The 71,502-nt window shown below is 39.7% G+C and overlaps 5 protein-coding genes across 5 annotated transcripts in view; 2 read left to right on the top strand and 3 right to left on the bottom strand.

Moving 5' to 3' along the window:
• Positions 1–2,946: 2,946 nt before the first annotated feature.
• Positions 2,947–26,417, top strand: RB195_012945 (uncharacterized protein; the record flags this gene model as incomplete). The annotated part of the gene is made up of 74 exons (XM_064202556.1): positions 2,947–3,036; positions 3,091–3,162; positions 3,265–3,356; positions 3,450–3,641; positions 3,916–4,031; positions 5,352–5,449; positions 5,508–5,579; positions 6,305–6,396; positions 6,683–6,877; positions 7,273–7,388; positions 7,454–7,548; positions 7,610–7,684; positions 7,752–7,843; positions 7,909–8,106; positions 8,182–8,297; positions 8,912–9,006; positions 9,064–9,135; positions 9,193–9,396; positions 9,483–9,574; positions 9,633–9,748; positions 9,807–9,892; positions 9,966–10,037; positions 10,092–10,183; positions 12,707–12,812; positions 12,867–12,961; positions 13,031–13,146; positions 13,220–13,302; positions 13,386–13,457; positions 14,342–14,433; positions 14,495–14,600; positions 14,670–14,761; positions 14,841–14,956; positions 15,012–15,109; positions 15,174–15,245; positions 15,306–15,397; positions 15,457–15,568; positions 15,632–15,723; positions 15,780–15,895; positions 15,956–16,038; positions 16,094–16,165; positions 16,870–16,961; positions 17,026–17,131; positions 17,189–17,280; positions 17,346–17,461; positions 17,526–17,611; positions 17,666–17,829; positions 17,889–18,000; positions 18,090–18,181; positions 19,878–19,993; positions 20,075–20,163; positions 20,220–20,291; positions 20,359–20,450; positions 20,522–20,624; positions 20,760–20,851; positions 20,910–21,025; positions 21,084–21,166; positions 21,226–21,297; positions 21,366–21,457; positions 21,515–21,620; positions 21,681–21,772; positions 22,487–22,602; positions 22,896–22,978; positions 23,040–23,111; positions 23,169–23,260; positions 23,331–23,442; positions 23,498–23,589; positions 23,644–23,759; positions 23,815–23,897; positions 24,525–24,596; positions 24,658–24,749; positions 24,816–24,942; positions 25,007–25,074; positions 26,064–26,182; positions 26,245–26,417. The coding sequence occupies 74 exons, from the start codon at positions 2,947–2,949 to the stop codon at positions 26,415–26,417; spliced, it is 7,557 nt and encodes a 2,518-aa protein (XP_064058437.1).
• Positions 26,418–28,612: 2,195 nt separating this feature from the next.
• RB195_012946 (uncharacterized protein) lies at positions 28,613–38,985 on the bottom strand (the record flags this gene model as incomplete). The annotated part of the gene is made up of 23 exons (XM_064202557.1): positions 28,613–28,717; positions 28,776–28,964; positions 29,800–29,984; positions 30,045–30,207; positions 30,317–30,397; positions 30,484–30,582; positions 30,657–30,802; positions 31,018–31,129; positions 31,943–32,050; positions 32,677–32,781; positions 32,838–32,997; positions 33,943–34,057; positions 34,789–34,942; positions 35,605–35,656; positions 35,719–35,864; positions 37,105–37,194; positions 37,257–37,382; positions 37,438–37,505; positions 37,569–37,662; positions 38,254–38,348; positions 38,424–38,538; positions 38,597–38,755; positions 38,929–38,985. The coding sequence occupies 23 exons, from the start codon at positions 38,983–38,985 to the stop codon at positions 28,613–28,615; spliced, it is 2,724 nt and encodes a 907-aa protein (XP_064058438.1).
• A 322-nt stretch (positions 38,986–39,307) lies between these two features.
• RB195_012947 (uncharacterized protein) lies at positions 39,308–45,509 on the bottom strand (the record flags this gene model as incomplete). Its single annotated transcript, XM_013442312.2, has 12 exons — positions 39,308–39,388; positions 40,283–40,429; positions 40,507–40,575; positions 40,937–41,023; positions 41,086–41,161; positions 41,227–41,325; positions 41,391–41,561; positions 41,768–41,864; positions 43,033–43,173; positions 43,757–43,846; positions 43,905–44,010; positions 45,423–45,509. 12 exons carry the CDS (start codon positions 45,507–45,509, stop codon positions 39,308–39,310), a joined length of 1,251 nt encoding a protein of 416 aa, XP_013297766.2.
• Positions 45,510–53,439: 7,930 nt separating this feature from the next.
• RB195_012948 (uncharacterized protein) lies at positions 53,440–69,482 on the top strand (the record flags this gene model as incomplete). Its single annotated transcript, XM_013442313.2, has 21 exons — positions 53,440–53,537; positions 53,628–53,724; positions 55,441–55,595; positions 56,533–56,708; positions 57,696–57,785; positions 58,186–58,345; positions 58,413–58,581; positions 59,343–59,444; positions 59,920–60,039; positions 60,095–60,185; positions 61,830–61,894; positions 61,957–62,043; positions 62,132–62,250; positions 64,318–64,480; positions 64,559–64,660; positions 64,971–65,054; positions 65,109–65,210; positions 66,048–66,167; positions 66,229–66,351; positions 68,748–68,897; positions 69,357–69,482. The coding sequence occupies 21 exons, from the start codon at positions 53,440–53,442 to the stop codon at positions 69,480–69,482; spliced, it is 2,499 nt and encodes an 832-aa protein (XP_013297767.2).
• Positions 69,483–70,893: 1,411 nt separating this feature from the next.
• RB195_012949 (uncharacterized protein) overlaps positions 70,894–71,502 on the bottom strand; it is a gene marked incomplete at both ends in the record, with an annotated part of 5,933 nt that continues 5,324 nt past the window's right edge. The window contains 3 exons of the mRNA XM_064202558.1: positions 70,894–70,986; positions 71,074–71,155; positions 71,469–71,502. The exon at positions 71,469–71,502 is cut by the window's right edge and continues 43 nt beyond it. Of these exons, the coding sequence (XP_064058439.1) occupies positions 70,894–70,986; positions 71,074–71,155; positions 71,469–71,502 (209 nt within the window). The remainder of the gene's footprint in view (positions 70,987–71,073; positions 71,156–71,468) is intronic.

Genomic DNA, 71,502 nt, shown 5'->3' on the forward strand with positions numbered 1-71,502 from the left:
GGATTGCTGTTCTTCCATCTAATTTAACGACCACACGTCATTACGAAAATTTACATGTTACGAGTTCCTAGTTCCCCTAGATTTTCCGTAGTTTATTTTTGAATATTCTTATATCCAGAAATTTTGGGTCCTCCATTGGAGATGAGACCTGCACGAGAATGCGAAACCAAAGTTATGAGTTTTATATAAATAGAATTTACGTGGGTATTGCATGTGATGCTTTACGTTTTCCTTTGATCAATTAAAATCAGTAGATTGGTTTCGAATTTTTGCTTCAAATATTTTGAAATTTTTATTATTCAATGTTTTCTTTCTCAAAAAAAAAGAAAATGTCAAAAGCATGATTTCGAAGAGTGACACGCTTATTATTAACATTACAGTATTTTTTTTCATCATTAGTAAGTGGTCTTCGGAAGGGAAAATATGTGGAAGTCTATCAAAGAGGTGGAAGACTGCTGCAAGAAATGAAAAAGAGTAAACTTTGGATTTAAAAAAGCTCCTATCCAAATTCTGAAAGACTAACAAAGCCGGAAATATCGCTTCGCTTCATGGAATGACCCATAATAAAGTCAGAAAAAGTCACCGGCGTATAAACCCACTTGGGATGCGCCAACGCGTTATACTGCAACTCATAATAGTTGAGGTTTTTGTGTTGGTCCATACAATAACTTGCGGGGCCTTAATCAAGTAAGCGTTTTTTACCTCCCAGACAGGTGTGGTACCAATTTTTCGACTCCGGAGGGATGAAAGGGTTAGTTTGCACTAGAGCGATTTCGAACACCATTGACCATGCGGCCAAGCGGACCTCTTACCTACTGCGCTACACCAGCCTCAATGTTTGCTAAAAATACAAAAATGGATCACGAATAATTGCCAAAGCGATGATTCTGCCCTAATTCAACGGGTAGCGTTTGGATACCTTGAGATCAGACGGATTATGGGAAAGCGATGAGCTCTATCAATCTTTTGTTTCTGTCAATTTTTCTCATCTCTGACTCTTATAAACAACTCATACCTTAACTGGGACTCGAATATCGCAGATCACAGGACAATTGCACATCACATCTCCTTCTATCCATGTATGAGGACAATGAGGGAAATAATTGATATAAAATAACTTATTCATTAGACCAAATCTACTTTTTTCTTTTCTTGTACGTTTTTTCTTTCATGTTTTTTCGTTTTTCCTGATTGAGCTTATATCCTCTTCTTTCACAGATACAGTATTTTCCTGATCTGGATATGATGGGAGACTTGGAGATTTTTCCACTGTGTAGCTTGTATTCGTTTATCCGTACTTCCTCATTCCTGGAGCACAATAGAAAGGCCCTTTGTTTTTCTTTGACGTTAGTTCATTTTCAGAATTTGCCGCTCGTTCGTTCTGCGAACCTTCGGGTTATGAAAAAAATAAGCATTTATAAGTTTAGGCCACGTGGGCATGACCGTCATGCAAAACGCATCCATACATTCAATCCATCTGAATTGAAAAAATAAATAAATAAATAAATAAATTGTGTACAATCTCCCAAATCATGCTTTCAAAAAGCAAAAACTAGTAGATTAGATCGCAAGAGGCACCGTTGAACCTCACAAAATCTGCTGGTTTGCGTGTTTTTCGAGCTGCTCAGCATTGACTTCGAGAATTTGGACTCAGCCACTCTCTCTCTCTCTCAGAAAAAAAGAGTGAACTCTTCTTTCAAGGGCAAAAGTTCAGTGATCAGGTTTTACGAAAAGTCAGGAATCATTCTTGGAAGTTTAACGTTTCTGCTGCATTTTGATGTAGTAAGGTGCTGTAGAGGGGAGAGAGATAGTGTTTGGAGGGGTGGAGAGTTCGTGGAGCTCGAGCAAGAAGTACAGTGTCGAACAATCCGGTTCAGATAACGCTTTTACGTAGCCACACGTGGCAGTTTTACAGCCTAGTTAGGACATAAAATAAGTAGGACTCTGGTCTCGTCTTGATCATTCGTCCTGGAACAGAGCGCTATGTCGTGTGTGTGTGTGTGTGTCCGTCCGTCCCTCCGTCCGTCCATGTATCCGTATCCCTTGTGATTCCATGTTGAACATCTTCGACAAAAATCTATTAATTCTACTTTTATTTCATTATTTTATTTTATTTCTTTAGTTATTTATTTATTTATTCACATACACCAATGGTGCACCAGAAAAGAAAGCTAAAAAAAAAAGGAACACACTTTGTCTGAGTCAGAGAATTTTAGGGACAAAAAGAAACTACAAACTTTACTGAAATGAAGGAAATGTCCGCTACAAAAATTAGAGAAGATGATAGACCTGTAATTTTGGTCATAATTTTTTACTGAACACTTCTACAACTACTCATCTTTAATATAAAAATATAAATAAAAAATAATCAATCAAAAAAGGGTTTTATGAATAAAAAAAGCTGAGTTTTCCTTAGTTTTCCCTCTATATCCTGTAATAATTCCGAATTTCAAAGCAGTCCCGTGATTTTGACAGCTACTCAAAGAAATTGTACATAATACAAATAATAATATAAAATAATAAAAATAGTACAGAACACAAAAAACCTTACTATTATTCTAGTAGACCGTTCAGATAAAATATTGGAGAATTTTGGTAAAAATACACATAGATTTGACGGATGCGTTCTTTTTTTCCTACTAAAAACTTTTCCTACTTTTCCGGGATTCCTCTAAATCCTGCGAAAAATTCTTTGTTTTTCATTGTACTTGCTTGTCTCAGACGATCACTGTTTTCTTAGCACCTATTTTTCTTCATTCCTTTATTATCCTTTTGGTTTATCCTTGTTTAGATCATATTGCTTCGGTTATCCGTGGCGCTATTAGCGTCAATCGAATGTTCAGAAATTTCCGGAATAACTCATGTTTTTGCCTCGTCACTGCTCTACAACTACAGTATTACTATTCGTAAATACACAACCGCACTCTTTGATTACCGTAGTTTCAGATGCGCTTGGGTTTATGCCTGGCCTTAGTGGCCGTGTGCTTTGGACTTGATCGCGATGTTGGCTACTTGATGACAAGGGATATCCAGGAAGTAAGTGATTTTTATCCTTCTTTAGGCTTGATACCTCTAAAGCAACTTTTCCAGGCCGCTAATGGACAACTCAGATGTTTTGTCGGTATTGTCACCCCATATAATAACACGTCCATCGGGACAGAAGTAAGAATTTTTGAAAGAGAGAGAGAGAAAAAAAAACAACAGGAGGAAAGCAAAAAAAAAGAAAGTAAAAATGACTCTACCGCGAATTTTACGTACGCTTAGGTATTCTGCAATGGTCTTTGCGGTTCAGTCTCAACAACTGCCGGCGGCTATAATTTCACCTCATACAATTGTTTTCCAACAAGTTTCTGCAGGTGAATCAGAATATTTTTAGGATATTTTCCCGAAGGAAATGAAGAAAAAATAAACGAATAAATAAATAACACAAAAAAAATGAATCTTTTTAGTGCTGCTGGACTAAATGAAACCTGTACAACGGTGTTCACCGATCGAGATCTGACCGGATGTTGTTGTGGAACAGATAATTGTAATGTTGCTGGAAAAAATATTAATACGACCATACCAATTGCACCACCAGTGGAACCAATCGCCTGTTATTCCGGTGTCAGTATCAATGGGGTCACTCAAGCTGGATCCGAGTAAGATTTCCTGAAAATTATTGAAAAAAAAACAGTTTCTAGAATCAGTCGATGAGATTCAAAGTAAAAGCAGATAAAAAAGCTAGAAAAGAAGACATCGTATTCACATTTGGGCAATAATTATGAAAGGGTGTTACAAAAATCCAAGAAAAAATTACCAAAAATTAAAATTAAAATTGGGTGTCATCCAGACACATGTTATTCTCTCCAAAAACATTTCTTTAAAGGATTTTTTTTCTTTGAATGAGGATAACATTTTTTCTTTTCGTTTCAGTTGGATTGCTTGCCAAGGTGACTGTATCTCAATTACAATCAACACAACTTTGAACAGTAATCCGATGGTTGGCTCCATCTACGCCTGTGATCCTACGTCTGTTTGTAGCGCACTAAGTAAGTGATACTATGGATCCTGAATAATGATAATAACACCAAAGACCTCTTTTTATGCAATCTTTTCAATAGAAAAACAACAAAAAACGAAAAACAAAACAGAAAAAAACAACAAAAACAAGACATCAAGGCAAAAATATCCATTCAAAAGCCCTTAGAAAGACTTTCATATACCTTTAAAAGACTAAAATAAAGGATACATGTTGTAAAATAACCGATCATTTGAAAATCTGATCTATAGATTTTTGCATTGATCGTTGATCGTTGATCTTTGCTAAAGCACCTATGTCTCACCTCTCCTTACCTTGTTTTCTTCTATTCGAGTTTGTTTTTTGAATCTATCTTAGTTTTTTGTTTTAAAAGAAAATATTTAGGTATTTATATATACATATATTTTTACATTAATAGGTATTTTTATAGGTATAATATAAAAAGCAGCTTCAAAGTCATTTTTATGTTACGAAAAGGAAATAACATAGCTAAAAGATGAAGAAAAGAAAATTTCTCTGGATGCATATGTTATAAATAAACAATCAATTGTAAATAAATATAAATTTAAATAATGAAAGTGAATAATATAAATCAAAATAAAGTACTAATAATATAAAGTATATTAATAGTAATAATATATAAGTAGATATAATATAAAGTATCGTAGTAATAATATAAATAATAGAAATGTAAATAAAAGTAAAAAAAAAGAACATATTGGCACAGGAACAAATAGCAGCTGAAGAATTTTAGCAGCAACTCATTAGACCAGATGATTGACAATGATTTTCTGCATAATGCATTCTTCACACATTGATGACCAATCGGTTTTTCACATATCCTGGAAGCCTGGAACCATGCGGATTGTTTTTTTGTTTGCGCGCCTATTTCTTGTCTGGCTCGCCGGACTATGCTTCCAATACTTACTATACTTCCAGAAAAAAATCAGATCACAGCACATAATAAATTAAATTAATGAATTCTTATAATAATTTTCCCACGATGCTTCCCCCCTCCAACATCGTCGAAAACTACCTAACTACACGGGAAAGAAATGTTTGACGGCATCGTCGGACATTGCAGGAAACGTGTTAGTTTAATTTAATTTTGTTTTTTGCACACAAAAATTCGGTCCACCGGTCTTTCAGACCTAATGGCTAAATATTACTTCTCTGAGTTCTTAATTTTATTTTATTTTTCAAAAAAAAAACCTCTTTGTAATTCTAATGACCTATTTTTCTGAGTGCATTGCTCTTATTCTTTGTTTGAGTTGTTTGAGCGAATAGGTCCTTGATTGTTTCTTCTTACAAATAGAAAATTATTTTCCAGACATTGTGAACCGTTGCCACGATATCGAGCCCGGAATTGTACGAGGATGTTGTTGTACAACAGACGCTTGTATCAATCCTACTATGAATCCTCCTAAGGTTACAGTACATAGCAATTTAGCATTGAATACAAGAGTTCATGGCTATTTTTCTGCAGGAACCACGAGGACCCCTAGCATGTTATGTTGGACTGTATTCGAAAGCCGCAAATATCTCAGTAGGACAAGAGGTGAGCACATTGGTCGACTATGAGCGCCTCTTTCAGCAATTCTAAAATAATGGGAATAATTTCCTTCAAATTACGAAGATTTCGAATCGTAGTGCTTCTGAAAACTAAATAATACCTGGATCATGACATAAACTGTTCAATCTCTGTTTCAAGAGGATAGGATGATGAATTTGTTGAAGATAGGATTTACAGGAAACTAAGAGGTTAATGTTCGATAAGTCTAGTTTACGAGAAAAGCCGCTGATAATCGTGTCAGAATCCCACCACAAATAAATAGAATTAGGCATGTGAATATGAGTTCGATCACCCTGAATTATCTCGCTTACTATCCAAGAAAAAGAACGATCGTCTTGTAATTCCCTCCTACAATCCACCTTTTGACGCCCCTCGTCCATCGAGGATAGCCATTCGCGCGGCGTCTGCGAGCGACCAGACGATCAAAAGGATGCTAATGCTGTGCCTATCCTGCTCACCGACTGAGCACATTGACAAGGGCAGCGCGTGTACTCTCGCAGATGAGGAGCGTTGTCAGGTGCCTCGTACGGAAAAAATGTGCAAAAAGACCGTTTCTCATGCCGCTTCTCTGGATAAGCAGGGACGACTTATTTCTCAGAACCACTATGATTGAACAAATAACCGGAAAGGAATTTTTGCCAGATATCAATTTTTCGATAGCAGAATAAACTAAAATTCAATTGCAATTCAGTGGTGTATTGTGATTTCAGGTTTTCTGTGATGGACAATGTGCCAGTCTTTCATCGACGGTTGCCGGAGGCGACATTGTTGTTTTCGAATGTGCGCCAAAAGAAGCTTGCCAGTGAGTTACTAATGCATGGTAGTTCTATTATTTAATTTGCAATAATATAAATAAATAGTACAAATAAATAATAAGTGAATAAATATGAATAATATGAAAATAAATACGTAACTTTTAATCAATTTGCTTGAGTTGTAGCCAAGATTTTTTGGTATTTCTTTGTAAATTAACAACTAACGTGTCGGCGTTATCGCCTTATAAAAATAGAAAATACGAATAAAAATAAATAGTAATAAAATATGAATAAAATTTACTAGTGGCAGCAAAATATTATGAATATTTCTAGAGCGCTTACTCTTTACAACGATTGTGCTACGGTCACTGCTGATCGCGATATTACCGGATGTTGTTGTGATAATGTGAACAACTGTAACGCTGCGAATTATTCACTTGGACAGCCGAGGCCACGATACGAAGGCGATTTCCCGGTCGCCTGCTTCTCTGGAATTCGTGTGAACGGTCGATTTATCACACCACCGAAGTAAGTTCATTTCTGAAAAAATCTTACTAGTAACTGGGATCGGCTATGAGTTTCATTCGCAATTTTCTTGGGAATTAATCCATAAAAATTCAAAACAGTATAATATCGCATAAAATATAGTCGGGTCAAAACGACATGAAGCAGGACATTTGCGCAAGCGGCTGCGCTCGAAGCGGAGCGGTGGAGCGTAGCGGTTTGGATCGTGTAAGGATCCTCGCTGCCGCTAACCACCTCTGCAGTTCGCCATCGGTCCCACCTCGATTCCAACCGCTGTCTCCACCGCACCGCTTCCGAGCGCGGCCGCTTACGCAATGGTCCGTGCTTCAAGTCGTTTTGACCCAACTATATGTAATCTAATCTAATAATTATACAGTACAAAACGGTTCCCAATTCAGATGGGCAGCATGTCTCGGCGATTGTGCGTCCGTAATGATTAACACCACTATGGCGATGGGACCAATGAGCGCTGAAATCTTCACCTGTGATCCGGCATCGGTTTGCAATCAACTAGGTAAAATTACCGATCATAAGATTAATTACAACAATTTTTTTTGTAGTAAAAGTATTGATTACTAGGCATGGTAAACAATTGTACAACAGTTGAACCTGGTGTAAGTGGATGTTGCTGTTCTTATGATGCTTGTCTCGATCCTACACGCTATCCAAATAAGGTACAATCCGGTAAAAAGCGGTGGTGAAAAACTATTCAAAACACATATTTCCCTCATTTAGTATCCGGGAAATCCGCTCAAATGTTACATTGGTTTCAAAAGCACATACAATGGAGGTATAAGCGTTGGATCGGAGGTCGGGGAACACATATCGTTAGAAAGGAAAATTCTTGACTGTCTCACTATGTCCGTAATTATTCCAGGCTTACTGTAATGGAATGTGTGGATCGTTGAGTACGGTTGTGAATGGAGATAACGTCACCACCTATATGTGTACACCAAGGAGTATTTGCAGGTTGGAAAAAAAAAACCTAACGGAAAATATTTCGACATCTATCTTCGAGAAAAAAATTATTCCAGGCAATTGGAATTGTACGACGAGATAAAACGATTACCATTAGATCGTGAAGTGTTGGCTTTATGTTGTGATAATTTCAACAATTGCAATGTTCGCGATCCAAGCATAAACACTTCGATTCCGGTACGACGTCTTCCAGAATTCCCAATCACTTGCTATGGTGGAATTCAAGTGAACAACATTTGGGTTACAAACGCTGGGTAATAGTTAGAGATTTCATTCAGCAATGGAATTTATTGGACACGGACTCAAAAGTCGAATGTGACCTCATTTAGATGGCAATCGTGTAATGGTGACTGCGCATCGATAAACATTATCACCACCTTCAATGGAACAGTACAGAATCTCAACGTGTACACGTGCGATCCATCTGCGGTTTGTAAAGGACTAAGTACGTCTACGTATATCATGTTTAGTTAAAAGGGTCATGAAATTGACTATGCTTGAATCTCCCCAGGAAAGGTTAAGGTTTGTGGTGCAGATTACGGATATGTGCACGTTCACGGCTCAATCTCCCCTAATTTCTCTGGAACAACGGTGTGAGAAAGTGTCTACCAGTACGAATTTGCCTACGAAGCACCCTACAACACTACGTCCTACATAAGCACCGCGCAGCTGGGCCAGTGAGGTTTCCCAGCGGCCTATTCAAGTAAAAGACTACTGACAGAGCCGCTGCGTGTACAAAAGTGGCGTTGCAAGGAGTCTCGTAGGGGGATTCGAGCCAAGGCTTTGGTTTCTCACACCGTTTCTCAGGATGATTGGTGGGAACTGAGCGTGAGAACACAATTATACTCCTTATCCACACCATTCACCCTATCTTTTTCAGAGAAGATCATCTAACATCGTCAATTTCTTGGCATGCAGCCTATAAACGAAGGTTTTTTCTATCGCGGTTATTCAAATCTTTTGACATTTAGTCCTCAGGGAATTTATTTTCGATCACATCTAAATTCCAAAATAATAAAGTGAAAAAGTTGGTCGTAAAATTTTTATGCCTTTCTACAGATATGACGAACACTTGTGCGACCCTTGAGCCAGGAGTAGGCGGATGCTGTTGCAACACAAATGGTTGTATTGATCCAACCAAAAGCCCAGCAAAGGTTTTTTTTTTGGATTTTCCCCAATTTTTAAAACGCTTCTGTGAAAATTTCTTACAGAGTCCTGCTAACCGACTACAGTGTTACGTCGGATTGTATGCCGTAAATGCTGGCATTAATGTGGGAGCAGAGGTAATGTCTTTGAATGATCAAGTGAACCTTTGAGCAGTAAAAAAAAGTATTCTTTAGGTCTACTGTAATGGAAAATGCGCTTCGATGACGGGAAGAATCAACGGTGACGATGTGACGACTTTCCAATGTGTTTCCACGAGCATATGCAGATCGCTTGAACTCGACGACGCTTGTATGCGTCTTCCAGGAGATCGTGAGATCCGAGCATGTTGTTGCGATAACACGAATAGTTGCAATGTTCCACTGGCAAATAGAAGCGGCGTGCGTGGATTTGTTTTTTTTCTGTTTTTTTTTTCAATGTTGGAAGGAGACTAATCAATACCAATCTAAGCAAAACTAGGATTTAGATCATAATTCCAACTGGAAGCCCGGTTGTTGAGGCGCCTATTTCATGCTGGACTGGAATTTATCTGAACGGATCCCCACTCACTGAAGTCGGGTAAGCGCTAAGATTCCAAGCTACCTCGACAGGATTTATGAAAATGCTATTTATCCAGATACCAAGTTTGCAATGGAGAATGTGCATCGCTCACAATGAACACCACCGCCAATGGTCAACCACATAGCGCATCATTTTATATGTGCGACCCAACATCAGTTTGCAGGGCTCTCGGTTCGTTTCCGTACCATTTCTTTGAAGGTCTGTGAAATACTTATGAAAATTCCTTCAGGTATTGTCAATACATGTGCTACGATCGAGCCTGGAGTAGGAGGTTGTTGTTGCAACACAGATTCCTGTATTTTCCCGCCTTCCAGGGTTAGCTGACTTCAAAATTGTTCTGTTGCTATTTCTCTAACATTTATGCTCGGTTTTCTGATTCTTCTTTTAGTATCCTGGACCTCCTCTTCAATGTTATGTTGGGCTATACGCACCAGACGCAGGAGTAAATGTTGGATCAGAGGTGAGCACTCCTCATGGACATAGGTCACAAGAGCACTTATCAGAAGCTTTCCAGGTGTACTGCAATGGTCAGTGTTCGTCGATTTCTGCAATCGTGGCTGGGGGCAATGTGACCAGTTACCAATGCTCTCCGGCTAGTATTTGCAAGTGAGTCTTTATAGTCATAGGAACAACGGAGAAAAACTTCCAATGAAAGACTTGTTAAGAGACACAAGATGCCGATAAATCGCAAAGAATATGCGCGGTTCCTCCGTCAATACGGGAAAATTTTCATTTGTGAAGCTAGTGAGGGCTTTGTAGAAACGGCGGAATTTGAAAAAATGATCTAAATGTAACGTTCAGAGGAGATTTTTGTTTGGGACTTTTAGCTTGGCTTTCTTTGTATGTCTGGTTGCCAACTTTTTGGAAGGATGATTGCGCTGAATGCGGAACACGAAGTATGATACATGACTGATGTTACGGCAGAAAGTGCATGGCTATATGTTCGCCGGGATCTGTCGTCCTTAGACATATCCAGGGTCATCTTCGATCGATCTCCAAGTGTTCGCATAAAATCTATCCATCTGTCACCATTCGATAATCTATTAAACACCTCGATCGCATATCAACGCGAAGTGTCCAGAGACGTTCTTGTATCATCTTCGTCCAGAATTTTCTTTCACAACCAAGACGAATTTTTCAATTTGAGTCTATAAGCTTCATCAGGAAAACTTGGACAAGGCGGATAGATGGTTTCCTCATGAAGTGACCAAAGAGGCGGAAATAGTTTCTTGTGACTATTTCAGAAGACTGGACAAGATGCTCATGTTTCCCACGTGTCAGCCGTCGATACACCATATCCAGTTCTGAATAAAGTTCTTCGTTATGACACACTATCGGCCAAAAGCAGCCTAACAGTCGCCTGAACAAGCTTCTCTCCATTGAGTAAAACTTCTCCATCACCACCAAGGGCGCTACCAAAATCTCCTATCCACACATCAAAATAGGGCAAATTGTGATAGGTAGACTCGCAGCTTGAGTTCCTTGGCCATTGTGGTCCACCACAAGTTCCTTGGTACTTGGTCAAGGATTGGCTCTAGCGCATCTTTGCTGAATGTCTTTCTCACAGCTGACTCTGACCTGCTCGTTTTTCAGCATACAGTCCGAATAACAGAACTTATGAATAGGTTCAATAGGTTGCCAGCCCATCCTGATTCCCGTTTAGGATCACGACGTCTCCATTTGCATTTGTCAGGGCGGAGTCGCAGTTCTTACGCTGCGGGTAATTTCGACGCAAAATTAACAACATGTTAGAACTTTGCAATGCTAGAAGCAGATATTACTACATCCTCGGCGTACTGAGATCGACCAGATGATCCTGATGATGATGATGTCCTGATGGTCATGCATGGATGACTAAGACGATATCAGCGGCATATTGCTGAACTACTTTCTTCCCAGGATGTCATGGACGACAAACTTGAACACCAAAGGGCACTGCTAAAGCCCCTTGTCTTGCACAAGTTTCCACTTCAAACGATGAAGCACATCCGGCTGGTGATAAATATTAGTGATTAGATCAGCTGGACCTGGCAGTGTACCTTCCTTCGAGTACATCAAGATCTAAATTGTTTGTCTACACAAAGATTAGGTTAGGTCGCAAAATGGTTAAAATACAATGTCAATAAAATACAATACATGTCATATATGTCTTGGACCAATCAATCTGCAGCAATTTTATTTCCGTTGTACATTAGTACCATACCTGCAGCTGTGATGCAAAATTATCGAAAAGTTTAGGAGACAAGGTGTGCAGCAGACACCAGCACACATTCCCAAGAAGGTAATGTATATTTCAGCAGGTAGCAACTATCAAGGTATAGCTCGGTCAAAACGACATGAAGCACGGACTGTCGCGTAAGCGGGTGCGCTCGAAGCGGCGCGGTCGAGCGTAGCGGTGGGACCGTGTAGGGATCCTCGTTACCGCCACCCATCTCTGCAGTTTGCCATGCTCCCACCTCGATTCCAGCCGCTGTCTCCACCGCACCGCTTCGAGCGCTGCCGCTTACGCAACTGTCCGTGCTCCATGTCGTTTTGACCAGACTATACCAAGTAAATAACAAGAATATATATATATATATATATATATATTCTTGCTATTTACTTGGTATAGTCTGGTAACACATAACAGTGGTACAACATAAGAAGGACATTATTTCCACTTCGAATTTTCAAATCTCGTCTACCGATCATCATTCTTTTCAACTTTGTGATCCCTCTACCAATGAGTTGTTAAGAACTCACCGATGAATTTTGCAGTTACACATAAAGGGTGAAGGACAAGGTGTCTGGCGTTAATAAATCCGCTTGGGATGCGCTTTGCGTTCACCTCAATACCGAATTGTTTGAGGTTTACAAAAGCGCACCGGCCTATACAATGACTAGCTGGGCCTAGGCGATTATAAAGTCAGTATTTTTATCCTCTCAGACAAGTCTGTTACCAACTCATCGACCCCGGAGGGGTGGAAGTTTAGTTGGCACTATGGCGTTCTCGAACTCACGGTCGAACCTGCGGACACAGCAGAACCTCCTGCAGACTGCGCTACACCCGCCCCACAATAATACATGAACATAACTTCTTCAAGTTTTTCTGTCATTTTCATGGCCTATTGATTAAAGAAACTGTTTTAGGAGTCTTGGAATTTATAACGCCTGCTATAGTCTTCCCGGAGATCAAGCAGTCACCGCATGCTGCTGCGACAGCAGCAATAGTTGCAACGTCGGAAACAACCCTAATGTACGTAGATGGTGGCGACGAATATATTTAAGGGAAGTAATAACAACACTTTAGATCACAGCTTCTCCTACACCACCTCCAAGCCTCGAATTCCCAATCTCTTGCTGGAATGGCATCTACGTCAATGGAATGCCGATCACCAATGCCGGGTCAGTTATTTATGGATGTGAACTATCTATTATACTATTGTGAAAAATTATCCCGAAAACCTCGTTCAGATTCCAATCTTGCAATGGTGAATGCGCTTCGGTGACCCTACAAACCATCCTAAATGGTACCCAACAGACTGCGACCGTATATACATGTGATCCTACCGCGATGTGTCAAGCACTCAGTAAGATGTTTAATAGGTTACAAATTACAAAAGTACGCGTAATCACCACATTATCGTAATAAAAACTTTACAGACATGAGCAACGGCTGTGCGACGGTGGAAAATGGACTTAGTGGATGTTGTTGTAACACAGATGCTTGCCTTACCCCTAAAAAGGTAGTAACTATATTAGTAATTATATATTTCTGATAAGATGATTTATCGTCTGGAAACAATGGAAAGAACTCCTTCACATTTAGACACCTGGAAATCCTCTTACTTGTTACGTTGGAATCAATGCACCGAAGACAAACATTAACATCGGAGCCGAGGTTCGCGAATCAGTTCTCGTTTCAAAACTTTCCTCACAAGTTTCTGCTACGTTTATTCAACAGTAATCTTTAGAAGCAATTTGGAAGAGTTGAAATACAAAGAATAATAAATAAATAATAATGATAATAAAGTACAATTTCAAGATGGGAACTCACTAGTACTTCCTTGGGAATTTTTTAATAACCGATGCTTTACTAGTGAGTTTTTGTTTTCAAGTAAAGGGTAGTAGAATGGATCATAAGTAGGCTTATGCTTAGTTGATATGTACATTACAGAAACATCAATATCTTAGAAAATCTCTCAAAACGTAGGTAAGGATTATGGAACACTAGAAAGAAATGACCATTTTAAATGAAAAAAAAATAGATCCGAATGTGAAGCAAATTTCGAAACAACTATTAGATTGCTCTGAAGCTTGAGGATGCTCAGACGTTATTTACAAAAGAGCCAGTGCTATTCTTATCTGTTACCCTTTCCAACGTTTTAATTGTTTTGAACTTATTTTTCCAGCTTTGATCTCTATCAACTGATTGACGTTAATTATGAACTTCAGTATCGATATAAAAACCTTATGGACATGTAATTTGGACAAAACGACCTGAAACTCGATCCGGTTGTGTAAGCGACTGCGTTCGATGGAGGGGTAGAGCTAGTGGTTCGAATCCAATGGGACCTCTGCTATCGCCACTCAAGTTCAAGCAGTTCGAATGATGTCAGCGATGGTCCCACCTCGATCACGACCGCATTGTTTCGAGCGCAGGCGCTTACGCAACTGTACAGAGCTTCAGACCGCCCCTATTTATTCTCCAAAATTTTCGTGTACCTTGGAAGAGCTGAACAAAAATGAATTTCCATAATCCTGCATGGAGTGAGTCTTGTTTAGGTTGTTTGCAATGGAATGTGCGCTTCACTCAACGCAATGGTGAACGGAGACAACGTGACCGCTTTCGAATGCGTGCCCACAAACGTTTGCAAGTGAGTATATTAGTTGTAGTAGCTGAGTAATAAACGAAGGAAGAGGTGTCGTACTTCGCAGGTCTCTCTCCGCTTATAACTCCTGCAACTCGCTTCAAGGCGATCGTGAAGTGACCGGATGCTGCTGTGACAGTCCAAATGCATGTAATGTTGCTGCTTATCCAAATGTGAGTTCAAATTCTCTTTGATAGCAGTTGAAATGAAACTAATACTATTGTGTTTGCTTCAATTTCAAGATTGTACCACCCACTCCCGCTCCTAACACCGATTTCCCAATCTCATGTTGGTCTGGAATTTACGTCAATGGAAATGCTTTGTCTAATCCTGGGTGAGAAGAAGAAAATTACTGAGCTTTTCAAATCTAGGGAAGACTTCTAATTAATATGAAAACAACTTATTTGATTGAGTTTCCAATCTTGCAAAGGACAATGCGCTTCTCTTACCTTGGTTACCGCAGCGTTTGGACAAACGCATAACGCCACCTTGTACACGTGCGATCCGACATCAGTCTGTAGAAGTTTGAGTACGTACACTTCACTGCTAGTATAAAAATCTCGGAAAAAAGTGACATATTCCAGATATGAGCAATCAATGCGTCACAATTGAAAGTGGTACGGGTGGAACTGGAGTAAGTGGATGTTGCTGCAATACTGATGCTTGCCTAACTCCAAAGAGGGTACGTAAAAAATTGCTCAAAATCGTCAAAACAATCAGAATGGAACTTGAAACGTCTGTTTCAGACACCAGGAAATCCTCTTCAGTGTTACGTTGGTCTGTATGCACCAAGTGTAGGAGTCAACACGGGATCAGAAGTGAGCTTTACACTTTTGTTATGAAGTTTTTCTGAGTTATAAAAGCAAACACATTTTAAGGTTTTCTGTGACGGTATGTGTTCTTCGTTAACCGGTATTGTCAACGGAAGTAGTGTCACGACGTTCCAATGCATTCCAACATCAGTTTGCAAGTAAGTGGAGTTATTTCTCTTATTTCATCATTTGCTCTTTACATGAACTTCTGTTGCAGATCCCTTGGAGTAGATAATGCCTGCAGTGGGCTACCAGGAGATCGTGATGTGTCGGGGTGCTGTTGCGACTACAAGAATAGCTGTAATGTCGAACTCTCCAACATTACTAACGTTTGTTCTTTTTTCTGTCACTTATGCTCACATTTATATTTATGTACTTAGTAAGAAATTCAGATAAATCCACCCACAGCTCAGCCAAGCACCGAATTCCCAATTTCTTGTTGGTCTGGAATCTATGTGGATGGAAACCCTATTACCAATGCTGGGTAGGCGCCAAACGCAATAATATGAGGTAGAATTTCAACGCAAGGCAACGTTACAGCTACCAGTCGTGCCAAGGAGAATGTGCATCAGTGAGCCTCCAAACTTCGCTCTCAGGAGTCCCGCACAGTGCTACCATCTATACGTGTGATCCTTCATCTGTCTGCCAATCTCTAAGTGAGTTTCTGGAGTTTCAAAGTCGATCATTGATTTATAATATTGGTATTTCTCTTCTAGACATGAGTAACAACTGTGTGACTATCGAACCAGGACTATCTGGATGTTGTTGCAATGATGATGCATGCTTAACTCCTAAGAAGGTAAGAAAACTTCCAATCCTATGAAATTCGTAGTTAAACTAACTCCTCTTTACAGTCACCTGCAAATCCTCTCACTTGTTATGCGGGTATTCGCGCTCCAAAGAGCGGAATTAATGTTGGAGCTGAGGTAGGTATGGTCTCTCTTGATTTAAAGTACGATGTGGCAGTGACCTCCACAGAAATGGCACATAAAAAAGAGAAAATTTCCAGAAAAACGGTCAGCTTTCGTCTTTACACAGTTAAAATTCTCTCTACTGAGTTTGAGGTTTTTAGAACTCTTACAGAACATCTTGAAAACACCTTTTTCGGCTACAAAATAGTGAAGCACGTCCAATAAGAAGAGCGAATAGGATTTAAGGCGCTAAATTATCCATATAGTCTAGTTATAACGACCTGGAACTGGGTGCACTTGTAGAATTTGCCACACTCAGTGTAGCGAGAAATTGATCGTGGAGGGACCATCGCTAACTTCACCTTTAGTACAGCAATGAGAAGAAGTAGCGAGGGTCCCATCCGGATCCACATCTCTCGCTCCATCCATGGTGTTTCAACTGCATGCAGCCTCTTATGCGTCTGCACCAAGCTTTAGGTCGTTTTGACTCCACTGTACAGGGTGGTGCGAAGCCGACCTCGTATACCGTACTAAAGTTGTTACACAGAAATTTGAAACCGAACAAGGAACTTTTTGAAAGACTTCGCATTCAAATAGCAATCCGTAGTTCTCAACTTCAAAGCTACGGACTGCTCTAGTTTCTGCAGCTTCGAAAGCACATCTCACTAAAAGAAGGCTTATTTTTCTCATTTATTGGAGATCGATCTCAAAAAATTCAGGTGAACTGCACAGGAATGTGCTCGACTCTTAATGCAATAGTGAACAACGATAATGTCACGACCTTCCAGTGTGTACCACTCAGTGTTTGCAAGTGAGCACTTTGCTTTCGGAGATGTACATAAATCATAGTGCCGCCGTCAAATAACCATTTGCAGAGCTTACGCAGCCGACAATGGTTGTTCAACACTTCGAGGTGACCAAGAAGTGACAGGATGTTGTTGTGATACATCCAACGGATGCAATGCTGCTGGCTATCCTGATGTATAGATACAACGTATTTCTAGAGTTTTATGTGCAATACTGAAAATTTGATTGTAGATCGTTATACCCACACCTCTGCCAAGACCAGAATTCCCTATCTCTTGCTGGTCAGGTATCTACGTAAATGGAAAAGCTCTATCTAAGCCAAGGTAAGCTTCAATTTACGGCAGATGCTTCCTTTTGGAATAGAACAACACATTCTGCTTGTTTACAGTTTCCAATCTTGTAACGGAGAATGCGCCAGTTTATCTTTGACCACAACCCTATTAAATCAAACCCATAACGCTGTCATGTACGCTTGTGATCCCACAAGTGTATGTAAATCTTTAGGTGAGTAAGGCAACCTTGCGGTGTTTCGTCCGTATCATTGTGAATGCGATAAATTTCGATTAAGGTGTGGTGAACAATTGTACCACACTCGAGCAAGGAGCTCTCACCGCATGTTGCTGTAATACAGACGCATGTGTGACTCCAAGAAAAGTATGTACGCTTGAGCTTTTCACATCTTTCGGCTTCGATTCATTTCATATTTAGACTCCTGGTAAACCGCTAATGTGTTACGTTGGTCTCATTGCTAAGAACGGTACCGTCAATGTGGGAGCAGAGGTCGCCTGTGATGGTATGTGCTCATCGTTGAATGGAATTGTTAATGGCGATAATGTGACGTCATTCCAGTGTGTGCCACAAAAAGTTTGCAAGTAAGCTGAACAGTGAAATATACCGTGATACTCCCAGAAAATCAAAAATATGCATTCAGATCTTTGTTGAACACGAATGGATGCGCAACACTTCAAGGAGATCGTGAGATTACCGGCTGCTGTTGTGATTACAGAGACAGTTGTAACGTATACCAGTTGAATAGAACAGATGTTAGTATCTTCACAATGATTTCATGACTGTATGCACGTTCCTAATTGAGAGTTCAAATTGACCGGACAGTACTCTTCCGTGCATTTAGATCACTATTCCCACTGCCAGCCCGTATACAGAGTACCCAATATCCTGCTGGACTGGAATTTATGTGAATGGAGCACCATTTACTGACGTTGGGTGAGACATTGAAAATAAAATCAACCCTGAGAAAGATCCAAATAAATTGCGAATAGTTCAACCAATGTTCTCTGAGTAGGTTTTCTCAGAAACAGATAGCGATTTGAAGTGAATGAAAGTGAAAAAAAAGTCAAACGTAAAATCTGCATTGGATTAATTGCATGCGATTTTCCATTTGATAATAAGCTTTCAAGAGTTCATAATTGTAACGTAACAGCCGTCTGATATGAGAATATGAATTTAAAGGCAGCACGTCATGGAATTGAAGGTGTAGGAATCTCTCGTAGAATTAATAGATTGGAGCTATTTTACGAGTTTGAGCGCTATTACGCCTAATTCTCCCCAACTATCCAGAAAAATGGCGTGAGAAACGGCCTACTTGCACCAGATCCCCTTACGAAGCAACTGATAAAATGCTTCGTCTGCAAGAAGAAGCATACCTTATACACCTTCCAGCGAGCGAAATAGACAGCATCAACAGCTATGATTATCTTCTCGCTCGCAGGCGTGGTGTGTATGCCTGCTTTCGCAGACATAGCAAGTTGTTAGGTGCTTCGTAGGAGGATCCGGCGCGAGAAGACTGTTCCACCACGTCGTTTTTCCGGATAGTTTGGTGGAATTGGACGTGATCGCACCCGTAATCGTGAACTATTCCACTCCTTACACTATCGATTGCTGGGGAAATCTCAACGTCCGTTTTTTTTTTTTTTTTTTGGTTTGCTCCACTTAACTACCAAATGCCAAAGGAAGAATCTTCGAGGATGCCAATTCTCAGAAAATAATGTTACTGTTACAATTATATAATAGTACATATAAGATAGGAATCTCAAGATATTTCCACGTTTGGCATACACACATAAGACAGTTGGAATACTGCGTCAACTTTATGGAAACTCCGCCTAATGACCAGTAAGCCTTTTTGCCAAAGGTACTATGGATATTTGGTTAAGGATAAAGGATAAAGATTCTGGCGTTAATCAATCCGCTTGGGATGCGCCCCCACGTTCACTTCAATTCAGAATCGTTTGAGATTCACGAACGTGTAACTGGCCTATGCAATGACTTGCGAGGGCTAGCCGATGTGTCAAGTCAGTGATTTTATCCTCCCTAACAAGTTTGGCGCCAATTTATCGATCCCGGAGAGTTAGAAAGTTTTGTTGGCACTATGGCGGGCTCAAATTCATGGTCGATCGTGCAGGAAGCGGAACCTCTAATCGCTACAGCACACCCGCTACACCCGAATATTCGGTTACGAACTTCATTTCTCACTTTTCCACAGCTTGATGGTGTTGTATCACAAGTTAACGTTGACTGTAAGTAGAAATCACTAGAACAAACTATAGTAGAGTCAAGGTGACATGAAGCTCGGTGCAATTTGGTGGTTAGGATCGAGGTTGGACCATTTCAACTGAAGTGCGCGATGACAAGAGCTTACAAGGGTCGTACTTCGATCCTAACTGCTACGTTCCACAACACTACTTCGAGCGCAACCGCTTACGTAACTGCATCGGGCTTCATATCGTTTTGACCCGAGTGTGGCAGTGAATGGGTTTGAGTGAAGTCTTTGCATACTTTTCATAGAGAATAATTAAATTCTTCGTGAAAACTACTAAGATACAATGATTCTCCACTGATATTTCCCTTATTCACATACATTTTCCTCGAGAAGATAGCATATCTAAAAAAAGCTGTTCAGATTCCAAACTTGCAATGGCCAATGCGCCTCGTTGACCCTTAACACCACTCTGGGTAACGTTGCACATACGGCTTCGGTATACATGTGTGATCCAACTGCAGTTTGCAAAGCTCTCGGTGGGTTTAAAAATTGAAGTGAATGAGTCAGTCCGATAACGTTTCCAACATGATAATCAATTCACCATATGTATATTTCAGGCATGACCAATCAGTGTACGGTTATTGAACAAGGTCTGAGCGGTTGCTGTTGTAACACTGATGCATGCATTTACCCGCTAAGAAACAGGGTCAGATAATCTTCGTATATAATTGGAGTTCATCTAACACAACAAAGTGTTTCCAGAATCCTGGCAACCCTCTTCAATGCTACGTTGGACTGTATGCTCCTAATGCCAACATAACTACCGGAGCAGAGGTTGGTTGCAGCTAGTTGCTTTCAAATAAATTCTAATTTTGTTCTGCACTGGAACTGAACTGTTCAGGTGGCTTGCGATGGTCAGTGTTCATCGCTCAGTGGAATTGTGAACGGAGACAACGTTACAACATTCCAGTGTGTCTCATTAGGCGTGTGCAAGTAAGTGAGATGAGGAGTCAATTTAATTAATTATTAGGTTGAATACAAAATCAAATTACTACCACATTCAGGAGTCTTGAAATAGACAACACCTGCAGATCGCTGCCAGGAGATCGCGCTATAAACGCTTGCTGCTGTGACAGCGGCAACAGTTGCAATCTTGCTAACTTTACGGTAAGTCCAAAACTCGTGAACACAGAGCGAGTTATCCTTCTCTTCTGCACCGAGAATTCCTCAAAAGTGGCTTTTTAAAATGAATATATGATCATCATCCTAATCTCGTTTTGTACTGTACTGCTTTGTACTCAGATCCCTTCACCAACAGTATCACCCGTTTCTGAGTATCCAATTTCGTGCTGGAGTGGTGTGTACGTGAACGGAAACCCCGTCACGAACGCAGGGTAGGTAGAATTGAAGGAAAACAACACGTTCTCTGACATTCTTCTCTCCTACATACAGATTCCGTACCTGTTTCGGTGAATGTGCTTCGATCACCCTTCAGACCAACACCACTTCAATTCTGAATAACGCGACGATCTATACTTGTGATCCCACATCAGTTTGCACAACCTTAGGTACACAGTAGTCTTGTTGTTTCAGTTCTGTCTATCAGCGGATATCTGTCTATTCCAGGCATAACCAACCAGTGTACGACATTTGAGCCAGGACTAAGTGGGTGTTGCTGTAACACTGACGGTTGCCTTACTCCACAGAAGGTAATCAGCATGGTGATATTATCCCCGAATAATAACCTAATCTTTCAAAACTGTCCTAGACCCCTGGAAATCCACTGATTTGCTACGTTGGTATGTATGCGAAGGGCGGCCTTATCAACACCGGAGCTGAGGTATCAACATAAACAGTTGCTCATCGTGGAGATTTCACTTTAACTCAACGAATAACAAAATTTCACAGGTGCCCTGCAATGGAAAGTGCTCCTCCTTACGCACAACGGTGAACAATGATGACGTTACAACGTTCCAGTGTATTCCAACCAGTGCTTGCAAGTGAGCAAACAGTTTTTATGAGTATTGCTATCTTGCAAAAAAAAAAACTCTCTTAAGGTATTTGGCGATAAACAACGGTTGCACAAAATTGTACGGCGATAGGGAAGTAACCGCATGCTGTTGCGATAATTCCAACGCTTGTAACGTTGCAAACAGAACTGAGGTGAGTTATCCTTGACAGAAAAGAAGACTAATGGATCGGCAACGACCGTCATGTGTTCAGATCACCCCACCACCTCCTTCCCCAGTTTCTGAGTTCCCCATTTCTTGCTGGTCTGGAGTATATGTGAATGGCACTGCTATCACTAATGCCGGGTAAGCACTATGCTAATAAATCAGTTCGCAATAAATTGAAAAGTAGATCACACGTAAATGAAAAGGGAAATACCGTGAAGCATGTACAGATTCCACAAAATTTTCTGTACTATTGATCGTAGGATAGCAAGCAATACAGCTATATAGTCCACGCCAATGTCCGCTTCGTCATGCTGTCAGTCGGAGAGCCGGGTCATGTGTAACCTCGAAACTAGTACATCCAAGAGAAGCCTGAAAATGGTTGAAACTATACGAGTAACAAGCAAACATAGAGTATCCATAACTGCAAAGTTTTGCTTAGTCACAACTGATTCTGCTACTGTAACCGCAAATGATTTCATGGACATATAGTCGGGACAGATGAACTGAAGCTCGTGCATTTGCGTAGGCGCCCGGGCTCGAAGCGGTGCGGTGACGCCAGCGGTTGGGACCGAGATGGGATTCTTGCGTACTACAGTGAAGAATGATGCTAGCAAGGATCCTACCTCGATCCTAACCGCTACACTTCATCGCACGAAGCTTCGGGCGAGGCCGCTTACGCAGCTGTACGGAGCTTCCCGTCGGTTTTATTCGACTATATGTTGCCTTGTAATAATAAATTGGAAGTACTAGTTCTTGATCGAATTAGCGAAGACTTGTTCTGGATTATCTAGCCGTTTTAACTAAGTATGAAGTGAAAAATGAAACGATTAGTTAAAAAGTGTGTTTATTCAGATTCCAAACCTGCTATGGAGAATGTGCGTCAGTTTCAATTACGACACAAGTCAACTACGCAACCCACACTGCAACTATTTACACATGTGATCCTACATCCGTTTGTAATTCTCTGGGTGAGTTCAATACCAACTAAACGAAACTAATATATATGTAGTTCGGTCAAAACGACATGAAGCACGAACAGTTGCGCCAGCGGCTGTGCTCGAAGCGGTGCTGTGAAGTGTAAGCGTAGCGTGTAAGAATCCCCATTACCGCCACCCATCTCCGCAATTCGCCATGGTCTCACCTCGAACCCAACCGTTGTCTTCACAGCACGCTTCGAGCGCAGCCCCTTACGCAACTGTCCGTGCTTCATGTCATTTTGACCCGACTATGGTAATAGATTCGATCAAGATGGGAGTTTCAGGCATGATTAACAACTGTATGACCATTGAATCTGGAGTACGGGGTTGCTGCTGTAACACCGACGGTTGCCTTACACCTAAAAAGGTAAACGATCAAGATCTTCAGTTAAAGATAAGTGGTGTCGAAATATTCTTATTATTTCTAGCAACCAGGAAATGTTCTATGGTGTTACGTCGGACTTTATGCAAACAACTCTGGAGTCAATGTTGGAGCAGAGGTTATTAGATAAAATTTAGTTATTCATCATCATGAAGTAGATGTTCTTTCGTTACAGGTTGCCTGTGACGGTCAATGTTCTTCACTAACTGGAACAGTAAACAATGACATCGTAACAACATTCCAATGCATTCCTACCAGCATTTGCAAGTACGTATTTGATGTTTCCATTGAAAGTTCCAAAGTATCGATACATTTTCTACATACGCTCTTCAAATAGGTCCTTGGGTGTCGATAATGCCTGCCAGCCATTACCAACCGATCGCGATGTACAGGGATGTTGCTGCGATAGTGGAAATAGCTGTAACCTCTATCAACTCAACAGAACCGACGTACTATCATTTTTGAGAAAACAAATTTTAGCGCACCAATAATTCGGTATTTCAGATTGACATACCATCTCCAGCCCCAATGAGCGAATTCCCAATTTCTTGTTGGACGGGGGTGTACGTTAACGGAAATGCGATCACCACCGCTGGGTACATTAACTTTAGGAATGGTGAGAGATGAATCCCAGAGTGAGATTGTTACAGATATCGGTCATGCTATGGTGAATGCGCCAGTGTTACAATCCAAACTCCTGTCAACAACCAGCTGAATAATGCCACAATCTTCATGTGCGATCCGACATCTGTTTGCCAAAATCTTAGTAAGCGAACTGATGAGGTTCACCGATGGATTTCCTTTGAGCGCATTCTTTTCAGATATGTCGAACGCGTGTGCCACCGTTGAGCCTGGACTTTCTGGATGTTGCTGCAATACCGATGCTTGCCTCACTCCAACAAAGGTTTGTTGTAGAAACTTTGGTTAGTAGTGAAGTAAAAGATTCTGTTTAAACTTGTGAGGGTAGAAGATTAATTGCAGTTTTATGTACACAACCATAAGCTAACAAGTTATCTGTGAGATCACTATGCGTCAGATTAACATCAGATTCCAGTCCTCTGCCAGTTATCTTGCTAAGGCAGAAGCCATTGTCATTTAAAGACAACATACCAAAAAATTGAGTGCTATCATGTTTAGGTAGGGCATGGGATGGTGTTCATGAGTGTATGAGTCATGTATGAGTGCGAGTACTTCGCCTCAATTATCCAGAAAGACTGCGTGGGACACAGCGTTGTCGTACCGGATCTTCCTACGAGACACCTGGTAACGCGTCACGCATACGCGCCACATCTGCCAGCGGGCGGAAAATGCAGCATCAGCAGTCCATAGATCGCACATGCATTAACGTCGTTTTTCTGGCTAACTAAAAGGGGATGGTCGTAATCATGCTCGTGGACTACACCACAAACCATATCTATCCACAATTTCGTGGTATGCTGCCTTGAAACATACGCAAAATAACACTGACACCTGTATAAAATTCTAACACAGTGAAACTTCCAGCAACATCTAGATACTCTTATTTTTTCAGTCCCCAGGAAACGACCTCATCTGTTATGTAGGAATTTACTACGAGAAGGACAGTTACTCGGTCGGATCAGAGGTATTCAAAACGTTCAGATGAAACTATAAGCAGGATTCATTCAACAAAATACTACCTTCAGATGAAATGTAACGGCAACTGTGCCTCGCTGCAGACAACTTTCGCTGGCAAAATGATAAAGTCCTACCACTGTGCCCCTATTTCTGTTTGCAAGTACGCATTTTTGGATTTTTTTTACGTTGTTCATAGATCTATTGCTGAAAATTTAAAAAATTCTAGAGCTCTCGCACTTGATAACGCCTGTGGCCCTGTGTACAAGGACAGTGATGTGACTGGATGCTGTTGTGATTCCTCTTCCAACTGTAATGTTAAGGAACCGATTTCCACTAACAATACGGTTCCAGCGGTAGGCCCTGCCCTTTGTTGTTCAAAGCATACCATGAATCAGTCTTTAAGAAGTTCCATTCTAGTTCACCGGCACTCCCATCGCATGCCAATCAGGTATTTATGTGGATGGTGCTGCCCTAACCACAGACAAGTAAGTGCTACATACGTTTAAGAGGTTTGAGTATGAAGAAACTGTTTCAATACAAGCTGTTTGTATCAATCTAACATAGCACTCAAAACCATGTGAAATATTGAATATTCACTTCTGCACCTATTCTATGACACCTTCCGAGTAGAGCAATCCACAATAGGTAAATTTATAAATAATTCACTCTCGCTCGTGAATGTACTGAACGATTTCGTTCGTACATTCAAATTGAATCAACTAGAAATACTAAATACAACTACTAAACGATGTACAGTGCTTGCGTCCATATATTCTTGTTCATGGACATCACGTGCATGGCTATGTACATAAAGTTTCACGCAAGAGAGGATGTAACAGTACATCACAGCCTAGACATCACATCGATTCTGGCTAATTTTTTTTTGTATTTTTAAACACGGTGCTAAGGTAGTTGGGAGGCCACTCAATCGCGCTTTTATTTCTTCTTTGGCCTCTCTTCCTTTTTTCTGTTGTCAACTTTAGTCTTCATGTCGTATATCCTTTAGGGCTAATGCTTAGGTTTTACGGAATCGACTGAGTTGGTTATTTATCGATATTAATAGTGGGATAAGTTCTCAAGGGAGACCAGACAAAGAATCCTTGCTATGACGTAAGCGCTGGGTAAAGTGATAGTGGCATTTTTCAATAAACTTAGGCTCTTCATAACTAGCTTTTCATAATCTTTTGTGTTGGTGCAGTAGGATTAAAACGATCTGCTCCGTGGTGCATTTACGCAAACAGTTGCGCTCGCGGTGGGACACTAGCTAGTTCCAACCCGGCTGCAAAACTGAGCGAAAATCCCACTTCTCCAATTCGAACGCCACTGTTTACGCAGTTATTTCAGAAATCAAATGTTCCCCAACAAATGCGGATATATCCTTCATGTCCTAGAAAGCATCCAGTTTTTAGTATTCAGAATTTGATGCACACAATAACACATACGTGTGTTAGAAAATGATCTTTATTCATTCTAGCACTTTTATCGCTTGCAAAGGACAATGTGCCAAGATATCGTATGCAACCAACATGACCGGCGTCCAACATACCCTCGATTTGTACGCCTGCGATCCAGCTAGTGTATGCTCAGGATTAGGTGCGATAAACTTCTCCATTCATCTTCAGATGTAGCACCGTGCGTGTGTACTGTAATTCTAGGCTTATCAAATAGTTGCCAATCGATTGATGGCACGTCGGTATCTGGATGCTGTTGTAACTATGATGGTTGCGTCACACCTTCCGTTACACCAACACCACCAACAGGAGGATCAGCATCGCTCACGTTATTCACGACGTTCATCGCGGCTGTATATACAATTTTAAGGCAGTAGGCATCACTCGTTAGTGTTCGCATATTTTTATACATATTCTATTGAAATTGTTGTTATCCAGAAATCCCATAAAGTGTTAAAAACTTAGTTGTTCCACATTTGATTTACCATTATTTCAACATGCATTGTTTGTGGTATTTGTGGTGTCAAGTGCAACCTATTCCAACTTTCTGGCTTTTATCATAAAGTAAAATAATAAAATAATATGTGGTAAATCAGTTGGACATACTGTGGATTTGGATGACAGCTCTACGTATCCTACTGCCTGTAAACTCTAAGGAAACAGAAACAAAGCGAACACTTCCCTTATCTTGCACTTTTCCTCTCTTTGATCACCTTGACTCCGGTTGATCTCCGAACCCGGTCGAGCAGGCGCCAGTAATTCTTCCATTTGTCCTGATCGCGTGTCATTTTCTTTAAAGGACTTCGTCAAGAAATCTGACAATCGGGTCGGCAGTCTTCCTGTAGTGCGTTAATATCGCGGGGAATCCAGTCACTCACGGCTCTGGTCAAACGGTTGTCGTTAAAGCGCATCACGTGTCCGGTCCCTTATTTTACTTTCCTTGGCAAACGCAGCGGCGTCTCTAATCTTCGATCGCTGACGTAATAGAGAACTTCGAATCCCGTTCCTCACTTGCGTGAAGCGGGATACTCCCAGCATCACCCTCTCAATTGCGCGTTCATTGACGCTCACCGCGTTTTTTTCCTGCTTGCGAAATGGTCGGCCAGATTTCCGAAGCATAGGTTAAAGCAGGAAGTCCTCCCTTTATGACTTTTTTCTAACACTTGTTAAAAACATTTCGATTGTTTGCGTGTAGAAATTCCAGCTTCATAACTTAGTAATGTTATCTTCATTTCATTCTATTTATTTCTAGACAAATTTCGTTATGGAGTTGTGCCGAGCGAATAGACAAATGAAACCGTCGTCTACATTAGAGGCAAAGTATCACGGGACTGACATAGTTGGGAAATCTGCGCGGAAACAAAGAGTTTAGGATGCAGATTACGAATATGAGCGTAACCCCGCTCGATTCCCCCTAATCGTCCTAAAAACGGGCGGAGACAGCGTTTGTTCCTACGAAATACAGTCGAGTCGACGGTGTCACATGCAACACGGTGCAGTTCCGTAGGCGGTTGCGCTCAAAGCAGCACGGTGGAGATAGTGGTTGGAATCGAGGTGGGACCATCGCAAATAGCAGCAATGAAGGGGTTGTAGCAGGGGTCTTCACTCGATCCTAGCAGCTACGCTCCATCGCACTGCTTACGATACAGCACAGTGCTTCAAGTTGTTTTGATTCTACTATAGGTTAGAACACATCCCTTGCACAAGCTCCGGTCCTCTCAGCAGCCTATTCATCGATTTCACTTGAACAGACTGGTGAGGAGACCTCATCGATCTCCGACAGTTCACTCGTGAGCGTGGGGTAAGAACCGAACTTTGATTTTTTCGAACCTTACTTATCTCTGCAGTTCGATTGCAGCAATCAGGAGGCCCGCCCAGCAACCACTACTTCCGCCGTGCCATTTTCAACGCGGCCGCCTACGCAATTGCACGAGGCAACAGGTCGTCTAGAGCCGCTTATTCTTCCTCTGGCTAGCAAGTACTCCTCTCCGAGTCACTCTCTTTGTCCCAATATGCCTCGGTAGCTTTAGCTAACACAGGTACATGTGTTTATACCTATGAAAAAAAATGCGCCCAAACGGTTTTTACACATTCGCCGCGCGAGACCACACGTATCATTTCTTGGTTGCTAATAGTGAAATTGGATATCCAAAGCTAATATATACATATACTACCCGCTGTGCATGTCATTTTCCGCCTCTTTGCACTGTCCTTGACTTCCACCGTTTTCGTGAAATAAGTGCTGCTTTTAGTGCAGGGCATGTCTCCATTTTCACAGTGTTCGAGTCTAACCTTTCAACCGGTACTCGCCTAAGCTTTCAGAATGTCATAAGTCATAACTTCTCTAATTATAGCAGCGCAAACCAAAGTCATCATTAGATCTGTGGAAAGGATTGAACCATATGCAACGGGGTAAAAGTGAGATATGGGCTCGATAATACATGTATTATTCCACATGTATTATGAAATAACCACAACAGATAAAACATCTAACAGAAAAAAACAAGTTTCTAACAGATTTCAAAAAGAAAACAAACAATAACAATAACAAAGTGGTTCTTTGTCCACAATTTCAGCTCCTCTTTCGTTTAGATGCCTTCAATTTCTTCCACTTTCTTTTCCCTTTTTTGCTATTCTCTGCTTCTTCCTCTTCGAAGCTCTCGAGTAGTGTTGCAAACTGAAAAATAAAGAGCAATATAGGAACATCAAGTACAAATAATTGTAAATGTGTGCACCTTCTCCCCAGCGGCGTCCACACCGCCTTCTTGCATCTCGTCATCACTCAAATCACTATCACCGAAATCAGCATTCGCACGATTCTTGCGTGTTCTTCTTTCAAATGAATTCTCGCCTTCATCGGTATCCGAATCCAATTCCACATCCTCATCATCTTCGCTAATGTCTTCCTCGATTTCGTCGTCCTCCTAACAGATAACATCAGAAAAGATCAGCAATTCATCAAAATATGATCACACACACATTGTTGTCGAAAGTTTTGTTGGAATCGCTTTTGCCTTAGGTAAAGAAATTTGAAATACTGCAGATTGCTACGCACAGACCTCCCTTAATTCACAATAATGCAAGTGCTAGTCCTATTTTTGTGACGGTAAAGAGCGTTCGGGATGGGAGCGGGGACATATAGTCGGGTCAAAACAACATGAAGCACGGACATTTGCGCAAGCGGCTGCGCTCAAAGCGGAGCGGTGGAGCGTTCCTCCACACACCTCTGCAGTTCGCCATGGTCCCACCTCGACTCCAACCGCTGTCTCCACCGCACCGCTTCTAAGCGCAGCCGCTTGCTCAACCGTCCGTGCTTCATGTCATTTTGACCCAACTATACACAGTGTGTCATACAGAGAAAATCACGACTTTGTGCGGATTCAAAGCAATCGTCCAGGCAAACATAAATGATGATGATCCTACGTGTTGAATGCTTCTCCAAACAAGCCGCTATGTCTGATATAGAGACATGGATGCGTGCCCCTTTAACGTTTCATGTTCGAAAAATTTGGTCCAAAAATTTCGTAGTAACGTGAAATCAAAGGTGGCTTGAAGGCATCACTCCACGAATCTGCCTTAGTATGCATTTTCGTTGGAGTATACATATATCGGGTCGTAGATTATGTATACAGCTCACTTCTCCGTGTATCCCTGTGAACAGACATTTCCGGAACGCCACTAACATTCCACTCCATTACAATTCCTTTCGAAAGCATTTGTGAAAATAGGATAAGTAATCGAAATCTAAACTTGAATTACCTCATCCTCTTCCAAATCTTCATCAGACTCTCCACCTCCTTCTTGATCAAAATCTACACTTTCATCTTCAGAAATATCATCTTCAGCAGTACGTTTGCGATCTTTTAACTTCTTCTTTTCAGCGGTGAACTCCTTGGAGTAATCCACGTCAAACTCTTCGTTTGCTTCACCAGGTTCGAAGCGATCTAAATTTTCATAGTACGTAGTTCGAAGATAACAGCAGAAAACGTGGTTAAAATTAGTACTGATGATTGCATCGAATTCTGCAGAATCGACACTCTCTATTTCCCAGTCGTCTTCTTCCTTCTTCTTCCCATCGTCACCTTGTTGACTAAATCGGAGAGAAGCAAAACGATGAAGATAACGCTCATCAGCCGGAAGTTCGTTGACTTTTTTAGAAACGTATTCCTGAAAAATTTCCTTCCAAATCTACAACTCCAACTGCGTCAACAACATAGTATGAATAAAATAAAATGAATGAATATGAAATGGTAATGAATGAAACCTTAAGACTTACTTTCGAAGATACAGGAAGCTTCTTGACACCCCAAGGGTCAAAGTGCTTCTTTCGCAAAATTCGGTCGCTACCAGAATTCACCTGAAGTAGATGTATTACCAGGAAGTAAAAGAGCACCAGTAATAGAACAGTGTTCAAACGTGAGAAAAGAACAAAGGTAGAAATACCTTGCGATCTTCCTTAGGGTTTTTGAAAGCAAAACGATCTAAGAACTTCAACAAAGTGAAATCCTCCAATGGATCGCCTTTGTAGTTAATGCAGCCATCCTGAAATTCACGAAGAAGAAAGAATGGAAGGAGATTAACGAAACAGTGTAGGGAATACTGCAAAAGTCACTTGCCTGAATAAGAGCCTTCGCAAAAATAGCCACAGAAGGATGATAATGTTTAGAAAGCAGTAACAATTCAGAATCAACTATGTTTTGACAGTCTACGAAAAGTGGGTTGCGGGAAGAATGATTGTACGGAGATTTGCAAGGATGCGATCCTAAACAAAGTCGTTCGCAGAATCTGCTAACAGCATCGATAAACAAGGCTAAATCCACTTCATGGATGTGCCGAGGTTCAAGAACTTCGAACATGGACTCTTTTCAGGTTTGCGTACTTACGAAACAACCAAGTAATATGAAAGTAATTTGCTCATTTGTAGATTGATTACTAATCATTACTTATTTTCAATCAAATGTAACGCAAATTATTCACCAGATTCTCGCCGATGGATCCAACCGTTCTTATTGACCGAATTGATACCATTCGTTCCATCTGGCTTACGTTCATCTTTCATATCTTCAGTCGGGTCACCAGAAGTATCGATCTAAACAAATGTTTACGAGGAGAAAAAGAAAATGCGCAGTGTATTTCTACTACAGATGCAGTGAGTCGCCCAAGTCTACTACATCACTCAACAAAACACATAAAGTCCAGAAATCGTTTCCGCAGCAATCTCTTCAGAACAACTTTTCCATGTCTGCTTTAGCACGTTTAGAATTATAATGCTCACTGTTTTGAATCTCCAAAATATGCGAACCGTAATCGCTATGTACAAAGAAGCGTCGAAGTGTACAGGCGTGCACTTTATGTTTGAAAACCAAGATACCTCTCAGCGGAAGAAATTGGTATCTTCTATAATGTGTAAAGGTTGAACAATGGTTCTGCCCCTGTGCCAAGAGTTTAGTCTTGGTGTTCTTCCGTAAAATACAATTTCGAAAGGCTTCGCCTTGAAGAAGACGGGCCATTTATCATTCCTTATCACAATCAAATGCCCTTTCGAAAAAAAAATTGCTAGGTACAACATTTCAGTTAAAAGTTGCATTAAAATCTTGAGCGACTAAAATTCACGCGATATTGACATCACTTTTCACAAAGTGCTTTAAAGGAAAACTTGATGTTTTTCGTGTCCTTCATAAAACTAAGCAACTCTCGCATTCTATCAGACAAATGAAGGAATTACTGGTACCCGGTCGGTCGATTCAAAAAGTAACGGAATTCGTGGTGTCGAAGTCACCTAGATGTAGACCAAAAGAGTAATAGGTGTACAAAAGAAATGATTTTGAAATGCTAATGTTTAATATGTGTAACAATTTGATCAACAGAAAATTGTATTGCTCAAAGTGGGCAAATGTCCTACCTCCTCCTTTTTAACTACTTCAATAGGCTTTCCATCCGGTCCAAGGTCAACAAAGTGCTCATCTTCGTCATCATTGGCCCTCATTTCTACACGATCACTTGTCAAACGCTGAAAAAGGGTACTTAAAGGTGGAATTACAAGTTTTTGATTTCTTTCACATATCCCTGTTGTAGTTGGCGGTAGTAAGAGTTTTTCAAGGAAGAAAAGCAAAGAAGAAAAAAGGACCGGGTTGCGGAAAATTGGAAGTGAATCCAAGAAATCAAGGGTTAGCACATAAAATACTTGCAAGACAAAAAGTAAAAAGACGAAATAAAAACAGATTTGCAATTATTCTAAAGAATTTTTACCACCCATTCAAGAGTACGAACACTTCTCCCACTTCCTCTATCTCACTGCCATCGGTATATTTGTTACCAGTTCGATGAATACAAGGTACCACCGATTGATCACACATAACGGCCATAAAGGATCGTTTAATGCGGCGGTTGGCCACGCCTTCAAACAATTTTCCCATAAGAATACAATACAACTCTTTTCATTCCCACTTTCACTCATGAAAAGGTCACGCAGATCGGGAAATACATTTATTATCTTTGATATATTGACAAGGAACAAGCGCGCGTAGCAAAAAGCAATCCAATCTCGGATGACATCTAGCGTAAAAAGCTCTTGCCATTTTCCATCAACTCTTAGAAATTCACAAATTGAACAGAACGAAAAAGAAAAGAACTTACATCTACGCGTTTTCCCAGAACAAGCAAGTTGTTTTTGTTTTCTAACAGCCGCGAGATCAGAATAAGAATCCCAGCCGCCATAGGAGGGGAAGAACATGTTGCTGTCTAAACTTATCTTCAGGTTCTCAAATTGTTCAAATGATAAGGAATACATAAACAACCTGAAGCAATCGTTTCACAAATGAGCGCACACGGTGTTCTGAAGGGTCTGACTTAAGGACCTTGAAAAGAAACAGCAAAAGTTGATTGTAACTTGAGGGCGGCACCTCCAGCAGTAGTTTTCGATACACGGCTGTATAAAAGCGATCCGACAGTGACTCACTGCAAAGAAGATTATGATGATTTCAGTCTGCAGAATAACGGACCTTCTGTTAGGAAATTTAGCACATATGTAGATGCGCAACCTTAGTAGTTCGGTAGAATAAATAACAGGGAAATCAGATTCAAAGGAAAGCGGAGTTGAAATATCTGAGGAATATTGATGTTTTGGTGTCTAGCTCGTTGTTTATAGTTGGATGAAAGTGCTCTGTGGCCGTTTCGGTTCATATCGTAATAGAAGTGGTTCGAGCGAGGCACTTGATTGTTGAAAAGTTCATAACACTGAAGTGAACGAGTTGGGGCCACGAAAAGTGTTAGAGGTGTACTTCACGAATGTGGACGCAATCACGCTCAATTCTTTCTACTTATTCAAAAAAGGATGTGAGAAACGGTCCAGTCGCATCATTCTCCCCTACAAAACATCTTATAATGTTCCACGTCGGCAGCCCTTCGATTCTCCGGTCGCTCGACTAAAATGCTCTCGTGCATGTGAGGAGCTATAAGGTACTTCTTAAGGGAAAGATGCACCACTAACCCTAACTATGGAAATATACCAACACCATCAATGTCGCGGAAAGATTCCATGATTTAAAATCACTAAAAAGAGGCAAAAATTCGCCTTCCTCGAAGATCATTGTAAGATGTTCTGTTGCTACTCGATCTTTTTTGCTAGCGGTTCCTTAACGTTGTGAAATTACAATTATGAGTACTAATAAATGAAAGAGTACAACTTTTGACACAATCACAAATTTGACGCAATTTTCAAGCGGATATACATGACCGCGGCAATTTGCAGAACAAAGCAAAACGTGTGTTCGAGCCAGGCCTGCTCAATTCGTCCACCTAGTGTATTCTATTGTTCACAAAGTCCACCATCTGAGTACTCACAACAGAATCTCAACAAAAAAAAAGAGCGAAAAGCGAAAAAGTGCAGTCATAAGGTCTTACCTGACTTGGTGTACTTGGAAGAGCAACTTGAGCGTTTGCAGTGTTACGGAGTATGAACTTGTGTGTACGATTTTATAAAGTGTATCAATGTCTTCTGCCAACGCATCAGCTTTTTCTGAAAGACTGTCACAATGAAGAAAATCAAGCGTTCATAAGTATGGAATTTGGGAGCGCGGAATTAACGAATTTGAGATGAGTTATTCGAGTAGCAGATCGGTGCTGGTTAAAGGAAACAAGGCCACTACATTCCGCTTCTCAAAGACTGTGGTCCGTTTTTTTTTTTAATCATTCCTTCGACTCAAAAAATGGCAGTGACGAAAGAACATCAAGGAAATTGTTCGCATCGTCTACACAAAACTCGAACACAACCAAATTACACGCATAAGAGAAGAAAATTAGTTTTTGATAGCGGTTTCTTGAAGTTTTCAGTAGAAAAGATTGCATCTTGCAACAAAAATATTGCAACTAAACACATTTCAGCAACCTTAGTAGAAAAAACATTTTTTTTCTGTCTGATTTCCACCTACTCGAAAATAATTATATCCACCTACAGACAGAGAAACTTAAATCCTCCTAATACACTTTTTTTGACAATAACAAAAAAATTAAGTTCCCTAAAAAATTTAGTCACCAATAGGGCAGTTTGATGTGATCATAGGAAAAATAGAGGATTTGGATTTTTTTAAATCGTCACACCTTCTTTATGTGTTCCTGGTCTAAATCCAGTAAATACTGTTATAATGGCAGTACCCAGTGAATGATTTTTTAGAGAATCGATGGTCCTATGAGACTTTTTGCAAAGTTAATATGAATAGGGAAGATTGAATGAGGATTTAAACGACAAACCTTTTGAAAATGGAAGAGTGCGATTCGCAGCGGAGAGGAGGATGCTGATCAAACGATTATCGGGCAGCTTCCGACTAACTAGTGTCTTGAACAATCCGAAGTATATCGATAACATTTGCACAGCGAGTGCCGAATCTCCAGCTCGTAAAGTGATCTGAGTCAAAAGTTAAAGTATATTCTATAAGTTTTAAGCTGTTTCCGATAATTAGTTGCTGTCCCTTATTCTGGGGAAACGATTATGATCACAGGTGAGTACGGAGAAATCTTCTAAGTGAGAAGAATCATTTGTAAGGAAGCACTTTTTTGCACACCACTAGAGATTTTCCTATCCATATCCACCAAATCGTGATACGAGATGAGTGAATTTCGTTATATGTATTGTTTATATATGGATATATCTTCTAAAATAGCTCAGAGCCCTTCCTAGAAGTTTTCTTTTCGACATTACTATTCCTGTTTGAAAATGTTCATTTAAAAAAGATCTATTCTTTCTTTTTCTTTTCTTTTTTTTCAATCATTAGCTCTTTCACAGAATGACCATAAGAAAACTCAAAACAAATGTAAAGACAAAAGTTCTCGTAATGCAAAGAATGGAGCAAGGGTAATATTGGACATTCCTAATTGGTATTGATCTTCCCACCAAAAACTCCAGATCTAAAATCTCAAAAAAAAAAATCTCCTTCGAAAAGAGATAGCGAACAAATCTAGTTGATGTTTTTCCTCAACTATGTCCAGAATCGTGAGAAAAAAAAAGGAACACTTGACACCGTATTCCTATATCAACAGTCGTTGTCTCATGCAAATTTCACTACTCACCTGTGAAAGAAAAGTAGACGCGTACAGGTGTGCCTTCGGACTAACGTTGCTCCTGCAATATTCGAGTGAAAATAATTAGTGTATTGACAATGATACTTCAGAGTACGAACTCACCGATAGATTAGTCTTTCTACCTCAGCCACAATGAACTGCCTCATATTCGGCTGTCGCTTACTAAGATCCTCGAGCAAAGTAACCACATACGATCCTACCTGTGTCTTCGGATGTCCCATTTTATTAACAAGCATGCTCAGAAGAAACTGAAATATACCGCTATTGAGCTATTGTAGTAAAAATTTAATTATATTCGTTCTACAGCACTTCGATTATCCACCTACACTAAAAACCTAGAAGCTTTAAATGTCCAAACCATCCTCTCCTTTCTCTCTCTCGTTCAGGCACTAAATAATAACTTCGCAGGGAAGATCTTGCTTTTGCACTATAATATTATCATCGAAGTGAAAACACGGGTCTGAAAGTGTGGCATAATCTCACTCAGAGTATTAGGTACCAATCTTGAGAATATACATATTGCGAAAATTAGTATGGGAGTACACAAGGAAGAAGAATAGATGACTATCAGTTAAATCATCTTCGTTGATGAAATTGTTCTTACACCACACCAAACAGCTAAGCGGTACGAACACCGGCTGATCTCGAAGGCATGTATGAAAAGAATGGCTCACTGCTGCAGGTTCGTACTTGAGGAAATATACATTGAATGTTGTAGTTATGGGTATATGATGGTCGGGAAATGTGCATGATGAAAGACTTGACTCTAAGAGCGAGGCGAGAAGAAGTAAATGACCTGAGAGCATACAGTCGGGTCAAAGCGACATGAAGGATAGTTATTTAAGCGGCTGCGCTCGAAGCGGTGCGTTGGAGACAGTTGTTGGAATCGAGGTGGAACCATGGCGAACTGCGGAGATGGATGGCAGTAGCGAGGATCATTACTTCACTTGATCCCAACCACTACGCTCTATCCTACTGCTTCGAGCGCAGGCGCTTACGCAACTGCCCGTGTTCTATGTCGTTTTGACTCAACTATACAACAGCATCGAAGATATAGCGTGAAGGATAAAGAACTATCGGTTCACATTTCTAATGTCATTGTTCCCCATATTTTGAATTAAGCTTTAGAAACCCGCCGAAGATAGATGTGTTCTGACACGGATATCTCGTAATTTTGACGAACGCTTGAATACACAGTTTTACCGCTCCAACATATTGAGAACTGTCGTATGAGAATAAAAAGAAAACAAATGTTTTAGAAAGTTCTAATAAAGAGAAAAATCTACGAAAATAAAAACACCCGAAAATATCAGCCCAAAATTATTGAAGATCAATATGTAAATGAAATTAACTAAAGTTATTTAAAAATTATACCTAGATTCATCAGTACCTTTTTACATTCATTATTGTGACGTACTAGTAATCAAAGTCAGAAAGATATTTTCATTTTCCTTTAGACTGATCTGATTGTAAGAGTAAATAACATACAGATTCTCCTTCCGGACGCTCAGCGAGAAGGTTCAGCGCAGTTCGAAGGGCCCGTTTACTGAGATCTTCGACATTAAGGGAAGCCAATCCCTAAAAATGACGGAAGGTGGACGTTTAGGAAATCCTTAACAATAGATATAATCAGCACATACCTCCAGAGCTCGTAAAAACCTTTGGTAAACTAATTTAAGTTTATGCTCGAACCGCCAAAGCACTAGTAGCCGTTTTCTCCCATTTTCACTATTCGAACAGAATTCGTTCATCCTTTTTAGAGGTCTCTATAGATGGAAAGTGGATATGAAACCGTTCATGCACAATTCTAGTATGTCTTACCCCACTGAACGGCACTAGTTTTCGATTCGTAGGGAGGAAATGGTTTAGGAAGATCTCCTCGAGAATAGCTTAACAGACAATTATAAAAATTTTAAATCTCTCCAGAAGCTACTGTCCTAACAGAAACTTACGCAGTATTTCGAGGGCTTCTCGCGTGTTTTTCTTTTCAAGAGAAGAGATCATTGTTTCCATATAAGACAACGAGTGAACCGGTGAGTTATGCATCTATAAAGCTGGACATTAAACATCTTTTCGCTCCTGAGTCACTGTGCAGGAAAAAAAGCAAAGCAAATGTTTATAATATGAACTACCAAACTTGTTCCCTTTCATATAGATAGTATGCTTGATATATTCGATTCAAAGGAAAAAATAAACCCGCATACAATATTGCCCCGAGCTTCATTTAGTTTTGGAAAACGCGCGAAGCAGGGAATAACAATAACAGCGATTAAATAAACTGTACGCTGCATCTCAACTGCTTTCACTCTTACGCAACTCACTATCACATATTTTCCTCTCTTTTTGAGTCCTAACTAAAGAAATGAAAAATGAGAAATTGATTACAGAAGAAAACGAAGTGCAGGGGTTCGTAATATAGTGATAGCTAACAATCTGCTTTCTATATTTTATGACACTTTTAAAGCTAGATTCCTTCACATTTTAATTCTCAGTTCTCTAGATCAAAAGCGCTCTTGAAGATCTTAGAATACAAAAATAAGTTATAAATAATAAATAATAAGAAACTCTGCTCTCGAGAGATCGAAATAGAATGGAATTAAACTGTGCTATTTTCAAGCAATTTCACTCAAACAACACCTGAAGTTGCATCGCCGTCATTCGGTCGCTAGCAGTACCTCTTTTGATGACTGTCTGGAGCCAAGACGCTTCAGATCCACCCTGGGTGCGAACATCTTAAAACGCAACAAGCAACATAGTTTGAAAAAGTAGAAATTGACAGTTCCAAGAAGTTCGATTGAAGAGGATACATCGATTGTACAGATCCACATCGTTGTTTAGAAGAATATCGGCCTCATGTTCGATAGCTAACAAATCGTTAGTTCCGAGTGTGTCCTTCACAGCATCTACGACCAGCTCATTTACCTAAAGATTCGAATTTCTGCAGTACTCCTTGAGGAAAATATATTCGTTCGAGACAAACCTGATAGTCATACCACTTTTGGCCTTCATGATGTTTCACTAGCGGATTGTGAGTTGAATCTTTCGACTTCTTCTTTTTCATCTTGACATCTTCCTTTGGTTTTTGTCGATTTTCAGTTTCTTTTACGAATGAGTCCTTCGATATCGAGGGTACACTTACCTAAACTCTCTGTTATACAGAGAAACTGTTTATATCAAAAACTGTATGAGAACCGAATGAACGAATTTTTCAACTAGTACTAAGCAAACAGATCTAATCATCGGATCATTTCATGGATTCAAACATCGTTCGCATTTCGTAATTTAACAATACTTTCGATCGTGTTAACTCACATTTTTGAACTTGTTTTTCTTCTTCATCACCTTTCCCGTACCATTGTTTTCTGTCATTCCTCAAACTGATCACACATATTCATATTAATATCAATAATTGCGACACCAGAAAAATCCAATATTATCGACGGAACCAAGATGAACGTGTACGGAAACAAGTTGCACAGTGAAATTTCATTCTTTATCAAAAGATTCATGTAGGATACACATGAAATCATATCCGGAACAATTCAATCAAAGCATAACACGTATATCTATCCGTACTTACAAAAAGTAAAACATACCGTATAAAATAGCACTCTAGAAGTAGTGTCTTTAAGATCATTTGTAGGAGTGAAGAGGATTTGAGGAAAAGATGAGGTGCGTGACATCCATATGATTAATGAGAGAATTTAGCAAAAAAGCTGGCGGCGAACTGTTCGCTGGATGTCGTCAGGTTGAAGACAGGATTGATTGCTTCCTTTAAAAAAGCAAAGTCGAATTTAATTCAAATTAATATTGAAAAACACGTATAAATTCGTAGGAGCATTCTCTAGGATTACAGAAGAATTAGCACGATCTTTCAAGTAAACAAAGCAAATAAAGAATAATTATGCAACATATACCACATCATCACCTGACCAGGGAACCAAAATAATTGGTAAACTCAAATGATCTTTCTGATTTAAAAAAAATTATAAAGCACTGGTGAAATATTAAATATAATTTGAGAGATGATTTCTAGTCCTGCTGATGGTGTTGCCTTGCTTTTAAAGATTTCACTGACTTATTGGATCTTGTTTTATCAACGAATACCGATATAACGGTACATATAATGATTTCTCAACTTTGATTACAGGTTCGCGCATATCCCAGTAGAAAGTAGCGTGCATTTCGTCGAGAAAACAAAATGTAGTTTCATTCGCTTAATCAAAATTCAACCATTTTCCTGCTGAAAGTTGTCTTCAAAGGGAAAGTGAACATTCTTTCTGGACCACTATTTATGTGCGACAGACCTCAACATTAGAAAAAAAATGTAGGCGGCTCAAAATAATCCAGTCCATGCTACATTATGCGTGAATGGTAGCGTTCGAAGTCTGCGCGACGGGAATTTCGGACACGAGTTGAAAGAAAAACGCCTATTGCGCTGCGATGATACACCCATATTCACCTGGGAATGATTGGAAACCGCGTCACTCGTAAGAAAACCGCTTGCGCCTTATTATAAACTAGGTCCTTTTCACTCAAGTTGGCCATGTGAGCGAAACCACGCGAATAAGAAAAAAATAAGGAAGGAAACTTTCACAGATAGCTTTCGAAGATGATCATGTGGTATTAAAAAAAGATAAGGATATAATTGCAAAATGGTACTCACGACTGCATTTTGATTCCCACCAAGCACACTGCCATTCTCGCGCAAAATTGAATATGCTTGCGCTACGGCGAGACCACTTAGAACATAACATGTGTGATAGAGATCTCTCGTCTTATCAGGTTTGTCGCGGAATCCACCTGCTTCATCCTTAATAACTTGTATCTTGCGAAACACAAAAAGTTCCGGTTTTCCAAAAATTTAAACGTTTATTTAAGTACCAGTACCTGGCAGGACATCAGGATGTACTCTTCAAGCATACGAGCATCGAACAGTCCTTCAGCGCTGAGACGACCCTGGAATGAGGAACCAAAATTCAATTGTTGCCTTCTTCCTGCTAGAATATGTCTTCAATCGTTGGACATCAAAATGAGTAACGTGTACCAAAAACGTGATGTCGAAACAATAAAATAAACGGCAGGATTTCCCCTGAACAAATTAAATATATAACAACAGATAAGCAATGAATAATGGAACCAAATTATATTATAATTGTAGTATAATATCTGTAATTATATATAATAACATAAAGACTGGAAAAAACGAATATAAGTTGCCGGAAGCAGCTCAAACACGCCGGGAGCAAGATTATCTTTTTCTCTATTGCTAAACGCTAGCATAAATATGTAAACGTTTCTGACAAGAATCAGAACAAACCTCCCGTGCCATCTCTCCCCCAATGAGAGGGAAGTTAGCTGCCTGCCAGAAACTGTAGCATCCATCTACAAGTTTATTAGTGCGACCCTAAAGGCTTCCACTTCCACTTTTCATTCAAGTATGAATAACGACAAATTCAAAATATTAACCTGAAAACCTCCTTCAAAACGCATTTGACGCTTGCCGAGCCATTGCAGCAGCAACTCTGAATCAGCCAATCGATACCTTAAAAATACAGGATGGACAGATTCATTGTTGAACTTACCTATCAAAAAAATATTCCAACTAACCTATCAAGGATGACAAGAGAAGCTACAGCACAGTATGCGTAGCCGCCATGAGCCTCGGCATTTGGTTCACCTCCAAATCCTCCTTCGTAGGTCTGGCACCTTAAATTCCGTACACTAGAAGTGTTCTCGGGTTCCTTAATACAAAATGTAGACGTCAAGCTAACTTTACGATCCACTCGGCCGCTCCGTCTCTCAATGCATCAGTCATGATGCCGCAAAGCGCAGCAACAGAAAGAGCACAGTAAGTGCCACGAATATCCACTTCTCCACCGTCGTGCATAGTGAATGATCCATCCGGTTGCTTCATTCGATGGAGGAAACGTGACAGAGACTCTCTTAAAAAGTAATGTTTGAGATATTCGCAATGTATACGTAAATTGTTACAACAACTAATTCCAAGAATATGTCCGGAAAGAATAGCACGATCAAAAAAAGTAAATAAAATAAAGTAAACACGAGTAAGTGTGAAAACATATCAAAATTCAACAAGAAACATTTAAAAACGCAATGGAAGTAATATATGGATGAAAAAAAAACATACAAATTAATCGACTGAAGTGCTTCTTCCGTTTGGAGCGATGCTAATGCCATTACGCTTGCATAGGTAGGGGCAAGATGAGCGAGTTGACCAGGTCCACCTAAAATTAACTAACATAAAATTTTCAAAAGAAAACAGTAAATGAAGACTAGAATAAATAATTAGAATTCAGGATGTATTAAACTACACTTAAACTGAATCAAAAGAGAATGTTTGAATATTCTTACTAATTTACTTAACCTTGCTAACCTCACTAGATGCATCGCAGTCTGTCTAATTAATTACTAAGCCCTTGTCAATTCCCTAACGTTGGATGGAAACGGAGGAGGATTGGACTTCTGTTGTTGGTCCATAAAACTATGTGTGTATCTACATCAAGGATAGACGACACGATTAATATTACCGAATACAAGGAAGACGGCATAGATGCGATAGATAGGACTCGGATACTCCTCAGGTGAAGGGGGTCTGGCTAATGGGGTGCGGCTAAAATGATGAGGATCCCTCCGCGAACCACCCAAAAGTGAATAGGATCCTTTCGCCAACCGTCCAAAAGTGAAGGGGTTCGGAGCACTAGCTCCGACTACCGCATATATGGCAGACGTGGCGCCAGTATTGGAGGGAGGAAGGGGGAAAACCGAAACCAGGGTACTGATGACAAACATGTGACTAGCTGCACCATGGAAGGGAAATCAAAAAGAAAGACTATAACCCTCAAAAAGGGCATAAACGTTTCAGAAGAAAATCATCATCCGAAGACTCACACAGCACCGAATATCCATTGCTGGGCTCTCGGAGCTGCATTTTACAGGATCTAGGACGATGTGCATTCTCTTTCCAAATATTAACATAAGGTTAAAGTTCTCAGGTGAAGACAAAAATACGACAAAGATCTAATAGTAAAAGTTGCAGACTTGAATGCAGACTTTCGTTTACTTATTGAATTGTAGAACTTTAAAGATTTGTACTCTACAGAAATTCGGTACAACCTTCTCCTAACCCAAAATGAAGCTAAAGTAAAAAAAAAAATATTTATTTCAATACTTCATTTACCTGGACTGACCTCAACACGTCAACTTGACAGATGGGAAGCATAGCAAGTTGACGCGTTGAAGAGATAAATGAAAAACTAGGGCCAGGTTTCACAGGGATTCCCCGTTTTGATGATAAGGACTGCATGATAGGGAACTCAAGAAGAAGTAATCGGGGTCAAACGTAAAGGCAAGGTGAAATCAGAGCGACATCTAAGATAAATACAATTAACCAACCTCCGTAACCACCATCTGGGTGTTGACAAGTCTTCAAAAAAGCCAATATATCAGCTTTTTGCGAGTGTGAAGGCGCTGCGCCAAGAATGTTCAGACTGTGCAATCCCCAAAAGCACATCCATGTACGACTAGCATCCAAACCTTAAAATAATACGGATATAATAATAAATATGAAGATCATACTGCTCTGCTCAGATCCTATCTGCTTGTCTGAATTATACTAGTTGGATGTGGATGTTGGACGATGACGGAGTTGTCAACGTTCTATCGCTAGAGAGTTGCATCGTTTCGGAGACAATATCACGCAAGACTCTTTCACAAACTTTTTTTGTGGATTACTGGAGAGAACTAAGTGCGATCATGCTCATATTGGTGAACTATACCCCTACCTATTCTTGGAGAGATCTCAACACCATCATTTTCGAGATGCCCTGGTTTAAGACTGGTTAAAAAAAAAGAAGAAAAGATAAAGAGTTTTTCTTTATTTCGAATTGAACCTCAATTATGATAGTGATGATGATATGATGATGATAATACTTCCTAACTCAGCTGCGTCTTGTCTCCGACTGACAAACTAATACAGGCAACGTGTACTTTTTTGGCTAGCACAGAAGAAAGGAGGAAAAAGAATATAAAGGAAAGTTGTACTTAAGGGATTTCACTTGGTTTCTGACTACTTTTCAGAAGATTACAAAAGGAATGGCAGATGTCAAAGCTGTCTCACCAATATTATTTCTTAAATATTCTTGTATGAGCACAACGGCGACTTCTGCGCAACCATAATCAGCCATCATCAGAGCAATCTTTATGGCCGCTTCAATGAGACTATTACAAGGAACTTATCGTATATCCCTTGCCGACTTCTCGCAAACTCCTTATGACATAGTCAATGTGGGCGTCGCGAATGAGAATGGGAACGCCGTTAGCGTAATCTTCACATCGTCTTACTTGTTCGCTCACAAGATCCTCGACGCGTTTCTGGAGAGGAAAATATTAGGTGAGAAACTCTTAAAGCTTGGCACCCAACATCCTATTGCTAACTGAGCGTCATTTTACATCCTAGAATTATTCTTACCTCGCCCGAGCCCGCATGCTAGTTTGTTAATGTTGCTAAGTTGAAATCCAAAAAGTAAAAAGTAAAACATAGCAAAGTGATGCCCTCTAGACGCACATCTGGGTAGTTCGGGTTTAACAGCTAGTAAAGCGTATATAGAATACGGTGTATTTATAGTAGAGTCAAAACGACATGAAGCACGGTGCAGTTGCGCAAGCAGTGGTGCTCGAAGCGGCGCGGTGGAGATAGCGGTTGGCGGTAGCACGGGTCCTCACTCGATCCTATTTGCTATGCTCCACCGCGCCGCTTCGAGCACAGCCGCTTACGCAACTGTACCGTGCTTCATGTCATTTTGACCCTACTATAATGTAATTGATACTATCTAGATAGTTTCCCATCTAACCCTGCTTATTTGTTTCTGCAAGAGCATCCATATTTATTCCTATACGACGCATAAACGCATACGACGTTCGCAAATGTGAAAAAGCAATGAACTAAATGAATGCCCTTCGTAATTAATGTAGATATTCGACTCTGCTGAATGACCCAATAAACCACTTGAAAGCTGACTCAATAACGGACACGTATACTTGACCTTCATTGAATTCTACGAAAAATATGAAGTACAACCACGCCGAACGTTGTGCGTCACACATGGCCTTGTCGATAATGAAACGATCAGTCGTGGCTCCACTACTGTCGGTGGGATGATGGATCATTTACACGAAACTGTAGGTTCACAAACAAGTAAAAATCTAAAAAAAAAACTTCTTTGTCCCAGACGTAAGGAGCTTTAACCAGCACATTGGTAAGTTTTGCCTATTCCACAGGAGGATTGACTGAACCAAGCGGCTTTACCAGTGTAGAGGAGCTTTGTTGTCGAGAAAGAAGACCCTGTCCATTTGTCTGCGCATTTTTACTGTCACCATGAGAACAAAATGACTGTGCTACCTTTGTATATTTAGAAAAACAGCAATTGTAATCATTGCAAGTGTACTCTTTGGTTGTTAACAATAAGATTATAGTTGATAACAAGGCCGACAAGAAGAAACTAGCAGGAGAAATCCCGGGGAAAATGTAGTTGGGAGGGACTCAGTGGCGCCCTTATTTCTAGAAGCTCTATCTTACTCTTTTCTCTTAGTAACTAGCTCAAATGTCACAGATCCTCCAACACTAATGTTTAGTTCTTAGGGCTTCTACTGATTTAATTGTTTACTTCCAGAAAGGGCGCCACTGAGTGTCCCCAACTTCATTTTACCCAGGGAATACCTCTCCCCTACTCAACTTATGATAAACAATGAATTAGTTGAGAGAAACTGAACTAAACCATGCTCACCTGTTCCGTACTGCTGAACGTGAAGAAACCGTCATCGTTGCATGCGTACTCCTCTTTGCAAGTGCGGAATTTTGTTGCGGCAGTCATTTAGGTCCTATGAAGACTGTATGAAAAATACAGATAATCTTACTAAGAAGAAAACAACAAAACGAGACGAAAAAAGAGATCAGATCTCATTGGGATCAGAATCTGAACCTAGGATTTCCATTGGATGCGTCGCGTCGCACCACGATGGAGCGCATCAGTCTCATGTTCACTCGGTTTTAATGGGGATTAGAAGTATAGATGGGAAAATTTAAGTTGGATTGAATTGAAAACTGAATTGGAATGAGATTAAAATTGAAAACTGGACTTAAGTTTGAAATTTGAAGAGATTGATAATGAAAAATGAAGAATGGCTGCGTAGCTCCGAAACACTAGTTGGGACCCTTTTTCTTTCTGAAAAGGTCGAGTGTTCCCCAAATCATAGGAGTTGAAGGTGATGTAGGAGTTGAAGGACGATAACTGCCGGTGTCCAACAATGTCTTTTACAACAATATTTTTCACTGGTTTAGAATTCTGAATTTCAACAAGCGGGACCTTTTCCGAGGAACCGATGAGTGCTGTCATTTCGTGGTCCTTTCAACTGCTACACATCAGTCGTATCGTGGATAAGAGTCGTACGATCCTTCGCACGACATGATGGGAACATCGGATCTCGAAAGAAAAATAGCTCTAGGATGGCATATCCATCTTCCCCAGAATGGGAAGGAGGTAATCGAACGTGGACGATTGATGAGACCAGATTAAATTCTGGAGATCTTGATAAATTTCAAACCTTGATTAATTATTCTTCTTGATGAAGTGAGGTGATTCAATTTTCGGAGGTTTCGGAGAGTGATGTCTGCGTTTTGTTTTGTTTTTCTTCCTTCTTTGTTGTTTTTTCTTTGAAGCCTTATCCGCCACTGCGATTGTGCATTCTTACTTTCGGAATGCCTCAGCCGAAGTTGCTACTCTGCTCTTCTTCTGCCCTTTTTTACTTGTTAAATGTGAAACTTCGAGAATTCGAACGTAAATTTGTACTCGCGTTCGTCTCAAGGCGTCTAGACTTCGACGTATAGTTTCTAGAGTTTCCAGGACGTGAGTGTCTTAGTGACTTCCAAATTCTCAATTCATCTCGTTCTCTATCATTGATATTCGATACGCTTATCATAATTTCCGTCGATGTCGTTCACTGCAGTATCGTCTCAAAACTCGGTTATCGAATCGAAAATCTCAGTTTTTGAGGAGTTCTGCTTTGTGAATTTCATGGCTTCATAAAGTAAAATATAGTTGGGGGCACTCAAGACTGCTCTAATTGAACTGTACATTCGAGCGCGAAAACGTCCATTGAGCACAAAAACCGTTATTAAAGTTGACAAATGGCTTTCCCATTTGAAAGGGTTATAGTTCATTTAAGCCATGGACCTAGGGTAGTGCGGATTTCAGGTCGGCAATGCCGATACGGGGTGGGAAGATTGTGGAGAAGAGGGTGATTCCGTCCACTTCTTCCTAATTGCCGTAAAAAAAAACGGCCCGGAAGATGCGGCTTCAAGCATTCTGGGGCGCTATTTTCTACCACGACTTCGATTGGAGCGCTCCAGCCTTGTGCCGCATCTTTCGGGCCGTTTTTTACTGCAATTAGGAAGAAATGGACGGAATCACCCTCTTCCCACAATCTACGACCCCATATAGGCATTGCCGACCTGAAACCCGTACCAGATTCGTGGGGTGATACGTTTGACTGACAAATTGCTTCCCAATTTAATAAGGTTCATTAATTGTCACTGGAAGTTAGTAGCTGTGTCAGTCGGTGCACTAAGGCCAAAGCATTAGCCTTCGAGGATACATGACATGTATTCTAAAACTACCAAGGGGAAAAAAGGAATATACAGCTGGAATTACTAATGCATAGACTTCACCAAACTCTCTAAACAGGCTTATTGGAAGTGAGTAGCTGAGTTGTATCATGTAGTACTCCCAACGATACAAAAATGAATCGAAAATGGCTTTAAAGATGGCTTCTGCACATTTGACAGCTAAGTGCGGTCTACGGGCTCTATGAAACGTCTTTTTTGTGCTCTAAAATACCGTTCGATTAGAGCAGTGTTGAGCTCCCCCTTCCCCAGCTACATTTTACCCGCTATATCTCTTTTTTCTCGAGAAGAGAAACCTTCTACAAAGGAAACTGGAATTCGATCCCTAGTAGGATTTGCCGAGAAGAACAACATCAGTCGCGGCGAATATTCTATTGGCGGTAATGTGATGGTCGGTGCGACTATGCTATTTTCCACCCTCTTGTCCCGTGTAGAGGGAGAGGGAAGAGCAAGTTCCCATCGTTGACATGGATCAAGGTGGTCCCATCGCGAATTGATATAGTCGGGTCAAAACGACATGAAGTACGGTACAGTTTGCGTAAGCGGCTGCAGTCGAAGTGGTGCGATTCAGCGTAGCGGTTAGTGGAATGTGGGAAGAGACTTGCAAGCACCATCCATCGTTGTAGTTCGCGATGGGACCGCCTTGATCTCGTTTGATTCTGTCCTTTTGACCCGACTACGCCAACTGTTTGTGTTTCATGAATTCTCGCAGCGGCTAAAATTCTTCATTATAAAATTCCTAAATGTACGAATCCATCCTTCCCGTCAAAAAAAAAAGAGAGAGGAAGAAAGAAAGCGGAGCAGTTAAGTGACACCTAGAGCGAGGCCCATTTCTTGCTGAAATTCATCAATATCAATCATAAGTTCGAAATTTTCACCCCGCTATGCTGTCTACTGTCTTCTGATTGAACTAATCAATGAAGTTAAAGAAGGATATAGTGTCTGGCGTTGATCAATCCGCTTGGGATGCGCCGCGCCACGTTCACTTCAATTCAGAATCGTTTGAGGTTTACAAACAGTACAGCAGCAACAGCTATACAATGACTTACGTGGGCTAGGGGACGTGTCAGGTCAATGTTTTTATCCGCTCCCAGACAAGTGTGGTACCAATTTATCGACTCCGGAGGGATGAAAGGCTTGGTGAACACTAGGGCGAGTTCGAACCTCCGATCGATCGTGCAGGAAGCGGAACCTCTTGTCGTTGCGCCACGTCCGGCCCAATTATATTAACAACGTAATATTCTATCCATAAATAACAAATAAAATAATCACAGATATAATCATAAACAATAAAAAAATTAATGAGCAAAGCATAATAATAAATAATAATAACTAAAATTGTGATTTCAAATACTATAAATTGGGAAACAAATAAATAAATGTAATAAATAGACATATTTTATTACTACTAGTCTCATCAACAAACCTGATATTTTTACTAATGGTGAAAAAATCCTTCCAAAGAATTCGTCTGCAATATTTTTACGATGATGCGTCAATGCATTGATCTCCAATGTTGTGTGCGCTCTTCTTCTGTGTCAACATCGATTGCTCATGCCTTCCTTATCTAGGGGAGGTTGGAAGTTTCTTCCACACTTCCCCTATGTACCGAATCCTCATGATCGTTGATCTATGCTGATCTATGATTCTCTTGACGTTTTTTTTTCTTATTCGAATTTTACACATTCAAATTCATAACGTCGGTTGACTCAGCGTGGTTACTCAGAGTCAGCGAGAGGTTTTAGCGTGGGGAGATTTTAGCGTAACGAAAGAGTGAGAGAGAGAGAGAGAGCTTTAACTAGTTTTTCTACTCCCGTATTATACTTCGATTCGATCTTGTTTCGGTGTCGATTTTGCATATTCAAACCGCGAATAATATCATCATTCAGTCGACAGTGAGTGAGTGTTACAAAATCGCCATGAGAGGCGTGTTCTCACCATCTATAGGAGGTTTTTTGTGAAGTGAATGAAACATGTAGAGCTTAGTTCTATTCATGATTTTCCTTCGCTGACGATTCCATCCTTTTTTTTTCTCTCGTCAAGCAGAAATTGATGCTATTTGCTACTCGATTTGTTTATTGATCGATTGATTTATGGTTTTCTTTTGTGATTATTCACGAAATAATCGAGATTTTCCTTAAAAAAAGACCCGGCAAGGTGCAAACACACTCAAAGGAACTCTGTGTTTTTCACCTTTTCATTCTCAATTATTACCTTTTTCCACGACTTTCTTTTTAAAATTTGAGGGATTTCTATTTCGTGATTAGGGAGATTTCATGAAAATAATAAAACAAAAAAAAAAATAAAATGGGAAAATTACGCGAACCTAATCTTACTGTTTTTACCACTACTCACCTTTATCGTTAAGTGGGAATTTTCTTTGGAAAGACTATAGCAAGGTGCAAATACTTGCGAAAGCTTCTTTGTTTTTCACTTTTTTGAATTTTAATTACTAGTTTTTTTTTTCTAGTCTTCCTTCAAAAAAGTGAGAGATTTTCATGTTGTGGTTAAGAAAATTTTGGGAAAATAAAAATAAATATGAAATAATAACATGGAATTGATAATATTGATAATAAATAATAATTTGACACTGATCACACGTAGTATTACTATTATTATTACTGCTCATAGAGTTCGCTTCTATTCTCACCTCAATTTGGCACGACCTCAACTATTATTTTAATTTATATCTTTATACTTTGTAATATATTATGTAATATATGTAATATATTATATATTAGTGTAATATAACGAATATGTAATATAGAATGAATATAATGAATGAATTGGAGAATGATCGTGTTTTAGATGAATTCGTTCTAATCCTCACTCTCAGCTCACCGAATCAAATAGTATGCGCTGAAACATGCATGAGAACCAGTTTCGACGGTTTATGTTTGTAGTTCGATGTTCATCGTCAAATTTCTGGCTTTTTCTTGAATATTTTAAAGATTGAAAACTTAGATCACGTTGAATGTGAGCGAAATTTCAATTAGAAATAATCGCTGAAATTTCTCAAACGAATTATTCTTATTCTTATTCTTATTCTCCTCAGTGAAGACCAAAAATATCTCTGCATTTTATTCGAACCTCTTTCCTTCTTACTACCACGATCACGGCTTATAAGTGCACGCTACGCTTTAAACGAGCCCATAAATTTGCTGTCGATTTACATTTTGCTTCAATTATTTGGTTCCATTACCTATAATCTAAACTCTACCTTAGGTACTATTTACTTCTACTATTTTATTATTGTCAGAGTTTCACCGCACCTGAATTTCTTCTTCTTCTCCTCTTAATCAGTATAAGGTCATATGAACTATGTATTTGTTATTCTCAGCCGTTTCCATTCCAAGGAATGGGCTGACTAACACTAAGGCTCCCTTATTACCCATTAAATCCTTGCTTTTTATTCAACATAACGATGTCACAATTTCCTTCATTTTCTGAGAACGAATTTAAAAAAAAATAAACGAAGGAAAGCGAAGTGAAAAGATCAAGCAGCGCCACTATTTTTAGTGAGAAGAATAAAGTATTAAATAAAGTTTCCAGTCATATAAAGGCAACAGTATTGATTGTGAAAATATGTACAATAAACGTTGACATGTCTACGAAATGACTTGGCTCATGGAAATTTCTTATTACCTTCTCATAAAACTCCTCATAATTTTTCTTTAGAAATACCTTCAGATTTTTCAGGTATTTTTATGTGGAACTTCCGAGGTAAAAAAAAACAACAGTATTAGTAATACTCCTGAAATTTTTGCAAAAATTTTTTAGGCATCTTTCAAAATCTAATATTGGGCACTATTCTATAAAAAGTTGGATTGTCAAGAATTCGTGGATTGAACACTTTTTTAAATCAGTCTCTATGCAAACGACGTCTATTTCTATTTTTTTAAAAGATAATTTCTGACGAAGGATAAAGCGAATTAACCGAAAATCCAGGAAAAATGCCGAGGCCTAAAAGGCTCGTTCGAGCCTCGTCATTTCATGATCGTTGACAATTTCTCTTTGTTTCTTGGTTATGAGCTTTTCATGATGACTCTTCTTCATTATTCATTGTTCCGTAAGAAAACAGATATAAAGCGGTGACTGATTCGTTTTGAAGAATTCATAAACAATGAACAACTTTTGAAGAAAATGTACTGTGTCAACCTGGGGCTTTGTGGAAAAAAAGACAAATCGAAATTCAGAGAAATATCAGCAATTTTGTGCATGTATAACTACAAATTATAAGAGCGTAGTGTAATGTAGCATAGTCGGTAAGAGGTTCTACTGTGACTGCACCATCGATGGTTCGCAACCGTCCGGTGCCAACCAACCCTTTCTTCCTTAAGGGGTCGATGAATTGGTACCAGATTTGTTTGGAAGAATAAAAGCGCTGACTTGATACAGTGGTTGGCCCCCGAAAGTCATTGTAAGGCTGCATCCACGTTCAGAAACTTCAAACAATTCTGAAACAAAGTTGAAGCGTAGGCGTAACCTTATAAGGTATGATCAAAGCCGGGCACGTTATCCTTTGTCTCTATGGATACAGACCGTACATTATCAGTTCTGAATTCCGCTGAAAATGCATGGAATGTTCGCAAAAATCCAGAGTCCAACGCCTTAGTCCCCACAATTATTTAGTACAATCCAATGCCAATGAAATGGGTAGATTCGTGGACCACATCCAAGTTTAAAGGCATCACCCCACGAATCTGAGGTGGTGCAGATTTCAGGTGGAGTATTCGTATACGGGATGGGAGACTACGGAGGGGGGTGATTCCGTCCATTTCTTCCTAATTGCCGTAAAAAGACGGCTCGGAAGATGGGGTGCCGCACAAGGCTGGCGCGCTCCAGTCGAACTCTCCCTGTAGAAAATAGTGCGTCGGAACGCCTGAAGCCGTATCTTCCAGGCCGTTTTTTACGGCAATAAGGAAGAAATGGACGGAACCACCCCTCTCTCCATAGTCTCCCATCCCGTATACGAATACCCCACCTGAAGTCCGTACCACCTCAGATTCGTGGAGTGATGCCTTTAAACTTAATAAAAAAAACCCAAAAAACTTTTTAAAAAAGAATTTCTTCAGAAAGTCAGAAAGGAATTTAATCATGTTTGCTTAGATTTGACATGGTACAAGCATGGAACCATGATCTTTTAAAAAGGAAGAGAAATACTTTGGTAGTGGATTTATGACGTGAATCGTTTTCTGATGTGAATTGCTACATTTGCTTTTGTCGACACAAAAACACAAAAACTTCAAATATCGGCTATCAAAACGTATTATTATATGACCGTTTTCTACAGTTCTTACAACAGCCAAACAGTGTAATTTTTGCATTTATGCAAAAAAAATCACACACACATACACGCTCGTGGACTTCGACAGAACCTTTTCCAGTGACTTAGTCTGCTTTTTTCTTCAGAAAATATTATTTTTTCTACTTCGTGGCTAGTAGATCTAAATTACTTGCACATTTTTCAGAGCAAACAAACTAAAATATAATAAAATAAGAGAAACTGATGAAATTCAATTAAAGATGGGGAAAACAGCCAAGAAATGACATTCTCAACAAAATCACTTTCCTCAGAAAACAGCATTTGTTTTTTTTTAGAACGCTTTTTCTTTTCATTATAAAATTGGAATGAAGTACGGGAAAAAGTTTGTGATCCTAGGAATTTCAGCAAAAAATTGTGATCTTAGGAATCAGAGAAAAAATAGTAATCTTAATTTTTTTTTTCTAAGGACGACTTCGTTTATGTACAAAATAACCTTTTCGAACAAATTCCATAACAAGATCATGTGTTTTCGAGTATTTTTGTGGGTGAAACTTCTTTTTTTTTGGAAAAAATTCTAATATATTCATTACAAATGAGGATAGTAAATTTTTTTTTTCCGAATTTCTATCTGACTACAGATATTTCACAAAAATTTCTCGTACAACATACGTTGCATTCATTCGTTGAACGCGTTATTCGTTACGTGTACATATCATCGGTTCATTGATATCCCCCAGCGAAGTACACCACCATTCTGGCGGTGAAAGCTTTTTGTCCGTAAAATTTTTATCGTTTCTGTCTGTCTGTCCGTCCGTCCGTCCGTCTCTCTCTCTATTCCCTGTATGCTTATACAGAAATGGATTCACATACACTACGAGACTGTTTATCCGTGACAGGTGTAGATTCACCGGGAAAATCCATAGCGGCTGGGCCGAATGGGCAGCTTATTTTCAAGTAAGATGGCAAGATTTCATTACGTTTTTTTCTACTAAATATTACCAAAATCCACGAGATATCAAATATACATGAAGGATTTTTTTCTAGAAAATCAGCTAATCAACTCTACTATTGTGATGTACATGAAATGTCTTCGTATACGCTTCTTCTTTCGAGAATGGATCCATTATATCAAGATTGTCAGGTTGGTCACGTGCCGATCGCCACAAATATCTACTACAATTGCCGTAACCATAGAAGTTTTATCTGTGGACATTGTGACTCATCCTGATCTGCATAGAAATAGCAAACAATACACGTGTGTGTATGTATAAGCGTGTGCTATCATCGTATGTATGAACCATCGGTTCCGCTTATGCTCCCAGGTTGCAAGAAGGGACGAATAGGACGGGGAGGACCTGAACGTGACCTTCGAACACGTTCTCTGTAATTCTTAGAGTAGAAATTAGCATAGAAATAGAATAGAATAGAAAAAGAAGAAAAAGAAGAAATGAATAAAAAGAAAAGAAAGAAGTAGAATTAGAATAAAGATACTAGTAACTATGTAATTACTGCTAATTGATTTCTATGTAATAATATATTAATATATTAATATTATAATTTTATAGTATAATAGTATAATTTTTGTAATATATAATATAATAATATAATTTTTGTGTTATTATATATTAATATATTAATATGATCTAGTAAGTTAACTGACGTTTCTCTCATTTTTGAAACAGTGGTTACTTCACCGACAAGTTTTAATTAATATAATATAATATAATTAATATATGGAAGTGACAATTGTAAGTAATAATGGGTAATATAATATAAGTAATATAAGTAGCTAAATTTTCTTAAAATTTTCATCAAAGTGACATATTTTACTGATAAAATTGTCCCCACGATAACTTTTGCGTTTCCAGTTTTCTTCCACTGTTTAGTACTTCAATTCTTAGAATTGGTGTTTATTGAATTGTGGTTTGATAGGCTTTTTTTTCCTATTCCTTAAGCGAAAATTAGCACAGAAATAGAACGAATATACAGTAACAGATTTTTTCTGATATTTTCTTGTCCATGACGTATTTTGAAGATCTACAATTTTACCATTTAACTTTTGTGTCACTTCAGTTTTTTTTTATTGGCGTTTATTCAACTGCGGTTCTTTTATTTTTATCAAAGAGGGAGCTGAAATATGTAGGAATAGGAATATGTTAACTGATTTTCCTCAACTTTTTTTTTTATAAAAGTGACGTATTTTGACAACAAGAATTTAGGCATGATAACTTCCGGGTTTCTAATTTTCACCTGCAGCCTTCAGTTTCTGTGATTGGTGTTTATTTGTTTAATTATTTTTGAAGTTCAGTTGATTTTTTCTCTATTCTAGTAAGAGAAATTGTCGTAAAAATAGATAGAAATAATCGGAAAAATAGATAAAAATAGATTGTGTATATAGTAATTGATCTTGCTTTAGCATTTTTGAACTAATTTTAAGCGAGTTAATTTTTTTCTAATTTATAATGAGTATTTTAACTTTTTTTTCTTCCAAGTCTTTTTTAAAATCTCAAAGTTGTATGTAACTTATTCGGAGTTTCAAAAAAATAAAAATAAAAATATAATAGCAACTGCAGGTGTAAAATTCTAAATTAAAGTTTAAATCTCAACCACTGGATCATCTATAATAATTATTTACCTAGACGAATAGCTCTTTAATGAAACCCAATATTAGAGGGAAATTTGTGAGAACTCTTACCACATTAAGGTAGAAATATAAATAATAAACAACAACCTGGAAAAACACTTCTTCAACGAAACAATATTAAAATTGAGATTTTTCAAAGGAAAAAACTGTCAAATGTACAGTACATATACACGAAAGTTCAGTTACAAATAAACCGAATGGAAAAATTCCCAGATTTACGATCTTGCCTTCTGCCGCCGTGGAACACTTTTGATCTGTCTTCAACGTGTCCCAAGCGGTGAATTCTTCATTTGTGAAGGCACAATCGACTGCACGGCACGTGTCGTCGACATTAACGGAGCAGTACATCGGACGAACATCATATCAACGTACGTTATTCTCATCGTTGCACAGGTTTTTGACGATTTCATTCTATTTTGGATAATTTAAAGACAGCATACCACGAAATTGCAGGTGTTACATCTCTTCACGAATAACTAGGACTGGTGGTGTTGTTCACATATGATATGACCGTAATCACGACCATTCCTCCTAAATGTCCAGAAAAACACTGTGGGAAACCGCCTTGTTGCACCGAATCACGCTAAGAGGCGCCAAATAACCCATCGCAGTCTGTGAGAGCAGGCGTGCTACCCTCGCAGCCCATTGATTGTCCGGGTGCAGTGCGTACGCCCTGTTCTCGCAAAGTGGGGCACGTAATTAGGTGCCTGGTAGGGTGGTCCGGTGCGACAAGACCATTTCTCACGCCATTTTTCTGGATAGTAAGGAGGGATTGACCGCAACCACGCTAATATTCGTGCACTACACTTTTAACCCCATCTATTCGTGGAGAGAACATAATCAATTCAATCAATTAACGATTAACCTTAAAGGCATCACTCCACGAATCTGAGGTGGGATGGATTTCAGGTGGAGTGTTCGTATACGGAATGGGAGACTACGGAGAGGGGGTGATTCCGTCCATTCCATCCTAATTGCCGTAAAAAACGGCCTGGAAGATACGGCTTCAGGAATTCTGGCGCACTATTTTCTACAAGGAGTTGGAGTGGAGCGCGCCAACCTTCTGCGGCGCCGCATCTTCCGGGCGGTTTTTTACGGCAATTAGGAAGAAATGGACGGAATTAGCCTCCTCTCCATAGTCTCCCATCCCGTATACGAATACTCCACCTGAGATCTGCACCACCTCAGATTCGTGGGGTGATGCCTTTAACATTAATGAAATAATGAATGATTATTGATGAAGTGAAACATAATCAATTTCGTGCTATGTCTCGCTTTAATTAGCAATGTTTGGATAAATTGCAGCAAAGGAAAAAGTGTGGTGTTAATACGCGATGAAGCTGGTGTCGTTCTCCTTTCATATCCTATTCGATGGCAATCATCCGGAAACATCATCGAACTGTTCCATGCTTCGAATTTTCTCGCAACATCAGTCGGAGACAAGTACACGATTTCGTTACAGAGCAGAGAGATTTTCGATGGTAATATAATCCGATTATTCGTGAAATTCGTGTGTACGTACAAATCGACGGATATATATGTGTGTATGTGTGTGCGTGTGTACTCTGCGAAGGTGTTTGCAATTTCGTGCAATGTTACATTGCACTTATCTGCGTGAAATGAAACAATACACTGCACTGAAAGAGCAAAGAATTAGGGCACAGCTAAGTAAGCTACTATGGAAATTCAGACTTTTTGCAAGGATTTGGTTGCAAAGAGTTATTGACAGAAAAACGAACGGAGATAGAACGAAAGTCTTCATTTGTGGGCATGCTAGTGCCTTCGGAAGGTCTAATTTGTATTACTTCTTACAATCGCTATCAAGTATTAGTAGTACAGTTAGAAAATTAGAAAAGAAAATCGCTATCAGGTTTTAGTAGTACAGTTAGAAAATTTCAAGAAAAAAAAATGAAAAGAAACAAAGAATCCACTATCAGTGGAAGACAAGCAAGTTTTTTTTTTCCCCTCGACTGTCTTAAGGAGTGAATTTGAATGAAGTTTCTTCCTTTTTTTTGAACTGTTCTAGAAATTTCTTTGGACGAAGGAGATCCTTCAACTTTTTGTGATTTTAGCAACTCGGCTGCTAATTAATACTAGAATGCCAGTACTTTTTTTATTTAGTTTTGCTTATTAGCCAGAAATTCTTGACGTTTGCTGCCTTTCAAACTTTAATAAAACAGATGAAATTTACATGAATGAGCGAGCTGTTCCTTGCATGAGATTATTCTTTTCCTTCTCACTTTCTTTGTTTCTAGGGTATTTTCAAAAACCGGATTCTTGTTATCCCAATTTTACGCACCTTATATAAACTATTCATTATAAGATGGGACGTAATTATTATTTTTTTTTTTTTTTGGGGGGGGGGGGGGGGATTTTTCCACTTTATTTCATTTTTCTTCTCTTTCTTTTCTTACTTTTGATCTCTTTTTTCGCCATCCTCATTATACATCTTCTAGTGTGTTTTTAAGCAACATTCGCAAGTCCGTTCATTTCACGAAATCATCTATATCTCTTCTATGGCCATGATTACTCAAGGTTCCTGTTGGTTCCTCTTACAGGTGAGTCCGAAAAGAAAGGAATTTGGAGTTTTTTCCACAAAGTAGCTTAATAGCTCCTTAATGCGAACGAAATGAGAATTACAAGAGTTCCACTCGTGTACAGTTACAGTTATTGTTTCTAGAGACCTATAACTCTTATCACAAATTATTTCCCAATCAAACACGACTAATCACTTTATCCTACAAATTCTGTATAGAACACACTTCGTAAAAGGTTAATTGTGCTGCTATCACCCTCCTGTGATCTTGACCAGCGATATTAGTAGGCCTTCCATCACATATATATGATAGTTCCCCGCAGGACTCATTCTTTTACCCTTGGAATACGTATAAAGATTTTTATCTCTGATCTAATCATCCATTTCCATCTTCAAAATGTAGAACTTTCGTGAAATTTAAGGAACTTCGTGCGGAAAATGTGAAATACGACGTACTCAAGGTGTACCTCCTCCGGACGCATTCATGAGCAAAACCGTTCAGTGCTTCGAAGATTTTGCACTTATCTACGCGAATCAGAATATTCGAAATCTCAGACCTAATTTTTATTTGTTAAATCTAACGTAAGTTTGAGAAGAATTGAAAGACGGTGAAAAAAGTTTCTCTTTTTTTCGGATCTTGCTATTCCAGGAATCTCACATGGTACCCTCTTAATTTGATGCTTTCACATCATTTTCCGAATGGGAACATATCGTTACAAAAATGTGGCGAAGATGTAATCTATCTACACGGAGACTGTAACCTCGGGAACTGTATCGAACGAACTCATCTTTATCAAATCGACGTCCAGCCGCTTTCGGTAATTTTTTTTTCTGGCGACTTTCGAACGGATACCGTATTCACGGATATTTCGGACTCAGTTGTCTTTTCAATGGGCTTTTAAAGGCGGCGTTTGAAAGGATTTTGGATGCTGGGTTTTGACCACTATTAGAGAGGCCCTGGACGTTACAGCAAAAACGCCAAACATTTTCTAAGGGGATAAAAAAAACAAGTGGATCAGATCCGATCAGCAAAAGAATCGGACTTGCTTGAAGTCAAATCTTTACATCAGAATTGAATGAAGAAACTTAAATAGGTAAATTTATTACTAAAAAATTTATGCTCCGCTACAACTCTTATCCACGTGAGTGACAAATTCCATCCTACTACGTCCATTTTATCCTCCGTTCAAGTGTAAAGGGTTGCTTCGTTAGGCAAATTGATCAATGTGGTGCTTCTGATCCTTTGGTTTTCAATTTTGCAGAGGCTTTCTTTTGTGATGATAAAATTCTTGAGTCCTTACTGCTAATATGCGACATGAAACTATGCGAGGTATGAGAAACCAAGAAATCTGCTGTTTGATTTCCATGAAAGCAAGAGACTTTCGTCTTCAGTTGCTGAATATCCATTAAAGCGCTTTTCCAGCATCTATACTACTCTTAAGTTCTAGAAGAACTTCGGTTTCTTAGGCCTAGCGCTAATTCAAGGACAGCAAGCAGAGATTTTTGAAGCTCACTTATTTTTCCATTTATTCATTTCATTTTTTTTAATTTAGACATTCTAAACTTTAACTTTTTACAGACGTTTTTACTCCAGAAAAGAAGATCGAAATCACTGGGTGCACTGAATCGCTCTGATTTTTCTGTTTATGACCAGAACAAAAGAAGCTCCATGCATTCGTCTGTTAGTTTTTTTTTTTTTGGCATTGCATTTAGTATTTTTTCTTTGCGATCACGATACCATACATGATATACTATAGTAGAGTCAAAACGAAATGAAGCACGGTGCAGATGCGAAGCGGTTGCGCTCGAAGTGGTGCGGTGGAGCGTAGCGGTTAGGACCGAGTGGGACCTCTTCCACCACCAATCAGCCAGCAGTCCGCCATGGTCCCACCTCGATTCCAATCGCTGTCTCCACCGCCCGCTTCGATCGCAACCGCATACGCAACTGCACTGTGCTTCATGTTGTTTTGACCCGACCATATGTTTTCGCCAAGGCGGTCAAAAACAAATTGTCATACGTACCATTGACAAAATCCTATTTCTTTTCAAGTATCACGCATGAACAAAAAAATCGCTGCGATCGTATTCTTGGTGTGTTTTCAACCGTAATGGAGCTGTCCATATCTATATGAAAGCTCATAACAGTTGTTTCTGAGGGATCGCCGACGTCGTCGTCATCTAGTCCTTCACCTTCGCTATCGGCGGTGGCAATATCTCAACGCAAAGGGGCTGCTCACACTCCTTCACGATTTCAGAAGAAAACATCGAAGGATGAAGTGAGCATTCGGTGTATTACTACTTCTCATTAGCAAAAATCTTGATTTTTTAAAGACAAAAAGACGATATCCGAGCAATGCAAAGGGGTCAGTATCGTCCGTTACGAGCCACGAAACGCTTGCTGAAAAGGAACCACCAAGAAGATGTAAGAGTACGCACCTCCTTAGATGCTTTGTTTTTCCCTTTATAGAGGCTGTCTTAGCTCTTATTTAACGAAATCATCATTGAAAACTCTGTCATATGTACATCATCACATCTAAGATAATGTCACAGTCTGGATGTAAAGAGCGACACGGTGACACAATCTCACCCAAAATATTCAGTGCCACTGTCGAGAACGCGATCCGAGGATTGGAATGCAATAAAATAGGTGTGAAAGATGTCTGTCGGCACTTGCACTACCTTCGTTTCGCTGATGATATCGTTCTGATAATATCTAGCATCATTAAGGGGAAAGAAATGCAGATCCCCTGAAAGTGGGACTATCCAGAGCCGTTAGGCTGCCCGCAAAGTTCAAGTCTGCGCGGGCGCGACGGTTTTGACGGTTCTGCGGTTTTGGTGGTTATTGACTACTCACAACAGCGGGCTCAACAACCACCAAAACCGCAGAGCCGCAAAACCGCGCGCCCGCGCGAGTCTCAACCCTCCGGGCAGCCTGACCGGCTGGGTTCGACGCGATATTGAACCGCAAGACCCGACGGTCAGACCTTTCCACGATGTGCTCCAAAGAAAGATACAATGCTCCTCGGGGCCCTCGAGGAAGGTAACCTCTTGCGCGTGATCGGGACAAACAGAAGTATTACCGGTGCCCGCTCGAGCAAATCGACGTGCAACGGGAGCACAGGTGATACTTCTTATAACATCAAGATGATTACAAAGATAAGACGAGTCTAATATTTCTGCAGTTTTTTTTTCTTGAATAGACCTCTGGTAAACTCTCGTTGATTTCCATCCGCTCGCTTGCGCGTGGGTGGAGCGTTGTAACGTGCCTCGTAGGAAAAAACACACAAAAAAGTCGTCTCGCGCCTTTTTTTTAGGACGTTTAGGGGAATTGGGCGTGATCACTTTTTCACTACATTCATGACGTACCGTATCATAACATCCAACCTTTTGAGTGGTTTATACTGATGTCTTTTCTATTCCTAGTTCTATTTCTATAGTTTGTATTTCTGTTTATATAGTTTTTTTTGTTTTGTTTCTATTTGTCTTTCTCAATGAAAAACCACCAGTTCTCCAAGAGAAACATTCAAATTTTTGTCATTTCCCTTACATTCTGTTGGCAATGAGATTTGAAAAGATGAATGTTGCAAGATAGGGTCGTTGGGAGTTTATTCTTCTTATCGTTTTCATTCTTCTAACATTCTGTTGATCCTAAAGATTCTGCTACCCCAACTCCATCACACAGCTTTTCTCTCGTCTTGGCTTCTCTACAGAAAACTTTTCCGCTTCTTCTGATGTTCTCTATGCATCCACTCGGCTTCAAATCTCTTTTTATGTACTCAAATTTCCACAATATTTGTTAGTTGAATGCTAGTATGTATAGATCCTTTATAAATATTAAACTAGTTACTGTTAAATAAATTGCACTAACCGCTATTAAATGCAATCGAACGGCACACGACGACTGAAAATCCGATTTGACGTAACGTGAGTATCGACCTGAGCCGTCACCAGTTGCTATTCTACACGAGATCGACTGGTGGTCGAGTTTTTGCTAGTTATTACGCAATTGCACGGTCTCCCACGTAGTATGAGCTGAAATTCATTCGAATTTATGAGTTAATTTCAGCACAATCATCATCATCTTTACATTGGGGTGCAGATATGGCTGAACAAGCGCCGAAATCCCTTCAAGTAGGTTTATTCTATTACCATTCGATCCGTACGAGACCTACTACGAGATCCTAGTTTTCCAGAGTCAATTGAAGCTAGCAAGAGACATGGGTTTTTCCGATGATGTCATCTTTGCCGCTCTTGAATCACAGAAGAAGGATGCTGAAGGGGTTTGTGCTCGTTTGTCACTCTATGCTTGTTTTGCTGAATGGAGGTTATATCGAATGATTTTTTTTTTTGCATTTTTTTCCATTCCAGCTGTATATACCATTCGAGAGTACAAACGCTATGTTGGACGTCCTCAATCATTCATCGGCAAGAGAAGAATGGTTGACACAGAGCACGCTATCCACGGAATGCAATGACATTGATTTCACGTATGTTCTAAGCACTTTCGTTTACCGTACCCTACAATAACATTACTGGTCTCTGTGTGTATATATGTTAATCCGTTTGGGACACGTCAAAGCGTTCGCTACATCAATTCGGGAATAGTTTGAAGTTTATAAACGTGTTCGGCTTAAACAGTGACTTACCAGTCAGCGTATAGTACCAAGTCCATGTTTTTATCCTCCGAGGTCCTACCACTAATTTGCCATAAATCCGCAACTACCGTCTTTAAAACACGATTTGTCAAACTACTACAGCGTTTAGAGCGTCGGATTGGTGTGCCTGAGAAAAAGCGAGGCCAGAAGCTAGGTTAAAATATACTTCTAAGTACATCGAGTATTATTGAGTCTTTGCGTATCTTTTTTTCAAGTTTTGAGAAAAGTTCACTTTTTTAAATTTCGTTAACACAAATCAAGGATCAACAATGTATAATCGAGTCAAAATGACATGAAGCAGTTGCGCAAGCGGCTGCGCTCGAAGCGCTGAGCTGGAGACAACGATTGGAATCGAGGTGGGGCCACGGCGAACTGCAGAGATGGGTGACAGATAGCGAGCAATCCTCGACATGCAATACAATGATGTTCAATTATAGTGGTCTAAGAACGTTAGGTGAAGACAGCGGACATGTTACGCGAACGATCCCAACCGTTCGCGTAACTGTCCGTGCTTCATGTCGTTTTGACCCAACTATAATTAGCATCATTATCAGCCAACAATGTAATTAGCATCATTATCAGCAACACCTGGCACTTAATGGGCAAAGTCCCAATGCCCTTCTTCCAGAAGGAGAGGGGCCGCGATGATAACAAGTCGTTCATTGCACTTTTTTTTTGAGGTGTTCGAAGTTTTTTTTTTTTTTTTTTTTTTTTTTGCGCAGGTGCTGTTTTAGGTTCCCAATCGGGTGACAGTCGGATGAGGTAAATCGCAGACTGTGAGGGGTGTAGGCCACGGTCGGCTAGCCAAGGCCCTACAGAAATTGCTCACCGTCACCTTTGTCGTGTCAGATGAGAGTTGTCATGCAGCAGTGCGACTTCGAGGCGCCTTTTGTGCACTGGATCCAGAAAATTTAAAATCAAAAGTGGGAAAAAGATATGGAAAAATCTAATAGCTTCTCCTGTCTTGATGTATGGCTCTGAAACCTAAACGTTTCTGGAAGTGGATTCAGCAGAACTAAACGTCTTCAAAATATACTGCCTGGCGTTCGCTTAAGGCGGTTAAGTATCCTACCATTAGCTAAGACAGTTACAAAGACACTCACGGATACTAGCATTTTGAGCGACAAATGAAGCATTGATAATAAAACTTTTTTCGGGTGAAATTTTTTTTGGGTAGTTGCAGGGAAGGGGAACTCAGTGACGCCCTTATTTCTGGACGCTCTATCTCACTTTTTTCTCTTAGTGAGTTTAGCCTACATGTCATAGATCCTCTAAGACCAAGGGTCAGGTCTGAGAGCCCCGATTGATTCTGTTATTTGCTTCCAGAAATATTCCCACTGAGCGTCCACCCCCCCCCCCCCCTCTTCCTTCTTTAACTACATTTTACCTTTTTTTTGGTTCTGTGAGAAAAAAAAACCTACGAAAAGAACCCGCTTTGCCTTTAATTTTCAATACCGGCGGTGGTGGAATGTGATGAAATTGTGCGCAATGTTTGCAAATCTGCGTTTTTTTTTTCCTCTCGCCTTTTTCCTATAACTCCCTTCAATTGAGTCCATCCTTTCAAAAAAGAAAACAGATATTTGGTATCAACGCCATGATCTACGAATTAGTTTTTATTCTGAAATTCAATTCTCTTTTGTCAAACTCTGAATGCTGGTGCTGATTGCGTTGATGGCGACAAAAAAAAAACGCACGCAAATTTGCAAGCATTGCTCAAATTCCAATTAAAAATCCACCGTTGAGGTTGTAACAAGCTTTAAATAACAAATTCTCCTGGAAGCAAAATAAGAAACAATCACTTTCTCCCGTTCCATTGTATTCACTCAGATTTCAGCAAGAGAGATTAAGAATAAGAATAATAAGAATATATACCTCGCAATATATTTCCACCTTTCCCAGGCCACACCGCGCATCTCCGAGGAACGTACTTCGGTCGTCTTCATTTCACGTAAAATCGCCAACAATAAGTCGTAACGAAGAATTGTCACGCCTCCTTCGAACATTTGAAAAGGAGCGGATGAGGGACAGAGAAGTTGCAGAAAGTCATACGGCAAAGCTGAAGGTATTCAGGCACACATCAGTCATAATTCATCCACATAAAACACATACAACAAAACAAAACTGTATTTATTCATCACAGGCTCGAATTAATGACTTAGAACGGGGAACAGAAAAACTTAAGCAAGATGAACGAGAAATACAGGAACGTCTTCAGGAACTACAGAATAGGAATGATTATTTGGTTAGTAACTTCTATGTATAGCGGGGTCAAAACGAAATCAACTGCGATGCAGTTGCGTAAGCGGTTGCGCTCGAAGCGGCTTGGTGGAGCGTGACGGTTAGGATCGTGTTGGGACCGCTGCTAGCACCACCCATCGCTGCAGTTCGCAATGGTCCCATCACGATCCCAACCGCTACGCGTCACCGCGCTGTTTCGAGCGCAATCGCTTACGTAACTGCACTGTGCTTCAGTTTCATTTTGAACCAATTCTATTCCTTCAAATCATAGTCTTAAATATGTTGGTCGTCAAATCCTCTCAAATCCTGTTTAGACTTCTGAAATAGAAAAAAGTGAAAGAGAGAAGGAACAACTTGGCCAGACCATCGTAGAACTACAAGCGGTGACCGATCGGCTGGTTGGCGTTCCATTATTTCTGAAATCTATGCGCCAATGTAATTCTACGATTAAGACTCTAGAAAATCTTCGGAATGAACATCAAGCAAAGGATCAAAAGGAGTTAGCAGAGCACAGAAAGAAACAATACGACCAACAAATTGCGACGATGGAAGAGGTGAGTAGAAAGGATGTTTAAAATGAAGCTATTTATAGTAGGATCAAAACGACATGAAGCACGTACGCAATTGCGTACGCGGCTTCTCTCGTGGCGGTGCGGTTGGAGAGTAGCGGCTAGAGGCGTGCTGGAACCCTTGCTGGCGCCGTCCATCGCTGCAGTTGGCGACGGTCCCATCTCGGTTTGCTGCCTCTGTGCCGTTTTGAGTGCGTACGCAAATGCACCGCAACTACGCTCGTGATTCATGTCGTTTTGACCTGACAATACATTATATATAGTCGAGTCAAAATAGCATGAAGCACGGACATTTGCGCAAGCGGCTGCGCTCAAAGCGGAGCGGTGGAGTGTAGCGATTGGGATCGTCTAAGGATCCACGCTTCCGCCACACACCTCTGCAGTTCGTCATGGTCCCACCTCGATTCCAACCGCTGTCTCCACCGCATCGCTTCCGGCCGGCCGAGCGCGGCCGCTTGCGCAACGGTCCGTGCTTCATGTCGTTTTGACCCAACTATATTCATATTTACATAGCTATTCATATTTATTATTTTTTATTTGTATTTATTCGTTTACTTATTCACATTATTTGCTTTATTTTTGTATTATGATATTTATATCATATTTGTGCTTATTTATCTGTGTTTTATATTCCATTATTTCATACTATTTATTAAAAAGTTTTTAATTTATTAAAATAAAATAGAAAGAATTTAAACTTACTGAAGTCAACGGTGAAGCAGAATAAAAATGCTGAACTTACGGCAGTTTAATACAACGCAATTTATGCTACATGAATTGTAATTAATCTACCGTATTATCCGTAATTATCTTTCATTTCAGTCAATCCGCACCCTTACCGAAAAATGCAGTTCACTCTCTGCTGAACTAAAACAGAAAGATAAACAGCTACGTGAAAACGTCAAACGCCTCCAGGAGATAGAAAACAGGAATTCCCAAACAGTAAGTAGATGATAGGGGTTTTTTTCCTCGATCTGAAGAGGTCACGATCAAACTATTTAAGCAACCTGAAGCGTTGCTGGAAAAAATATTGAACGAATATCAGCTGAGGCGGATCGAAGAAGAGAAACGGAAAGAAGCGAATGAAATTTTTAACAAGAGAATTGCAAAATATCATGAACAATTGGTGAGTTACATGACAAATAGAAGACTTAAAAGCATCGTTTTAGCAACAAAAAAAAAACGAGAAAAATGAAAAAGAAACGAAAAAAATGAATGGAGTGGGGGGAGGGGCTCGTGAACATTATTGAAGTTTGAAGACAGCGTATCACGAAATTGACGTGATACGGAAACCGCGGGGAAGTCGTAGAGTTCAACTTGTAGATTATGGAAATGGGCGTAGCTCCGCTCATTTTGCTCTAATCATCCTAAGGAAGACGATTTTCCCCCTACGAAATCACTTGCAACGCGCCAACCTCGCGCAAGCGCCGCGTCCACAAACGAGCAGTCGAAGGTAAATGAAGTCTCCTCGCCAGTTTATTCAAGTAAAACCAATGAATAGGTTGCTGAGAGGACCAGAGCGAGTGCACAAGAGTGCGCATTCTAACGTATTTCGTAGGGAATAAAACGTTTCCCACGCGTTTTTCTTAAATGACAACTAGGTTGAATTGAGGGAGGAAGGAGAGTGAGGGGGGACGTGCCTCTTTCCGCAATCTACAGTACAATCTACAGTTCCCTTGGTTGTTCCGTACTACGTCAAATTCGTAATAAGCTGCCCTGAAGACAAATTCGTATTCTACATAATATCTACGTAATCGCACACACCACACACACATACACACACATACACACACAACAAAACCTCGTAGGACAATGAGAGAACACAAGTCCAGCTGTGTACTTCTTTTTATTTTTGAGAGACGGTCCAGGATTATTATTAGTCTTTTGATCGACAGAAAACTACACCATTTTCAAACATAGGGACCATGAAGGGAAGAATTAACATTTCAAGAATATACGAAATGAAAGGCAGTGTTCAAATTTCAAGAAATAAATGGTTTTTCGCGTTCTGCGCAACCAATGAGAACCACAGTGGCTATTATTCGGAGCGCTATGGATCGATTATTAGATCTCGCCTTGATCTATGTTCGGATACATTTACTGCTTTATGTGATTTTCTTGTTTTTCTTGAATAAAGTTATACGCTATTCATAAGGAGTTAATTCCAACGAGAATTGAAAAGAATGAAATAAAATAGAAAAAATGGTGATAAAAGCAGTAAAAAAGCAATTCAATATAGTGAGGTGTCGATTTTCGAGCATACCAATTTTTCCAAAAACAAAAGCGTAGCGTATTGGTGATACAAGAAGTGGAAAACTGTACTCCAAACTAGAAACATCCATCCATAAAATTATTCCGCTGCCAATAATAGCGACTTTCAAAATCTGCTGTAAATTAATACGTGGACGCTACATGCTTCTAAAATATACTTTTTGTGAGTTAAAAGTTTTTTGGATGCGAATACCGAGCGTGGATACTTTTCCGTCTTTTCCTGGCATCGCGTGAATCAGAGCTTCAATACGTCATAGCGTTACTGATTAAATGCAAAAAATAAAATAAAATAAAAATTGTGTCGAAAGTGTTTTGTCTTCTTGACACTCCACTTAATGATCTAAAAAAACAAAATTCGATAAATTTAAAAGTCAGGATATCAGGATCATCTTGTAGGACAAGGGATTTCCTATTGAACGATATAAAACATTTTGAACACTTTTCTTTTTTTCTATGTGCATTATTCTCTTCGAAAAAAAGCATCGCTACTTTTTTCTCAACTTAATACTTGAACTCTGACTTTTTAGCAATTTATTTCTTTCAGATTTTTTTTTAGTTTTTTCAAGGTATTCTACTAATATTTTGTACTACTTTGATTGATTTACTATGAATTCAGAACTTTTTTCAAAGGAAAAAAATTTCTAAAGTGGAAATAGTTTCTTTTTTTCTAAAGATGAAATATTATAGTAAATTGAATCTGCTTTTTGGATTTTGGAAGTATCCGTGTTATAAGTCAACAGCATTCTTCTCTAGACGATTCAGCAGTGCTGGATCTTTTTTTTCGCCTATGTCCTCTCCTTTCTGAATGGTAACGAAGATGTACAACGATCGAAGAATATCGTTTAATCTAAAATAATAGAAATTTTTCGATCAAAAAACATCATAGAAATTCGCTTTCTACTTGATTTCTCACATGCCCTCGATAATCAATGCTCAAACTTGTGTTCAGTTTGAGAATGGGATTACGAGGGAACTTTTTTCCTTGTGGGGTTGCTATAGCTTCGATACGGAACATTTCAGCGCACTTCTCCTCTGCTAAAAGCAGCTTTTCACTAAAATTCTTAGGTGCATTCTATTATTATCATTATTCAATTATTATAATTGTCCTATTATTATTATTCATTTTCTTCGGTTCTATTTCTATTATTCATTCTATTCATTTTATCCCAACATTGTATTTTGTAACATTTCATACTATACATTTGTAATTTCTCCATTACTTTTCTTGTTGTCATCCTGAGATTTTTCTAGATAGCATCGTTTCCTCGATTAGAAGAACAACGTCGACAATTGGAGGCTGAGAAAGAGCGTGCTGTTGACGAGAGCGAACAGCTACGAAGAGAAATTTCACGGCTGAGAGAGAAGACATGTGCTGAGTGTTGTATATGTCTAGCAACCAAGGTACGTGGTTTTTCCCGGATCTCAGTTAAAGGCATCACCTCACGAAGCTGGGAGGTATGGATACCTATACGGGATCGTAGATTGTGGGGAAGAGAGTGATTCCGTTCATCTCTCCCTGTATCAGTGTAAACGGACGAATCCGGAACGCTGTTTCTCACGACGTCCTCTATTGCAGCGCGCCACCCTTGCGCCCTCCCGCTTGCGATTCATCGAAAACCCAATAGGCGGGGGCGGGCGGCGACGGTTGCGCAGTGCCGCAGAAGTCATCGTAAGAAACAGTTCCGAGTCGCCCGTTTACACTGATACATGGAGAAATGAACGGACACCACCCTTTTCCCAACAATCTAAGACCCCGTATAGGCATTACCCGGCTGAAACTCGTACCATCCCAGATTCGTAGGGTGGTACCTTTAATATAGCCAAATCGTGAATAGCACTAAGGAATGTTCGTGTGTTTAGCCATGTGTCCTGTTCCTACCGTGCCGTCATATGGTTATTTGTGATTCATGTCATGCTGAATCGAAAATTGCTGAATGTCCTGCCTGTAGAACACGAGTCGGTGATTCTATGAAGGTTTTCTCTTGACGAACCACGCTTGATGAGCGTTGATTTATGATTTTCCCCTTAGTATATGTTTCACACTGCTAAACGAGGTGCTTTCGAGGTCTTAGATCATATATTCCAGTAGATTGCTATGTTGTCTCATTGTGTTCGTTGCCAAAAATCTATTTCTAGACAATGAAGTTCTCTATTATACGATCTTACTTATTATTTTTTATTATAGCGTCCATTTCCACTGCTCAACTTGGAAATAAAAGTCATTTGAGATGTGTACAGTATCAAATTAACGCCTATTATATGAACTATGAACTGGTGGATGTTATGCTCAATGCAGAATGACTGAAGTTCCTTTCACTCAAAGGAATTTTCGAAGGCAGCCATATCAGATGGTTGTTTTTTTTTTTGTTTTTTCAAAACTCATCTGTGTGATTTTGGTTGTTGTGTAAAATCTTAGCTTGTTTTTGTTTCGAACCTAACCTGTTGCAAGAAAAAAATTCAAAACAACCAATAAAATCGCGATTAAGCACAACTAATATGTCTATGTTTTGTGAAATTTCTACTAAATGATTTTTTGGTCTTTGGACGAACGATATTCGTTCGTACACCAGAACAGTAGATACTTCGAAAATCCCAATTTTTGTCGTTTTCCTTTCATTTCTTCTCTACTTTGCAACACCGTTGATCTCTAGAACAGAGTTCAAATTGGTGGAACCTACCTTATTTATCTCAATACATAGTCGATTCAAAACGACATGAAGCATAGTGCGGTTGCGTAAGCGGCTGCGATCAAAGCGGTGCGGAGGAGCGTAGCGGTCAGGATGCTGAGAACCCCTGCTAGATCCATTCTTCTCTGTATTTCGCGATGGTCCCAATTCGATTCCAACCACTTTCTCTACTGCGCCTCTTCGTGCGCCGCCGCTTACACAACTGCATCGTGCGTCATGCCTTTATGATCTTGTTATACAATAACACTCACCAGAAAAAAATCCAGCAGTCGGAGGATTATGACGTTTTCTGCACAAACGTTACAAATGTCATTCAATCTGGACTGATTATGAGAGATTGATGCTGAGTCATAAAAAATAGGCAACTATAAACTACAATAATAAGTTGTAGTCTGTCAACAAGCAAACTCGTTTTTCATAAGAGAACCTCTTGATAGCAAATGATGCCTCTCTATGCAGACCCCACTTCGACAGAAGGTGAAGCTCTGCTTCGTGAACGAAAACACTGAAAGGATGCATTTTTATTTGATTTATGTTCCGCATTTCAGTAGTGAGTTAGTGTGAGTTAAAGGGTTTAAAGGCCAACAAATAAAAGCGTAACACAACGTAGCAGAAATAACAATATTTGATAACAACGTAGTGAAATACCAAAGAAACAATAGATCTTATCTAAATAACAACAACTACGATCACAGTAAGGATAGATGTGATCATTGAACGGGTTCGGGGACCTTTGAGTAAAATCCTGCTAACGTCGAATTGACGGATCCTTTCGCTTTCGACCTCGGTCCCCAATTTTTACCCTACACACGGCAAAAGAAGTGAAAAACTTAACAGTAACTTAACAGTAAGACCAAATTAAAAAAAAAAACAATCATGAAACCACCAACCTTGTTACACTGAAATCGCACCATCTGATCATTTTTGGTTTGAATGATGGCTCCAGGATGAAGTTGGAAATTGATTTCATTCCTGAATTCGTACCTCACAAGATCGCACCTACACTTCAAATACGCGCTGTAATTTCCTTTTGCAATACTTTGCTGCAAAACCACATTCCCATCACTCGCAAACATAAGGCTAATATTCCATCTTTCTCAGAGGTGTCAAAGCTTCTGTCAACGCTTCTGCGGCGAAACTAGGGTAGCGTTTACTACCGAATCACTTGGACACAACCACTGTACTTGTGTTAAATGTGCTGCCATGTAGTCAGTCCAGCCGCTGGGACTCTTGGAAACACCCACCCGCCCTATAACTAAGTAAGTAGAAAACACCAAACACTAACTTGATTGGTTCCGACAATATTTTGTGACCTGGGG

This window comes from Necator americanus, chromosome V (genome assembly GCF_031761385.1).
Source record: "Necator americanus strain Aroian chromosome V, whole genome shotgun sequence".
In the NCBI taxonomy this organism is placed as follows: domain Eukaryota; kingdom Metazoa; phylum Nematoda; class Chromadorea; order Rhabditida; family Ancylostomatidae; genus Necator; species Necator americanus.